At 38.2% G+C, this 72,089-nt stretch overlaps 2 protein-coding genes, 1 long non-coding RNA gene and 1 pseudogene across 8 annotated transcripts; 1 reads left to right on the top strand and 3 right to left on the bottom strand.

Annotated features, from left to right (window-relative positions):
• Positions 1 to 29,403: 29,403 nt before the first annotated feature.
• On the bottom strand, positions 29,404 to 32,793 carry LOC108993530 (alpha-amylase-like). Of its 6 annotated transcripts, none has more exons than XM_018968480.2 (6): positions 32,658 to 32,793; positions 31,775 to 31,845; positions 31,431 to 31,566; positions 31,205 to 31,334; positions 29,971 to 30,776; positions 29,404 to 29,842 (listed from the first exon to the last, which is right to left on the bottom strand). In XM_018968480.2, the coding sequence occupies exons 3-6, from the start codon at positions 31,512 to 31,514 to the stop codon at positions 29,591 to 29,593; spliced, it is 1,272 nt and encodes a 423-aa protein (XP_018824025.1). In that variant the 5' UTR covers positions 31,515 to 31,566; positions 31,775 to 31,845; positions 32,658 to 32,793; the 3' UTR covers positions 29,404 to 29,590. The 6 variants fall into 6 exon arrangements, with proteins under 6 accessions (XP_018824025.1, XP_018824026.1, XP_018824021.1 ...); XM_018968481.2 differs by having other exon boundaries at positions 31,775 to 31,835; XM_018968476.2 differs by having other exon boundaries at positions 31,431 to 31,588; positions 32,658 to 32,792.
• A 1,384-nt stretch (positions 32,794 to 34,177) lies between these two features.
• LOC118349881 lies at positions 34,178 to 53,702 on the bottom strand (annotated as a pseudogene).
• Positions 34,576 to 36,444, top strand: LOC108993533. The gene is made up of 3 exons (XR_001996518.2): positions 34,576 to 34,927; positions 35,961 to 36,059; positions 36,155 to 36,444. It is a non-coding gene; the product is annotated as an uncharacterized LOC108993533 (long non-coding RNA).
• Positions 53,703 to 62,787: 9,085 nt separating the features above from the next.
• LOC118343646 (alpha-amylase-like) lies at positions 62,788 to 64,927 on the bottom strand. The gene is made up of 4 exons (XM_035695559.1): positions 64,745 to 64,927; positions 64,523 to 64,652; positions 63,285 to 64,090; positions 62,788 to 63,156 (listed from the first exon to the last, which is right to left on the bottom strand). Exons 1-4 carry the CDS (start codon positions 64,826 to 64,828, stop codon positions 62,905 to 62,907), a joined length of 1,272 nt encoding a protein of 423 aa, XP_035551452.1. The 5' UTR covers positions 64,829 to 64,927; the 3' UTR covers positions 62,788 to 62,904.
• Between the last annotated feature and the right edge of the window lie 7,162 nt (positions 64,928 to 72,089).

The following is a 72,089-nucleotide window of genomic DNA, read 5'->3' as shown; positions in this document are numbered from 1 at the left end:
TTAGGATTTATTTATTTCAATCTTTTTGTATTCATTACTTAACATGAGGCCATTGAGTTTCAACGGTGCAAAATTACTTCCTACTTATTCTTAATAAATTTCATTACTCCTATATATTAACCAAAAACCTATTGCAAGCAGTCAGTGATTAGGGTATAAACGGGTCGAATTCGAGTGAATAGTGAGAAGTACTTAATTAAGTAGTCTTATTCGTTTAATTTTTATTTGAACACGCGCGAGCTGATAGTAAAATTTTCATTGACTTGAATTTTATGTACATGAACATCTTATTTAATATTTAGTACTCGAACAAATTCAAGATGATGATCAAATATATTTTGAAAAACAAAAATTCATCTAATTAAAAGGCCACTGAATATAGCAATGGTTTGGTATCAAAATTTCAGCACACATTATACTAATTGTTCTTTCATGATATGGTACTTCTACATGATCAATGTATAATTAAAAGATTTGAACGATCAATAAATTAATTTTAACTAAAACACGTACGTTACGTTTCTCTCATCACTATGTAATAGCTAGCTAGCTAGTAAAATATAAATTAAACCAAAAGAAAACTTGAAAAAATTCACTTCCTATATAGATATTATATATATAATTCATCCACATGATGACCATCGTGTGCTTTACACTAAGTACTAATTAATTCAAGTGGAGGAAAAGAAAAAGGAAAAGAAAAGTACTGTACGTACGTAGAAGTTAGGTATGGCATGAGACCCCCGGCCGGCCAGTACCTAACTTCCATGAAGATCGAAGTATAACCCATCTTCTACTTGAGGCTAATTAATAAGAATTAATACATCATCAACCATATCATATTTATTGACTCTTATTGGGATTACGCTGCATGCTTAAGTATTGGGTGGTTTAAAGTACAAATGATTCTTAATTAATCTTGGTATTAATTAATTAATTAAGAAAATGAATAGTCTAAAAGGTTAAAAACTAAAGCAACCAAAACAACAAAAGTAACAAAAGATCTTCCGGCCGTTTCTAGTTTAATTATTTAATTATTTTATTTATTACTGAGAATATCTCATTACTATTTATTATTTTATTATTATTTTTTATCTACGTTTTACTATGGGTGGCAATGTGTGACACAACCCGTTAACCTAACATGAACATGACACGATAAAAGCGGGTTTGAGTTTGGCTTTAATGAGTTCTGGTCGAAACGAGTTGATCTGTGAAGACACAATTGCTTAACAGGTCATAACGTGTGTTTATCATATTTATGTAACTGTGTCTTTATCATATTTGGTACTGTTGAGATTTTAATGTCGGTACTTTTATTATTTAGATTGTAATTTTAGAGTTGTAGTTAGTTTTTATTTTTATTTTTTAGAGATATTGTTTATATTAATATTTATATAAAATCAATCATGTCAAACGAGTTAAAATGGGTATCTTCAACCCATTAATATAAACGGGTTGAAACGGGTCGTGTCGATCGTGTCAATCTATTTCGTATCCAGTGACGGGTCAAAACAGGTCTTGTCGTATCAACCCATTATCATAATGGGTCGTGTTAGGGTTTGAAATTTTGACACAAAATCCTTAACGGATTGTGTTTGGGTTGATCTATTAAATATAATGTATATGTCTTGATACGACATAAACACGACCCGTTAATACGATTTGACTCCCATACTTTTCACTACTATTCAATATTTTATTATTATTTTTTATTATTTTTTTACTATTATTCACAGAATATTTAAGAATACTTAAATTATTATCTCAAGTATTCTCAATACCTCACTATTATTTACAAAATACTGAAAATATCTCACTACTAATCGTGCATGACATGACATGATCAACATCGACGAAACGGCTGAGGTGTTTTATTATTTTAACCATGGCGGGCTTGACCTTTGAGGTACCCAAGGAATCATGATAAATATAATATATCTATTATATGGAAGGTTCAATAATTAAATTGACGCACTATTATAAAAAAGAACATTGCTATTTATAAGTCCATACATCACACATAAAACAAATTTATTTTTTTAAAATTTTTTTAAAATTTTTTTTGGTTTTATTATTATTAAAATAATTGAATTATTCTACCCATAATCCATATATCACACATTTGATAAGAGAATAAAATTAAAAAAATCATAAAAATGATGGTGTATAGTGTATGAGGCTTATGAATAGAATTTTTCTATAAAAAATAGAAATATTAGATACAATTTTAAAATATATAAATTTCATCTATTCAATTTTAAAAAATAAAATGAAATCTATCACTAAAAAATAATTTTTTTTTTATATAAATCTCAAGTATTTCCACTTTTTTAAACATAAGTCGTGCAAGACTTACAGACTCTAGCCGTGTATATTAATTAGATTAGTGTTATATACTATATTATTATTATTATTATTATTATTATTATTATTATTTATTTTATAAATATGATTATTTTATTATCCTAAAAAATAATTTAAAGATCGATGCTTCAACATAAAAAAATGATTGGGAAGATAGTGTGGAATATGTTTTCATTATTTTTCAAACTTTTCAGAGCATTATAAAGCTTTAATAATATTATCAGGTTTTAATTTTTTTACTCTTTATTTGATGAAAAATTCTATCTGCCATATTATTGTACCGTTGATTTTCTTCCACTATGATGAGGTGGCACTATCCATGACTCCATCAATCAGTTTTTTAAAAAAATTAATTAAAAGATGATCTAAGAGTGATGGAGAGTATTACATTTATAAAATGAAATGTACCTTTCTATAATATCCATGAAAATGAAATGTACCTGTCAAGTCGTTCTCCTAGCATCATAAAAAATTACCATGAAATAAAAATAAGTAAAAAATAATAATAAAACACCTCAGATCAAGCAATCTTTAATATTTATTGATCATTGAATTAACTCAACTACAATCATTTCTTAGTGTCTATGGTAGATAAGTAATAAATAATAATAATTTTTTTTTTTTTTATAATTTGAGATTAAATTAAGATCGATGATAACAAAAATAGTGATTAATAAATCATAAATAGTATGATCATTAGTCTTAGATTTAAAAAACTAATGTTAGCTAGCGCGTGGAAAAATACATACCATTAAAATCTCAAACCAATTGTTAAATTAAGAACTAAGAAATGTTTCAGTTTGTCAAGTAAATCTAACGTATCATATGAATTTATATTAACAGATGAACTTACTTTTATCGAATTTTTTATGACTGTAATACTTAATATACCCATTATATTATCATTTTAAAAGATTTAGGTTTGGGGTACAAGACAAAACATAAAATTTTCATCTCATTTCATCTCATCTCATTATTACATTTTTTTCAAATCCCCATACAAAATATAATAAACAATTTAACTTTTTCAAATCCCAATACACATTTTTCAAATCCCAAAACAACAATAATATTAAAACATAATATTTTAAACTTTAAAACAAAACACAAAATTCTCATCTCACCCTCCAAACCTGCCCTGAAAATGTTTGATATATTGTAAAGTTCGAGCTCCGAATCTTATTTATTTATTTAAAAAAGGCCTGATCTGTTTAATAATTATTTATTTTTTAAGCTCGTTTTGAAAGTATATGCAATGGGTCTAGAGTGAGCAATGGAATGTCTACTGTTGGAAAACAGACTTGGATTCGTTCCCAAATAGACCGACTATTAAATTTGAACAAGTATACTACTTATAATTTGCATCGTTACATTTAATTAATCCACTGTTGATGTGATGATCAATTCTTAGTATAAGTTAGCATAAAAAAATATTAATGTTTTTAGTGTATATATATTTTTATAACCATGACTCAAATATCAAGTTGTTTATGGATACACTGACTTATAACTTACCGATCGAACTTGTAACATTTAACTCCCATATATGAGAAATCGACTGTATTATTAGTTTTTTTATTTAATTTTTTTTAAAAAAATCTATGTTTATTTCTGATATTACCATGCATGTTGGTATTCGGCATATGGAAAATTGCCACTTGTGGTAAGGAAAAGGTATGAAAAAGAGAAAAAAAAAAATATATTGAACAGGTCGATCGGCCACCTACACACACACATGAATTGTATTGGTTCTTATGGTCGAAGGCAAAAGCATAACATTTTTTTAGGAAAAAAGAAAAAGAAAGAGCATCGTGGTAATATTATTGCAGGCTTAAAATGGGAAGAAGAAAACCAGTTATATCAATTAATCGTGACAGTTTTGAACCAAAATGAGGAGAAAGCAAAAATAAAAGAAAAAAAATATATGACAAATAGGTAGAGAGATATTATAGAGAGAGCTGTGATAAAAGACAGCCTTCACTTCCAAAGCAAAAGGCTTGCACGTTGATGTGCACCTTTCATTCGAGAGTTTAGCTTTTCCAAACGAGAACTACTACATATACAAAAGTAAATTCATAAACTGATGTGTTTTCATAAAATCTATTAGATTTACTTTATAATAAAAGTAACTTTACAATCTGACGTATCACATTAAGCCACATCAGTTTGTGAGTTTACTTTTCTGTAATCCATTTGTGGTTGAAGTATTTTCTTTTCCAAACTTTCAAACAAAATACAATAAATAATTTAACTTTTTCAAATCTCAAAAAAAAAAAAAAACTACATTCTAAATAACAATATTTTAATTTTATAATATTTTTGTTCAACTTTAATTTCAACTCATCTCGTCTCAACTCACTATCCAAACCAGGCCTAAGATGATCAAGAGCTTCGTGGAATTAGAAGCTATCATAATATATTAAAAGCCAATTGATAGACCAGCCATGTTGAATTTGAAGAAAATTCGAGGATGGACTAGACACGGCCACAAGTTGCCCTAAGGCATACTCAATGAGGGATTAGAGTTGCTCAGGATGCAATCATCCAGAGGTAGACTTGAGAGAGGATCAGATTAGGCCATGTAACGACTTGAGGCAAACTCGAAGGAGGATCTCCCAAGGCTGTGAGTCGTCTTGGAACAAACTCGAAGAATGACAAGATAGAGTCGCAAGTTGCTACAAGGTAAACTTGAGAGAGTACTTTAGCTGCTAAGTCTGCAATCTTCCTGAGGCAATCTCAAGGGGCTATCAGTGGAGTCCGATCTGCAAGTCGTAACGCAACAAACTTGAGGATGGATTGAGGAGGACTGCATGTTGTTCTGAGGCAAACACGAGAGGGGATTAAGGCCGCTGAACCGCAATCATCCTGGGGAGAACTCGAGGGAGGACCAGTGGAGGCTATGATTTGTCCTGAGGCAAACTTGAGGGAGTATAGGGCAGGGTCACAAATTTGTGCTGTTGTAAACTCAAGAGAGGACTAGGGTTGTTGACGTCGTGATTGTCTGAGGCAAACTTGAGAGAGGATCGGTCAAAGCTATGGGTCTTTTAGAGGAAAACTCTAGGGAAAAATGGTCAAGCCCATAAGTGACCCTGAGGCATACTCGAGGGGGATTAGGGCTGTTAAGGCCACAATCGTCTTGAAGCAAACTCGAGGGAGGATCGAGATAGGCCATGGGTCATCCTTAGGCAGACTCAAAGGTGGATTGGGCAGGGTCACAATTCGCCTTGAGTCATACTTGAGGGGGGATTGTGGCTGCTTAGGTCATGATCACCCTGTGGTATACTCGTGGGAGGACCAGGATTGTTAAGTCTGCTAGACAAACTCGAAGGAGAGAGAGGGAGAGGGAGAGGGAGAGGGAGAGAGTACTTTCACTTTAATTAACTTGAGTTTAGAATCTTGCTAGTTACAAGCTCGATATGTCATAACATTATTTACAGAAAGTTATTTGTTTAATATTTTTCAATATTTCAAAAAACCTTTTCACTTAAAAAATACATAACCTAAAAAATGGGTTCTTAAAAAATAATTTAACGAAGAAATTATAAAAAAAATCAGTTTAACTTAAAAACTCTCCACGGGGAGTAATTTTCAGGTAATTGAACTTTCAAATTTAACCAAAGTATTTTAGGTTTTAGTTGAACAGTTTTTGTTTTTTTAATTATTTAGTTAAGTAATTTTTCAGAATTCTCTTATTTACACAGATTTTGTAAGTTAAATTAATTAAAAAAATTTGTTTAAAAAAATTTATTTAACTTTTTCAAAAGAATTATTAGTCAAACTGAATTTTTAAATCTTGTTTAGATAGATAGCTTTTAATAATTCTTTTAGTTAACCGGGTGTTCTTGATAATTCTATATTTGTATGTATTTTTGTTCGAGTGACAATTAATATGGGTGTGTTTACTGTTTACAATTAACTTGTAAATAGCCGTACTATTTACAGAGCAAGGTAATCTGCAGTAAAAAAGACAACGGATCCAAAATTTCAAAACATGGTGAGGAATTCCAACGGTCCAAAATCTTGTCCAAGAAAAACTTTTCAAAAGGCTATTTGAGTACCCTGCATTTCCTCTGGCGCCTCTCACCTGTGTTTCATCTTCTTCACCCGCAAATAAAACACAAACACCCAGAGAGAGAGAGAGAGAGAGAGTTCCATTTGAGTACTCTCTTTTCTCTCACATTGAGGTATGTATCCTCGAGTCCGTTCTATCAATTTTTCTACAAAGTGCATATAGAATGGCTCGTTTAGGAAGCTTTTCTTTGTGGGACTCGGGGACCAAAGATTTTTCCCTGATTTATTTTCTTCTTGGCAATCGATCCTGGTACTCCTCCGCTCTTTGTTTGTTTTCTTCTGATTCTGATTCTGTTCCTGGATCTCGATCTTGCTTCGTTTGTAATACCTATATGTTCTTGCTTTCTGTGATTGCAGAGAAAAACTGGGGAATGGCTTTTTTTAATTGTTTTGAATGGTACATCTTTTGCTTTTGCACATCAATGCAATGTAGTACATTTCTAATTCTCCTTTTATGTCTCCGTCGTTCTCTCTCTCTCTCTCTCTCTCTCTCTCTCTCTCTCTCTCTCTCTCTCTCTATTCTCCAAAAATTTCAAATTCTATGTATATGTTCATGTTTTATTCCCGTTGGCATCTTTCCATCTTCTTCTAGTTATAACCCCTTTGATTCAGATAATGAATCAGATGCTAAGCAAACTTTTAAGCCTACAAGACGAATTGGATCGGAACCTGTGCTGTTAACCTCAAATCCCAAAACCAACCCTTTTGTCGAAGACGAGGATATTGATGTAGTTGTTAATGTAATCGAACCTTTTTTATATCCTGCCTAGCTTTGACTTCGAATATCTATGCTTGATTTTACTTTCTTGAAGATGGTGGAAACTTTATAATCTAAAAAGTAGAACACTCGAGAACATTTTGCAATGAGAAATGATACTTGCAGTCGTGAGTTTGCAAGTGCCGTGCAGTCGTTTTGAAAAAAATGAATAAATATGGGACCCACATGAAAAGAAATTAATTTTTTAGTAGTGGATCCCATTCTTTTTCAAAGCGACTGCACGACGTTTGCGCTTTCCACGACTGTATGTAACATTACTCGCATGCAATTCATACCTATGAAATAGAGCATGAATGTTCTTGAACGTAAAAGCTGGTTTGATTTCAAATGTTGGGTAGGCATCTTCAATGAGAGGTGATATGAGCTTATACTGTTTTACGGGTTGATAAGTGATAAATAAGCATGTCATAATTAATCTGGCTAGCTAAGAAGATCTCCATGTACCAAGCTAGAACTAGCTTTATTTAACCTTAGTTTCACAAGGAAACTTTAGTGAAAGGAGAAGAGAATAATACAAGTAGAAAAGAAGGTAAAAAAGGCATAAGAGAATGAGAGAGAGGATGAATTAGACGAAAAAGAGGAGATGAAAAAGAGGAGAAAGTGAAGAAGAGAGAGTATCGAGTTGGAGTAGGGAGAGTTGGAGTAGTAGTATGAGCAAGAGTAGAAGTAGGAGTAAGAGTAAGAGTCGAAGGAGGATAAGGAGCCAGAAGCAGTAGGAGAAGAAGCAGAGTAAGGACGAGAGGAAGATGAAGAGTAGGAGAAGGCGAATAAGAGGGAGAAGGGAGTAGGTATAGGAGTAAGAGTAGGAGAAGGAGGAGGAGAAGAATAAGATGATGATGACGACAATGGAGAATGGGAGAAGATGAGAACAATGAAGGAAAAATTAGGATTTTTAGATTAATAAGATAAATACAAATATTCCCTAGTAAATGAAAAATTATTGAAGGAGACTACGTTATACCAAAAAATAACATAATTTCAAAAATAACTTTGATAAATAATTATATCTTATTGAAGCCATCAAAATGTTGGACGCGACTGCTCTAGCAAAATCCATACGTCTTCTTATATGATAGAACAAAGGCCAAAAGATATGTTCCTTGTCATTATTGTCTATAATGGAGAAAAAAGAAGAAGCAGTTGCCTTGTAGAAAAAAGCACATCTAGAGCCTGATTACAGCTAATTGGAGTACCTCCAAGATAAAGTTTCAATCGAATAAATAACACATAAAGATAAATAGACATAAAAAATGAGAAAGCACTGCTAAAAGGTATGAACTTGTACATGTTCAAGCTGAGTTCCTCCAACATATAATTTCAATCAAATACCTTACACAAGCACACAACCACGTGCACACGCGAACAAACACACACACACTCACCCACTCACCAACACATATGCACATGCACTCACACCTACACCCACACACACCCAAAACCAAAGCAAAATAAAGAGGAGGAGGAGAATGCGAATAAATGAGAGTAAGGAGTTGGAGCAGGAGTAGGAGTCCAATGAGCTAGAGGATGAGGAGGTGGAGATGGTGGTGGAAGGATGAGAAGAAGATGAAGAGAATACGTAGAAGATTGAGAAGGGAGTTAGAGTTGGAGTTGGAGTAGGAGTAGGAGTAGGAGTAGAGAAGTATGGGTAAGAATCAAAGGAGGATGAGGAGCTAGAAGCAGTAGGAGAAGAAGCAGGGGAAGGACGAGAAGAGGGAGAAGTGAGTCAGAGTAGGTGTAGGAGTAAGAGTAGGAGTTCTTTAGGCGTTGCTATCGGAGGAGGAGGATGAGGAGAAGCTGAAGCTGAAGAAGTAGAGGAGAAGAAGAAGATGACGATGACGACAGTGGAGAATGGGAGAAGATGAGAAAAATGAAGGAAAAATTAGAATTTTTAGATTAATAAAATAAATATAAATATTCAAAGTAAATGAAAAATTATTGAAGCAGACTACGTTATACTAAAAAAGAACATAATTTCAAAAATAACATTGATAAATAATTATAACTTATTGAAGCCATCAGAATGTTGGACGTGACTACTCTAGCAAAATTCATACATGTTCTTATATGATAGAACAAAGGCCAAAAAATATGTTCCTCGTCATTATTGTCTCGAATAGAGAAAAAGAAGCAAATGCCTTGTAGAAAAAAGCATATCTAGAGTCTGATTACAACTAATTGGAGTTCCTCCAAGATAACGTTTCAACCAAATAAATAATACACATAAAGATAAATAGAAATAGAAAATGAGAAAGCACTACTAAAAGGTAAGACCCAATACCTTTGCATTAGAACTTGTAGATGTCTACGCTGAGCTCCTCCTACATACACTTTCAATCGAATACCACACACAAACACACAACCACGTGCATATGCGAACAAGTACGCACACTCACCCACCCACCCACCCATACATACATGAACACCACCCACACCCACACCCACCCAAACCCAAAGCAAAATGAAGAGGAGAAGGAGAATGCGAAGAAATGAAAGTAGAGAGTTGGTGCACGAGTAGGAGTCGGAGGAGGAGTTGGAGGAGGAGGAGGAGGTGGTGGTGGAAGGATGAGAAGAAGATAAAGAGAATGTGTAGAAGAGTGAGAAGGGAGTTAGAGTCAGAGTAGGAGTTGGAGTTAGAGTAGGAGGAAGATGAGTGAGGAATGAGGAGGAGGTGGTGGAAGGATGAGAAGAAGAAGAAGAGAATGCGTAGAAGAGTGAGAAGGGAGCTGGAGTAGGAGTAGGAGTAGGAGTCGGAGTCGGAGTCGGAGTCGGAGTAGGAGTAGGAGTTGGAGTCAGAGGAGGAGTCGGAGGAGGTGGTGGTGGAAGGATGAGATGAAGAGAATGCGTATAAGATTGAGAAGGGAGTTAGAGTAGAGTTAGAGTTGGAGTAGGAGTATGAGTAGGAGTCGGAGTACGAGGAAGAGAAGGGAGTTGGAAGAGGAAGGAGGAAGGAGGAAGGAGGATGTGGTGGTGGAAGGATGAGAAGAAGAAGAAGAGAATGCGTAGTGAGTGAGAAGGGAGTTAGAGTAGTAGGCGTAGGAGTCGGAGTCGGAGTTAGAGTAGGAGTAGGAGTAAGAGTTAGAGTTGGAGTATGAGTAGGAGTAGGAGAAGGATGAGTAGAGGAAGGATGAGAAGAAGATGAAGAGTGTGGAGGAGGAGGGAGAAGGGAGTTGGAGTAAGTGTAGCAGTCAGAGTCGAAGTCGGAGTCGGAGTTGTAGTTGGAGTTGGAGACAGAGTAGGAGGAGGATGAGGAAGGAAGAGGAGGAGAAGTGGAAGGAGAAGAAGTAAAGGAAGAAGTAGAAGAAGAAGATGATGAAAATGAAGACGAAGACGACGACGGAGAATAAGAGAAGATGAGAAAAATGAAGGAAAAAATTTATAATTATTAGGTTAATAAAAAAATTTAAATAGTCCCTAATAAATGGAAAATTACTGAAGCAATGACTAATGAGTACGTTATACTAAAAAAGAACTTAATTGTTAAAGTAAACATTGATAAATAAATTATACCTTATTGAAGCCATCAGAATGTTGGACATGATTGCTACTGTACAATGCATGCACGAAGCTTCCTATATGATAGAACAAAGGTAAAAAAAATATGTTCATTGCCATAGATATTGTCTGTAATGCAAAAAACAAACAAAAAAAGTAAATGATTGCAAAATAGTGTACATGTATTAATGAAAAAACACTTATATAGCCTGGTGACCACTAATTGGAGTTCCTCCAAGATATAGTTTCAACCGGGTAAATAATGCACATAAAGATAAACAGAAAGAGAAAATGATGAACACTGCTAAATTCTAATAGACAAAATACCTTTGCATGCTTGTAGAACTTGTAGATGTCCAAGCTGAGTTCCTCCTACATATAGTTTCAATCGAATACAACACACACATACACAACCACATGCACATGCAAACCAACACGCAGACTCACCCACAACCCACACACACACGCACCCATGCACATGCACGCACAACCACTCCCACACCCAAAGCCAAAGCAAAATTCCTGGATCAATCTATCTAAATAAAAAAAAAAAATCCAAGAGTAAGTTGAGAAGAAGAACAAGAAAGCTTACAAGGATTGAGAGAAAATAAATGACAGGAGAAGAGTAGAATACGAGTAGAAAAGATGGTAAAGAAGGCATAAGAGAGAAAGAGGATGAATTAGATGAAGAAGATGAGATGACGATGAGGAGAAGGCGAAGAAGAGAGAGTATGGAGTTAGAGTAGGGAGTTGGAGTAGGAGTATGAGCAGGAGTAGAACTAGGGGTAAGTGTCCAAGGAGGAGGAGGAGAAGCCAGATCAGTAGGAGAGTAGGTGTCGCTGTCAGAGGAGGAGGAGAAGCTGAAGCTAAAGAAGTAAAGGAAGGAGGAGGAGGGGAAGAAGATGATGATGACGACAGTGGAGAATGGGAGAAGATGAGAAAAACAAAGGAAAAATTAGAATTTTTAGATTAATAACATAAATATAAATATAAATATTCCCTAGTAAATGAAAAATTATTGAAGCAGACTACATTATACTAAAAAAAGAACATAATTTCAAAAACAACATTGATAAATAAATTATACCTTATTGAAGCCATCAGAATGTTGGACACGACTACTCTAGCAAAATTCATGCACCTTCTTATATGATGGAACAAAGGCCAAAAAATATGTTCCTTGCCATTATTGTCTGTAATGGAGGAAAAAAAAGCAATTGCCTTGTAGAGTATTACTTGTATTAAAAAAAGCACATCTAGAGCCTGATTACAACTAATTGAAGTTCCTCCAAGATAAAGTTTAAACCTAATAAATAACACACATAAAGATAAATAGAGATAGAAAATGAGAAATCACTGCTAAAAAGTAAGACACAATACCTATGCATTATAATTTGTAGATGTCCAAGCTGAGTTCCTCCTACATACCATTTCAATCGCATTCCACACACAAGCACAACCATGCTCACACGCGAACAAACATGCATACTTACCCACCCACCCAAACGCACACAGACACACAGACACACCTCTGCACATGAACTCACACCCACACTCACACATACCCAAAACCAAAGTAAAATGAAGAAGAGGAGGAGAATGTGAAGAAATAAGAGTAGGGAGTTGGAGGAGGAGGAGAATGCGTAGAAGACTGAGAAGGGAGTTTGAGTAGGCTTAGGAGTTGGAGTTGGAGCAGGAGTAGGAGTTGGAGTCGAAGTAGGAGGAAGAGGAGAGAGGAGGAGGAGGAGGAAGGAGGAAAGAGGAACGAGAAAGGAGAAAGAGGTGGTGGAAGGATGAGAAGAAGATGAAGATAATGCGTAGAAGAGTGAGAATGGAGTATGAGGGAGAAGGGAGTTGGAGTAAGTGTAGTAGTCGGTGTTGAAGGCAGAGTTGGAGTTGTAGTTGGAGTCGGAGTAGGAGAAGGTGGAGGAGGATTAGGAAGGAGGAGAAGATTCGACAGGAGAAGAAGTAAAGGAAAGAGTAGAAGAAGAAGATGATGAAAATGAAGACAACGACGATGACGGAGAATGGGAGAAGATGAGAAAATGAAGGAAAAATTTATAAATTTTAGATTAATAAAATAAATTTAAATAGTCCCTAGTAAATGGAAAATTACTGAAGCAATCAGTACATTATGCTAAAAAAGAACATAATTTTAAAAGTAAACATTGATAAATAAATTGTACCTTATTGATGCCATCAGAATATTGGACGCGACTGCTACAGTAAAGTTCATGCATGAATCTTCTTATATGATGAAACAAAGGTAAAAAAATATGTTCATTGTCATAGATATTGTCTATAATGCAAAAAATATACAAAAAAAGTAATTGCTGTGCAAAATAGTGTACATGTATTAAAAAAAAACACCTATAGAGCCTGGTGACCACTAATTAGAGTTCCTCCAAGATACAGTTTCAGCCGAGTAAATAATACGCATAAAGATAAGTAGAGAGAGAAAATGATGAAGCACTGCTAAATAGTAATAGACAATACCTTTGCTTGCTTGTAGAAGTTGTTGATGTCCAAGCTGAGTTTCTCTTACATATAGTTTCAATCAAATACCACACACACATACACAACTACACGCACACTCTCCCACCGACCACACTCACACGCACCCCTGCACATGCATGCACAACCACACCCACACCCAAAGCCAAAGCAAAATTCTTGGATCTATCTATCTAAATAAATAAAAAAATCCAAGAATAAGTTGAGAAGAAGAACAATAAAGCTTTCAAGGATTGAGAGAAAATAAATGAAAGGAGAAGAGAAGAATACGAGTAGAAAAGAAGGTAAAGAAGGCATAAGAGAGAAAGATTATGAATTAGACTAAGAAGATGAAATCAAGATGAGGAGAAGGCGAAGAAGAGAGAGTATGAAGTTGGAGTAAGGAGATGGAGTAGGAGTACGAGCAGCTCACAGAAGGGCCAAGCAAGCACCCACCATTCCGTTGATCAGTTGGATTGTTGATAGAGACTAGAAGCTCTAAGTGCAGTACGGAAGGGAAAGGTCTTCTCTCCTGCATGTCCCTTTCCTTGAATCCTAAATGGAGCTGTAATTTTAATGAATCCCTTTCACAGAAGGGCCAAGCAAGCACCCACCATTCCGTTGATCAGTAGGAAAAGCCTTTCCCGTTGATCAGTTGGAAGTTTTCGAGCTGCATTTTGTTTTTGATTCCATTATGATGTTCCACAAGTGGAAAAGCTTAGTAACTGTAGCAAGTAAACAAGATTGAATGATGAACCAACATTCTGTCTTGCAACCAGCCAAAAATCCATCAAGGCCAGAAGCAGAGTGTGGTGTAGAAAAAACTGCATCTTTTAATTCCTCAATAGTTGGCTTTTCTAACAGCATCATATTATTTTCCTCTGTCACCAAAGCAGGAATTAAATCAAGAAAAGCATTTGAGATATGAACTTTTCTATATCCTATATGTAGTATTGTTCTTTTAACAAATAGATTTAATTGTTATATATTGCATCGTGCATGTTGATCACTATTAGTAAAGTCATAAATAATATAAAAAATCTTACTCATTCTGTTGCAACTTGCACTGACATTGACCATTGATCATTAGATAGAAAAAGGAAACAAGAAGGACCTTGACCATTAGTTGAACATGGCAGGCTTCTTGCTTTGAAACCTGCCCATTGCAGTGACCTTGACCATTGGAGAGGAAGGTCTCGTTTGGTTATATAAATCATCTCAATTTATTTTATTTTTACTTATTTAATTATTATTATTTTTCTAAATTTTCACATAAAATACAATAAATAATTCAATTTTTTCAAATCTCAAAATAAAAAAATATTAAAAAATTATATTCTAACAATATTTTATTCAACTTTCATCTCATCTTATATCATCTCATCATCTATATAACCAAAAGCATCCTTGTAACGCCCCAAACCCGGATGGTCTGGAGACTTACTACTTGTTTCTTAAGAACTTACTTTCCAACACAACTAAAATTAAACTCAAATCTTTAATAGCAAAACTCAATATCAAGAGTTCTAAATAACCACCTTGAAAATTCCACAAAGTCATTACTGCAGCTAAAATAAACTAAGGAGTCTGTAATCTCTCGGTAGTCATAACAACCCAACCAATAATTTCATAAATCTTACTGAAACTCAAGATATTAATAAAACTCAAAGACATTAAAACTAAGAACACCAGAAGTCCTTCTTCTACCAACATCTCCTCAGCTTAAACACAAACAGCAATCCAATCCAGGTCCTCATTTGAACTCTCCACATCATCTGAAAAATATTATAATGATAGGGGGTGAGTTATCAACAACTCAGTAAGCAAAAATCATATGCTAGCGTGCAAACATGAGCATTTACAAAGTAGAGCATGCAGAACAAAATATTTTCCAGAGTTATCATGCAGAACAGAACATATTTTCAAAAGTAACAGAGCGATGGTTTTAAGACAAGTACAACTCATAGTGCTTTGGCATAACATAAACTGAATATCATCATCAGATCAAAACAGAGCATCAAACAGAGCAGAGACCATGTTTCACCCCCGTGGTAGGGTTATGCTAACCCCGGTGGCCAAACCAGGCAGAGACAGAGGTGAAATCTTTCCTTTATTCTTCTCGGAGCCCCGAGTGTGCACATAGGAAAGACCACAATAAAACCACTTTGTTTCCAAAGCGGGTGCACTCAGAGACAGAGAAGTTGGTACCAACCCAAACAGAGCAGAGCATAACAGAGCAGAGCAGAGCAAAGCAGAGATAGAGTCAGATACGAAAACCAGTACATCATGCCAAAGGTTTTCAGATGTTATATCAAAATAATACATAGTACCAAAACAGAATCAGACAGTTTACACACGCTGAACACAAAAGCCAGAACATCTTTCTAAATAAATGCACAACTTTTCATCTTCTCAATATCGCTCTTTTTCCAGATTTCAAAAACCACATGACAGAATTTGGCTCATGTCTATACAATGCATGTCAGAACATATTTTTCTCTTTTTCGTACAGATTTCATGAGTATGCAAATAAACGACCGATGTTGGTTTTGTTTTTCCTAAGTTCTCATTTCACCACAAAAATATGCAAAGTTTCCAGAAAATCAACCTCAGTCTCAAGTAATTCATGTAAGGTCTAGCATAGGAACCCCGCTTACCTGACTCCTGCAGCGCATTATCTATGACTTGAATACGGTCTCTATCCGTCTCGTCACCTATTCATAAAAATAATATAAACTAAATATTAAAGTCCAACAACATAAAATTGGTCTTAGACAACTTAAGGCCCAATTTCTAGACCATAATTCAGCAAGTTTAATCCAACTCAAACAACCAAATAACAATCTGGACAGCCCACACTTCGACCCAAAATATTCTATACCAATCTTAGTATTGTCCAATACAAGCATCAAAACCAATGTCAACTCCGATTATCACTAACTCACACTTATTTCAGCAGCTCATACTCCCAAGCAATCGTCAACAATTTAACCAAGACGACACTACACACTACTCTCTCTCTGTTCACAACTCACAACAGGAAAAATATCTCAACACTTCTAGATGTTAAAAGGCCCCAACAAACCCTTCTAAACATTTCCAAAACATCAAACCAATAATCCAAAAATATATCATAACTTTCTAAAAATCACCAATATTCACCATGACCAACGTCAAACTCAAAACACCAATATTTAAACCCGAAACAGCCAACAAATTTCATAGCATAAACCAATCTCACACAAACAACTCTATCATCCAATCCAACCGATCTCCTTACTCCTCGGACTCAGTCCGGCACAACCAATAAATTCACAGTAAATATGAATTAGCGCAGAAATACATTTAAATATCAAAAGTTCTTTGGGAAAAATACTTACAATGCTATAATATAATTTTTGAAAGATCACGGAGGTGCTAGAAGCGGCAACGCAGCAACAAAACAGTGCCAAAAGCACTGTGGCCGTGGGTCTCAAAAATCCACTTTTGAACGGGTGTAAACGAAGACCTGAGATTGATAGGGTAGGGCTTAGGGATGTTGGTGAAGCTAGTGGTGGTGGTGGTTGGCCGTGGGTCGCGGCGCAGAGGGCAGTTGAAGTCTAAAATACCCAAAACGGAAATATTGATGGTGTGGCTTCACCGGTGACAGATCGGAGGTGGGGTTGGGTCCATTGAGTTGCTAGGAGGTCGAGGATGATGTGGTGAAGAGATGGTGGCCGGAGGTGGCGCGACGGCGGCGCAGCAGCGCAAGGAATGCCGCGGCTTCGTGTGGTGCGTGGAGGCTAACGGCGGCGCGGTTGGGGCTGGAAACTAGAGGGGGAGGTCGCCGGTGGGTGGGGGTGCTGGGAAGCTGGGCGGTGTCGACCACCGCCGGCGCACGGCGGCGCTGGGGTGAGAAGGAGGATCGGACGGAGAGAGAGAGGGAGGGGGGTTGCGGCGCGCCGGGAAAGACCAGGAGAAGAAGGAAAAAAAAAAAAGAAAAGAAGAAAAGAGAAAGGAAGAAAAAAGAAAAGAGGAAAGAGAAAATGTAGGGAAATAAATGAGGTCCAATCCTCACATCTTGAGTCACAAAAAAAATGATAAAACGGAGACGATTTTAAAACAGCAAGTGAAATAAAATAATTCAAACGCAGTGATTAAAATGAAATTAAATAATTAAACCCCACAACAAGTTAATTAAAATTGAGAAGAAATTTAAACGCATAAAAATAATTAATTTAAAGAAAGCACTTCAAAAATAATTTTCACAAAAATTAAAATCATAAAAATAAACCCACTAAAAATCCAACCAATTTTAAATTAAGAGAATAAATTTTTGAATCAATAAAAAAAAATAATTCCTTTAGTAAAAATACACTAAAATACGGGGTGTTACAATTCTCATATTTCTGTCTCGAACAATCAGAATTTTTTATTTTGGTGCAGTATCTAGTATACTATATATATTATGTTTCAAACTGCTTTAAGGACAATTATATATATATATATATATATTTTGTGTTTGGATGTCATTTTTATAAATTTCAAATTTAGACAACATTCATATAATTTTAAAATATAAAAATAATTTATATAATTTAATTTTTTTTGTAACATTAAATATGTTCCCTCAATCTTATTTTTTTAAATCTCATTATTTTTAATAATTTATCGGCTATTTATTTTTTTCTTTATTTTTTGTGTCTCTCAACTCAAATTTGTGATTTTTATATCATTATCTTATGACACAAGTATCTCTACCTTTTTATTTATTTGTTTATTTACATTTTCAACGTATCTTCATTTTAAAAGTCTTCAATTCTTCCATAATATAATAGCAATATATATATATATATATATATATACACACACACAAATACATATATGATAAATACTTATATATACATATATTTCTTTTATTAATTATTAGCAGATTATATATATATATAGTTAATTATGAAGCGGTACATTGGAAAATACAGGTATCAAAATATTCTTTTGGTTCTGAAACTTAAATCAGAATGATCATGGAAACGGAAAGGAATATTAAATCGATCCGTCCTCTGTCAATAAAAATTGGCATGTAAGGTTTGGCAAAAGAATAAATTTGTACTTATCATGTACCTGAGACTTCAGAGGGTCATGCAAAGTTCAAAAGCTCCACTTATCAAGCTTTCATTGCATTGATTCCAAAGATTGAAAAGCCTAAAGATTTTTCATCCTTAGGCGAATCAGCTTGTGCCAGGTTTCATATGAGTTCTTCTCAAAGATTATTGCCTGAATGTTGTCATTTTTACTACCAAAGCTCATTTCTATCAACCAAGGTGCCTTTGGGCTTTGTGAATGGAAGGCAAATTGTGATACCACAAATGATAAGAATAAGGATAGGTGGTGTATGGGATCTCACATTGCTTGGGAAGCAGAAGTTCTTGCTCTTTATAAGGTTTCAATAGGGCTGCAATTATATAATTGACTAGTCCATTTGGAGTATAGGTCATATGGTTTGGGTCTTCTATTGTGGCGTTACAAATGGTATCAGAGCCTATCCCAACAAAAAATATGGGACTTGAGTCATGCCACCTACGACGGACTAGCCCGACGAGGACTTCGAAAATTTAAGGGAGTAGATTGTGATATCTCATATGATAAGGATAATGGTATGTGGTGTATGAGATTCCACATTGTTTGGGAATGAGAAGTTTTTGCTCTTTATAAGATTCCAATAGGGCTCCAATTGTATCATTGACTAGTCTTTTTGAAGTATAAATCATGTGGTTTTGGCCTTCCATTGGGGAGTTACACAAATCTTGGAGAACATTGCACTAGAACAAGAACCAGTCTCCAGCATTCTAGACCTTGGGACGTAATTTGATGCTTAAAATTGACATGGCGAAAGCCTTTGACACGGTCAACAGGAAGTATCTTTCGCGGGTCCTTGCTGCATTGGTTTTTCAGGCACATGGATTAATCTAGTTTAGATATGTTTGATGATGCCTAAATTCTCAATTTCATTAAATGGCACATTGAAAGGTTTCTTTACCTCCATCATAAGATTGAGGCAAGGTGATCCTCTTTCGACACTTCTATTCATTTTAAGTGAGGAAGTATTGAGTAGAGGTATTTCCAAACTGTTGAGTGTTTGAAAAATTCAGATTTCTAAGGCTGATTCAATGTTACACACCTATTATTTGCTGATGACATCTCTTTACAAATGGATCTAGAAGAAGTCTAATCAACTTGCTAGAATTCTTGTCAATCTATGAAAGTGCTTCTAGTCAGCTGGTTAATCTTCAGAAGAGTAATTATTTAGTGCATCCCAAGCTGCTTGGTGCTAGGAGGGCAGTTATTGCAGCTACTAGCAAATTTTACGAAGGAAGTTTTCCTTTGAATTACTTGGGGGCTCCACTGCACTACCAAAAACTCTCAGTAGCAATGCTTGAACCACTAGTGGAAAAAGTTAAGAGGAAGGTAGCAGGGTGGAAATGGAAGCTACTTTCATCTAGTGGTAAGCTTGTATTATTAAAACAGGTCTCGTCTTCAATGCCTATCCATATACTCCTAAATATACACCCCAAAAAGGTTATTAATCAGCGTCATTAGGTTTTCTCAATCTTTTTCCATTCATCCTCTCTGAAAGAACATGAAAAATTAGAGAAGGCAAAATAAACTTATTGTTAGAAAACTAGAGTTGAGAGGGAACTCTCTGATTCAAAAGGGTTATTTAGCTGTACAACCTGCTCTATTGTTAAAAGATCTCATTGAAGGATCCCGCTGGAATGTAACTTTGTCGAACCAGCATGGAGGAAGTCGATTAGTGCAAGAAGTATCCAAATTCCCCATTTCCTTGAGACCAGGAGCATATCAGAGTCTGGAAACACACAAAGGAAGGGGATTTTACCATAAAATCTGCTTGGCAGGTATTGAAAAAGCATACCCAGATTTTTTTCTAGCCAAAGTAATTTGGAGTAATTTGATCTCTCTTAAGTACATTTGTTTGGAGATTAGCATTTGACGCTATATCTGTTGATGCAATTATCAGAAGATGTGGCATTCCATTAGTTTCAAAATGTCGTTGCCGCAAATGGCACCTAATATTGAAAATATTGAGCGCTTATTTGCTGAAGGAAAGTAAACTTGTTGGCATGGGAGCATTTTGCCGCAATCCTTGGTTTTTCAAATCTCCTTTCATTACTATAGAAAGACAGGTTTGTGAGATGGTGGCAGCTTTCCAGAAGAAAACATAAGCTTCTATTTTGGTTCCCATAACTCTTGTTTTTACTTTACGGGACATATGGCTAGCTTGAAATGATCATCTTCAAAATGGCAAGGAACCTGTGGCTGCAACAGTAGTTCTGAAGATAAAACTTTGTGTAATTGAGTATAATGGCCTCATTAAGCCATTTCGGCAGCTTTAATTTCATGCTCAGATCTCACTATAGGTTCTGGCCGGGTAGTAATCCTATTAAACTCTGGGTTATGAAGCCTTTTTTAGTGACTTGGCAGCCTCTCCCCCTTCTAGATGCTTAAAGTTTAGTATTGATGGGTTTGCTCTTGGAAAGCCTGGTATGGCAGGATGTGGTGTTGTGTTGGGAAATCCAGATAGCGAGCTAACAAACTGGCATAGTTGATGGCATTGAAACAAGGTTTGTTATATTGTTTACAGCTAGACTATTCAAATATTCTCTTCGAAACTTATAAGCTATTATTGTTCAATGGTTTCATAATTCCACTTCTCCACCATTGCGATATTTTCATATTTGGGAGGACATTCTTGGATTCCAGTAAGTATTAGATTATTCTATACAACATTCTTATCAAGAGGGTAATTTTGTGGCTGATCATCTTACAAAGGTAGGAGCTTCGGCCATCTTAGTCTATTCTTTTGGCTAATCAATTGCCATCTTTGGCATTGGGGGAATATAGGATGGATGTTATGAGAATGCCTCGATTCAGTCACTTTTATCTGATAGCATGTTAGCATTTGTTCTATTGTTTTGTAGATTTCAACTGCAATTAGTACATGGTATAGATATAGTTTTTCATGGCCTTGGTTTTGTTGGGTTTTCTTGTATCCTCCAAACTTTACATGTAAGAGGTATTCATCTGCCAAAAGTGAGGGTTATCAATAATATGGGGGTATCGCCTTTTTCTTTTTTAAAAAAACATTGTTTTGATTATATTCTCTTTATCTCCCTCATTATACTTTGCATGCCAGATGCACGCACTCAAGGAAAACCCAAAAATATGTAGAATGGAGCTTAATTGCCATAATGTTGGCAATATGCTTTACTCTCCCAACACTAGCAAGCTCCTTACATATCAGAATTGTAGGAATACCCCATGCGCGCCTATGATCATGCTCCTCACTAATGTTGGCCTCACACAAGTGACTCAAGACCTACTAACATGCCTCTTCCATCTCTTTATCTTCTCTTCGAACTTCGCCCAGCAGGCCTGATTAGCTAGGTCCTAGGCACATATATGTGCCTTTTCTACCCTTTCAAATGCTAAAAGAAAATCACAATCACTGCTTCCGCTCTCTGTCGCTAATCAGACACATGTTGCCTCTCATTGTCTCTTCATAGTCTCTTTTGTTGGTGTGTATGTGGAGACTAATTTTGGAGTTGAAAAAGTGTTTGCTGAAAGTTTGCTCAACAGTTGGCTCGAGCCAAAGTTCGTTCGACATAGCTCATCATACCGCTCGAGCGAAACTCAAGTCCGAGAGTTAGCTCGAGTACCACTCAACACTATGCTCGAGCGAGATGCAAACCTTGGTGTTCGCTCGATCCTCGCTCAACACCCCGCTCGAGCCAATATTCATTTGGCCGTTTGCTCGAGGGATGCTCGACACGCCGCTCGAGTGAAGTAAGTTGTAACGCCCCAATGAAAAGTCTAAACCACATGGCCTATACTCTAAAAGGACTAGTCAATGATACAATTGGAGCACCATTGGAACCTTATAAAGAGTAAGAACTTCTCCTTCCCAAGCAATGTGGGATCCCATACACCACCTACCATTATCCATATGATATAGGGGTATCACAATCTACCCCCCTTAAATTTCCAACGTTCTCGTCGGGCCTGTCCATTGTAAGTGGCACGACTCGAGTCCCACATTTCTGTTTGGGATAGGCTCTGATACCATTTTTAAAGTCCCAATGGAAAGCCCAAACCACATAGCCTATACTCCAAAATGACTAGTCAATGATACAATTGGAGCCCCATTGGAACCTTATAAAGAGTAAGAACTTCTCTTTCCCAAGCAATGTGAGATCCCATATACCACCTACCCTTATCCATATCATATAGGGGTATCACAATTTCGAAAGATTATGTAGACTTTTCAAAATAAAGAGAGGAAAACTTTTGCAAAGAAATGTTTTTTTTAAAAAACAGATAAGTTTTGGAAAATATAAAAGGAAGGAAAGGAATGTCTAGGCCAAGGTCTCCCCAAGGCAGGTTCTTCTCTGCAGTAAGTATATTTTTTTTACGGTTACTATTTTATTGTTTTAATGAAAATTATGAATAAAATTTTTAGATACATGCATGTTAAAGTACACCTACTACTTGAAAGGGTTTTAGCCCATAAGGTAAGAAAGCGTCTAAATATGAGGTTAGGAACCTTTGGTTTAAGATTGATGATGCGTCTTATTTATGAGGAAATAGTCTTACATTCTTTAGAGTTTTTTTTAAGGAAATTAAGAATGAATTTAGAGGAATTTTGAAGTTATGACATGGATTTTTATATGGTGTATGTTATTTCATGATGATTGGTGGTACTCTTATGTTCTATAGGTAACGTGATTCTATCGCCAAGTACGAGTTATAGGATTTAGGATTGAAACTTTGAAGAGTCTCAAGTTACAATTTATCTGAGGTTATTATTGCATGTGGAGAGTTTTATTATTCTATGTGGAGAGTCTTAATTACTTTTCTGTGGAATTTAGACAATCGTCTACTCAAATTATTATTAGGCTGGTAATTGAACGCGATATCGAGGTTTACGTTTTTAGGAGAATATGCTAGGGTTAAGAATAAATATTGAAGGATTAAAAGTCTGAAATAATAGGTTCAACTCCATGACCAAGGATTTAGAATAAACACGACGAAAGAACGTGGAGAATAAGTACGTAGGTTGTTGAGGTCTAGCAAATTCCGAGGACGGAATTTTTATAAGGAGGGGAGTTTGTAATGACCCGACCCAATATTATTAGGGATAAAAAATGGATAATTTCAATGGGCCTAAAATTAGATTAATGGGCCGATTATATTAGAAGTCCAATTGAGTGTTCGAGTATTTTTTAAAAATAGACTGCAAGTCTAGGTTTTTTATTTTGGCAGGTATCGATTTTGTTATAGGGCTTGCCACGTTATAATATTTTTAAGGTGAAAATTTTTATGTACGGAGGAACTTTTGAGGAACATATTGGATTATTTTAGAGGTTGAGTCGAATGCCAAAAACTCAAACAAAAACCCTATGCCACACGTCTCCTACTTAGCAAATTATTATAGAGTTCTATCTCCATTAAAACTCCTAAACCATACCAACTACTATAAGTCTATACCCATGGCTCCACTCACATGCACATGCACGTATGCCTCTCAACTCCAAACTCTATCCTAATCCACGATACCTTGTTTCCCCCTGCCTATAAAACTACCTCGAAACCCTCCAGTAATAAACACAACACAAATCGGAAAACTCAACGCTCACAGCAAGCCCCATGTCGAAAATAGAAACTCCATAGCAATTTCTCTCCATACCAGACCACCACCTCGCTGGAATCCACCACAGAGTACGTCCAAACACTAGATAGTTGCACCCAAGACCTCCTCCGTGACGACCACCGAAAGCCACGGCCACAACCCCACGATTCAGTCCTGCAGCACGGCTACCCCAGTTCAACCACCTGTCCGCACTAATGTTCACCCTCCAACACCCCTAGCTCACGTCTCCTCCCTCAGCCACAACACCACACATAACCACCCAAATCCGCACTAGTCCACTGTAAGCTGCAGACAACCCCATACGGTTAAGCCCATGTTTCAAGCAACAAAAAACAGAGAAAACCGTAGCCCCTCCGTGGCAACCTCCTTGCCAGACCACGCCGACACCACTTCAAGGGACGTCGGAGTACCACCCACCGTGCTAGACACCGCTGATCAGCTCAACCTCGTGGCACCCACTCCATCCCGGTAAGCCCACGACCCTCGCCGCCCTCCTCTCTCTCTCTCAGTTGTTTTCGGCTTAATAGAACTCCCTCCCTCCTTCTCTCAGCGTTGCACCAACTTGCCCAGAGAAGCCCAGCACGACACCGACCACTCCTAGCCACCGTGAAACCCAGCAAGCCACCACGACCCTTCGTCGCACTTGGCCTCTCTCTCGGTGAGCATCGCACAAGCTGGTCTTCTCCCGTAAGTTGTTTTCTTCCCTTTTATTTTGTGTTTTATATCAGAATTTTCCAAAATACCCATGCCTAATTAGGATTAACAGGTGATAATATTTTAGTGTTAGGAAGAACCTGGGTTTAGGAAATATAGGTTATTTTAGTAGTTTAGGTCTTAAATAAAATCACATGTTTAATTAGAAATTTATGCAAATTACGTGTTTATTTTTATAGACGATCAATTACGTGTTGAAAATAGTAGATTAGCGCTGCAAGGTAAGTAGCATGATCATACCTTACACGTATGTACGGTAAACTGCTTGTCTTTTATAAAAATATTATGAATGTATGCCCTTCATTGGAAGCCCCTTTTTACGTACCCACGCCATGATAAAATTATAAAAATCCATGATTTTACATGAAGAATTATGTATTAAATTATTTATGAAAACTCATGATTTTATGAAAGCAGTTATGCATCAAAAGATTTATGAAAAATCATGATTTTATGTGAGAGTTATGCATTAAAATAATTTATGAAAGCCATGCATGATTTTATGTGAAGGTTTATATTTATGAAAAATCATGATTTTATGCAATGAAACATATATCATGACGTTTATGAAAGAATGTGATTTTATTTGAAATCTATGATATGATATGACATGTATGTATGTGATTTTTTTTTAAAATCTATGATATGACAAGTATGTATGCGATTTCTTTTGAAATCTATGAAATGACAAGTATTTTTTTTTTTAGAAGAGCCGAAGCCACCTATCCATGAGTGACCCCGTCCCAAATTTTATTAATAACCCTCACTTGTGGCGGAGGAATACCGTGGTTACAGACCGACACCTAGTATTACAAAAATATTACCAGATGTCAAAATTACAAAACAAAATTACAAACCTACTAAAAACGGACAAACATTACACAAGAACAAGACACTAACGATAACGTAAAGAAGGCAAACCCAAATTATCCAAACGGATTAAACCACGAAGCACCCTAGGCACCTCCCTAACAAATCTCCACTCTGAATTAAGACCCAATGCACCACTCCGAGCCAACCAATCCGCAACTTTATTTCCCTCTCTATAAACATGACGAACAACGCACACCATAGAATCCATGAGGGACAACGTATCTTCCCAAAAATCTTCTAAATACCACACACCACACCTTCTCCTATGCCACCACGAAATCACCACTTGCGAATCTAATTCAATTTCCACAAAATTAATCCCCAACTCCTTACATGCTTTGAGCCCCTGAAGAACAGCTAACAACTCCGCTCTATTACTTGTACCGATCCCAATAGAAGAATTAAAAGCATAAACCATAAGACCACGATCATTCCTAATGATACCGCCCACCCCTGAACAACCAGGATTACCCATACTACTCCCATCTGTATTCAATTTAAACCACCCATGAGCTGGCTTTTGCCAAGCCACTGGTTGTACATGCTTTCTAATAGGAACCAAAACAGGAATATTCAATGACTGTAAAACCTGTAAATCATGTCTGGAACAATTACTAACCTTTTTCATATCTCGAACTACAACTCCCATCCATCTACTAATAGAAAGCCGAACCGAAAAAATAGACTGGAACCTTCCCTCCATACGTGCAGCACAACGTCTAGTCCAAAGGTGCCAAGTTATTAATAGACGGTAAAATCCCCACTATTAATCCCAGTTGAGAATTAAAAGATGCCCTTCGAAACCAAATTTGAACCGTCTCCTTCCAAGTACGACCAATAGGAATACCAAAAATAGATCCATAGAAGTGCCATATAGCTGATGCAAATTCCCCTGTAAGTAACACATGATCTTGATCTTCATAATTACCTTCATCACAACAATCACAACGAGAAACAATCTGGATCCCAATGCGCTGAAAACGATCATCAACACTTAATGCCATGAACCACACCTTCCACATTAAAACCGAAACTTTAAGTGGAAATAATTTATGCCATACCCAAGTATGCAAGTATGATTATGATTAAGATATGTAACGGTCTATATTATGATATGAAGACGGTACCTATATTATGGGCATATTGCATTGCCAGGTCGTGCATACTGGTAGTGCACCCAATATGTATTCCTTATGTATGGATTCCACAACCCACGGCCACGGGCGAAATCAGAATCTATTTAGATTCGCTAACCCTAACTTACGGGCATCAACAGTGGGTAACGGCCTATGACAAGTAAAAGATAAGTTCATGTTCATATTATTTATGTATATATTTATCAATATGCACGTTTTTCGAAAAACTTTATGTTTATTATGTTTACTGTATAATGTATTGCTTATTGAGTATTCGACTCATTATGAGGATGAGACTGCAAGACAGTACTTGACCCCGGAAGGCAAGGCAAAGGCCTAGACAAATTATGCTATGATTAGTTTTATGGTTTAATGTTTAAATAAATTATTCTGATAAGCACATGAGACTTACGTATTTTATTTAATAAGTGCTTCTGCAGACTATTTTGGATTTTAAGTATTTATTAAATTTCATTTTATTTATAGAATCTTTTGCATCTGGCGCATTGTTAAAAAGAAAAGTTTTTAAATTCAAGTTTAGTAGTAGCACACTAGCTCCCCGAAAATTCTAAAATGTCTTTATTGGAGAGCGAGATGTTACATAAGCAGTTTTGCCAGATTAGGGTTTCCACGCCATGTGCTATATATATGTCATATTTTGACATGTCTTGAATGGTCTCAAACATATTTTGAGAGAGAACAATTATCTAGTGAGTGCATATTGTGTGAGAGATCAAAAAGCCATAGAGAGTGTGAGTTGAGATTGAATGATTGTAATCTCCTCTAGTTAGTAAGATTTCTGCAGCTCTGTGGACGTAGGCAATTTGCCGAACCAAGTATATTGTGTGTTGTGTTCTTGATTGTGTTGTTTTTACTTCATTTGTCATCGTTGGTGTGCATGTTTTGCATAACATTTCACAACAACTTGTATCAAGAGCCAAGGTCGGATCTGAAGGAGAATGATGGCTGGAGATAAAGTGAACGCACCCAGGATCGAGAAGTTCAATGGCACTGATTTTGGGTACTGGAATATGCAGATCGAGGACTATATCTATGAGAATAGGCTCCACCTTCCCCTGTTGGGAAATAAGCTGGAGAGCATGGTTGATATTGAGTGGACCCTGTTAAATCGATAGGTTCTATGGCTTGTTTGGCTGATCTTGTCCAGAACAGTGGCACACAATGTCCGTAAGGAGAGAACCACGGTGGATCTCATGACGAATTTGTCAAGTATATATGAAAAGCTGTCGGCAAACAATAAGGTGCACTTGATAAAGAAATTGTTCAATCTGAAGATGTCAGAAGGTATGTCTGTAGCCCAACACTTGAATGAATTCAATACGATCACAAATCAACTGGTCAAGCTCCAAGAGTAGGAGAAAGAGCAAGATGAGATCTGGGCAGCAGATCACGTATTGGAGTTGTGGCAAGCCGGGCCACATCAAGAGAAACTGCAGGAATCAAGAAAGTGCTGAGGATGATGCCGTGAACGTAGTGGCAGAAAAGATTCACGATGCCTTACTTCTTGTAGTGCACAGTCCGATTGATGATTGGGTTTTTGATTCAGGGTCTTCGTTCCATAACACCTCACATTGAGAAATCACGTAGAATAATGTTGCTAGTGATTTTGGAAAGATGTATGCGGCTAATGGAGAGGCACTGGATGTAGTGGGAGTGGGTGATGTGCACATCACACTTCCAGATAGGAGCGTGTAGACTTTACAGCAAGTCAAACATATTCCAGATCTGAAGAAAAACCTGATCTCTGTGGGATAGCTTGATGACAACGGTTTTGCAGTAGCATTCTCTGGAGGAGCTTGGAAGATCAATAAGGGTGCGCTGGTCCTAGCATATGGTAAGAGATCTAACTCTTTGTACTTAACATCAGGGTTCAGTGATGTGCAGGGAAATACAAGAGTGCAAAAATGTAGGCTTGATCACGCGAAACATGTGAGGGAGCCAAAGGGAGTCAGCTTTGCCGTTCCTCATGAAAGCCTGGGAAAGTTGGCTAAGGTTGCCAAGATCGGTTCAAGACCAGATACTCCTAGTGTAGTGGGAGTTGTGAGTCGCCCAGTGGATGTGTTGACTAAGGGCGATGTACGTGGAAGACCGAAGTCGGGCTTGACTTCAGTGCATCTTTTAGCTTAAAGACAGGAGCTGTGAGTTACAGAGATGATAGAGTTTGGCTGGAAACAGTGGCTGACATGTGGAGACCTAGTCTCCAAGTGGGAGATTGTTGGGGTGTATGTGGAGACTAGTTTTGGAGCTGAAAAAATGTTTGCTGAAAGTTGGCTCAACAGTTGGCTCGATATCGCTTGACATACCGCTCGAGCTAAGCTCAAGTCCGAGAGTTCGCTCAAGTGAGACACAAACTCTAGTGTTCGCTAGACTCTCGCTCGACACTCCGCTCGAGCCAATATTCATTTGGCCGTTCGTTCGAGGCGTGCTCGAGCGAAGTAAGCAGTTTTGCCAGATTAGGTTTTCCACACTGTGTGCTATATATATATATGTCATATTTTGACAAGTCTTGAATGACCTCAAGTATATTTTGAAAGAGAACAATTGTCTAGTGAGTGCATATTGTGTGAGAGAGTAAAATGCCCTAGAGAGTGTGAGTTGAGATTGAGTAATTGTAATCTTCTCTGGTTAATAAAATTTCTGCAGCTCTGTGGACATAGGCAATTTGCCGAACCACGTATATTGTGCGTCGTTTTCTTGATTGTGTTGCTTTTACTTTATTTGTCATCATTGATGTGTGTGTTTTGCATAACATTTCACAACATCTTTACTAACAATATTCATTGAATTTGCAACAATTCTATGGGTGTGGCCGATAATGGTCACCCCTTAAGGGCTTAGATTGAGCAGCAAAAGAACGGCCAAACTTTATTCTACATTAAAGTAATAGTAATAGGGTATTATTATGACATTGCTTCAGCACAAAATCATTTTTATTCTTCACTTTTTCTCCCACACAGCATAATCTTTGCCCGAGGTAGAAACTTGAAAGTTTGAGGGAATGAGGTTTCCAAGATCCATCTTTGGTCCGATCTTCATGATGATCTTGTCATCAATCCCAGCTACATATAAATCACCATCAGATGCTAGTATGCTCACAATGCTTCTGGTATTGATGCCATTCCTCGACCTAATTGCAGTCAATTTGCTTATTTCCTCCTTTAAACCCCAATCAAAGAAATGATCATAGAACTGCAAAGCATAAAACAATTTAGTTTAGTACTTTATACGAATTATTAGCCATCATGGTATGATACCATGATGAATTATTAGCCATCTTCAAAACAAAAAATTATACGAATAAATAAGATGGAAATTACAATGGTTGGGGTGCCAGGATGAGTTAGAATATAAGCATATCCCTGCATGACTTTATCAGAGGGGAATGGCCAAATATTTTGAGTAGACCCTGTGTCATGATTGTCAATAAATGTCACAGCACTTTCTGGCTTTATTCCAATCAAGCCTGGTGGCTTTCCGTTGGAGTCCTTTAACCTCCATAACTCCCCTTCCACAGCTGCTTGCAGAATCCCTTTGGTTGTGAAATCAAATGCAGTGACAGCCCCACCTGCAGACCCAACCCATTCAGCTAGAGCACCACGATGTGCATCCTGGTTGGGGTTAGGTTTCCCATCATCTCCATAAGCAAGAGAATTCCAGTTTTCCCCTACTGCAAAATCTGGCTTGGTTTGTTCCATATAATTTTTCATAATACTAGGGGCATAGCCCTTCACAAAATCAAATCGCCACCCATCATATCCAATCTCAGTCTTGAGCCAATTCATCCATTCTGACAACTCTTTCTGTACCTGTGGATTACGATGATCAATGTCAGGTGCAGGGTCATAGCCCTCTCCACTGTCAGGATTCCCAGTACCATCCGAATAGGCTATGTCATCCTTGCAAATGAAGGATGGGCCCCAGTCAAGACGTGCATCTGGAGTCCCACCTTCAAAGATGCTCCAAATTCCTCTGTCATCTTGCTTCTCAGCAGTTCTATGATTTATCACTATGTCAGCAACGACTTTAATCCCCTTCTCATGTAGAGCCGCAATGAGTGCTTTTAGTTCATCCTTAGATCCATATTTTGAGACATCAAGATCATATAGCCTTCCCGGCAAGTATCCTAGAATATAACGAGTTTAGATTGAGCATCTCTTAGCTACTCTATTGTAAAAAAACCAAGCACAGGATCATATAGATGATTAAATAAAAAACATTTAGTTTTTGGCTGTCAGTATCTCAACATCTTATTTATATGCACGTTGTTTTTCTTTGCATGTTACTTGAACAATCATAATTCCATGAGAATCAGATATAAGTCACAAAGCAGATTGGAAAACCTTCAAGTAGGCCAACCCAAAAGCAATTAACCCAACTTGCAACCCAAATTCAGACCACATACTCTATTTTCTAGCTAGAAAAACAGATTGAGACAACTAAACATGGCATCATTTGTAACAATATGTGATCAAATAAACTTGGGCCAAAAAGAGAGGCCAAACTCTGACCAGTTATGAAATGAACTTGGCAAGAACAAGAAATTGGAGATACCTTCGGGAGCAGCAGATTGAGAGGGAGGAGGAAGCCAGACATGAGTGATTTCAGCATTAGCTAAATCAGGAACAAAGTTCTTCAATGAATTGTACCATCCTCCTTTCTTACTCGATTCCCAATTGAACCCCTATCATACCATACCATTGTAAACAATTATTATGATGCATGAATGCAGATATATAGAAAATACAAAAAGAGAAAGGAAGTGGGTTGCATGCCATGCCTGAAATAGCAAGCTCGGGGCCGCGAAGGAGTGACATAGAGAGATAAAGAGGCAAAGGAAGCAGAGGAAAGTTTTAAGATTCATATTGTTTCGTTGGAGTTGGAGGCTTCTGTCTAGTTTGGAATTCCACCGGGTGCTGAAATTACACGCGTGATGCTCTGGACGTCAAGGGAAGACATTAAAGAAATAAAGGCAAGAAAAATCAAGTAAATAAGATCATGGAAGAATGAGCAAATATTGGCAAAGAAATTCAAAGGAAGAGAATGCGAGGCTATAAGTTTTTTGACTTTGAATATAGTGCAAGCAATTTTGTTCAAAAGTCTCACTTTTCTGGGCTTTCATACCTTATTCCTGTCTTTTCCTAAACGACATATCCACCGAGTCTTTGTCTTCGTCGTCTTCTTTCTAATCAGAACTAACATAATGTTTGACGTTTGAAAAGGAGTATTATAAAGTGAGACTAGGTGAAGAGGGTCAAAGTTTCACACGTGTTATTTTCAATAAAAAAAAAACTAACAATTGTTTTATGAAGAGAAAAGAATTTAATCCAATGGTTTATTTGACAAAAATACAAACCATACAATAACTTATTTTTGGATGCATGGATTGAGACATAGAAATCTATTTCAGATCATGTAGCAAAAACCACAAGGATTCAATGATGAAAGCACTTCAAAATTTGGTGGCAATTGGCAAAGAAGATCATGCAACTTTAGGTGTCAAGGTCAAGGTCAAGGTCAAGGTCTTCACATCATTTATAATTTAAGAAAGATTATGCATGACATTGAAGATATTATATTATTAAAGATGATTTCTCATTTTTCTATTGGGAAATTATCTATAACAGTTTTGAGTGTACAAGTGTTCTACGTATTTATTTTGAAAAAAAGTGGATAAATTTAAAATTTATGGAAAAACTCTTTTTTTAAGGTGGGTCTCATGGTGTTTCAAATGGAATGTATGATGATTGTATACAATAAAACTGTATATAATACTACACTTTTCAATATATGCAAGATAAATTATCAGATAAAATCTCTGCCAGTTCATGTTACATATAGTAATCAAAATCTATAGCACAAGCACCAGATAACCGGGCCAAACAACCCAACCCAGAATCAAAATGCTACAGCTTTCTTTAGTCCAAAAACTCAAACCCCACAAATTTTCTGGAACCATCAAAACCAAAACTTTATTCCTTTACCAAAAAAAAAGTAAGCAGCATACCTTTCACTACTTTGTATGCTCTGGATGTAAACGAAGGAAGAGAATCGTGGGTATGTTTGTTAAGGAAGCGGAAAATTGAGAAGTCCTCGATTGGTAACGTGAGATAGGATGAGGGACGAAGGGGTCTCTCTTTTTATATTTGATTCATGAAGGGTGCGGGGTCAAGAAGGAGGGAGGAAAGTGCAACTTTTCTTCTTCGCTCCTTCATCGCTTTCATTTTCAGTCAAAGTCAGTTTGGTATTTCTTGCAAATGATACCCAATTGAAATTCAGATGCATGTGAAATTCACAAAACCTCCTTTCAAAGTGAATCTGACCCCGTAGAGGGGTTGTCCATGACGCGTGGTTGACACTCCTGAGACGAATTCCTTGATGCACGCGTAGAGGGGTTGTGTTTCCGTTGAAGGGAGAGGGGTGATGCGAGCAAGTGTAGATTTTATTTTCGTGAAATACTGACGTGGTAATTTTTTATTTAGTGTCCGTTAAATTTCATTGATAGGATAAATCTGTCTAAAAAGGAACTGTTTTATTATTTATAAGACAAGAAATGAGAGAAATTTAGGACTAGTTTGTTTTCGTAGATCAGATGAGATGGGTTGAGATTAAAATTAAAAATTGAATAAAATATTGTTAAAATATATATTTTAATATTATTTTTATTTTGAGATTTGAAAAAATTAAATTATTTATTTTATTTTGTGTGAGTTTGAAAAAATTGTAATGATTAGATAAGTTGAGATGCTCTCTCAATCCAACATGTTTCCTCCTTAGTACAAAGCCATTGTTTTAGAAGATAGAGATTAATACGACCCCATCCCATTCTCAGACCATTATTCTTTGTCAAATTAAAATTCTTCATCTGGGTCGGATTTTTTTCCGGCCCCATCCGGATGATATATTTGCGCTGTCGCATGCCTAAAAGTATCCCCATCCGCATTCCTATATCACTATTATCCCTAAATTATAGTAATAATTTAGGAAAAACCTCAAAAATTCCCTCTCATCCCATTCCCTATTTTAGAATTTTGGTTTAGGGGATGAACAATGGTTTCCTATTCATCCCCTAAATCATCTTTTATTCATATTTTATTCTAATAAATAAAATACATTCTTCTTCTAATCAATTACATTTTCTCTTATACCCATATTTATTATAGTTTTAAATAATAATTTTAAAAATAATTTAAATAATTACTAAAATATAAAAATAATAATTTTAAAAATATTATCAAACCCGTAAAAAAATAATTTAAATTTTTGTTTAAAATATTCACTATAATAATAGTTCAAAACATAAGAAAAAATATTAAGTAGTTAAATTTGTAAATAGAAGTGAGAACAAAAAGTAATAAAGAAAGAATAGAAGAATATTATTTTAATAGAATTGAGAAATGATAGGGAATGAGATGTAGAAAATTTTTGAAAGATAGGTAAAATTTAAGAAAAAATTATAGGAAGTGTCTTTTTTAACTAAATTATAAGAAATTTTATTAAAAACCCAATGTGAATGCTATAAAGTACTTATTTTCCATCCTCACCAAATTTCCAATATTCTGGTTCATGGTGTTTTATTCCTTTTTGTGACAGGACAGGTCCTGACATCATGCAACCAATATAAACGCGTGGCTTTGATCTATGCCGGGCCAAGGACGTCGAACCAACCATACCAAGATTTATGTGCACATCATCATCAACTTTGAATTAGAAGTCAGGATCCCACTTAGCGGCAGCTGTTGAAAAGTATATTTGAGTTTTTGAGGACAATTCGTGATATCCTTCAATATGATTCAGACGTAAGAAATACTTGTTTTGCTCATTTTCTGCATCAATAGCACGATCCAGTAGTATGCCAGAAGTATAAAGTGGAGGAAGAAAAATATTGTATTCACTCTAATGCTTGATTACATCACAGCACCTTGTATATATACAAGTGCACCCATAATTGATGGGATTACAAGAGTAATTGATGGGATTCAGTTCTTCTAGTACAAGCATTTTTGTGTACCAACTGTGTACCGATGGCTGACGTGGGTCTTATTATATAAAAAAGAAAAGAAAAAAACAAAACACGAAAGTCAGAAGAGAGGAGACATACACGGCCAGACTAGAGATTACTACAGAAGAAATCCAGACCACACCCAATTCAGTTGAAGCGGCTTGCAGGAGAAAATAGGAGAAATACACAGAAAGCCAGACCAGATTGGAGCGGCTTGCAGGGGAAAATAGGACACGCCCAACTCCTCCATTTCACCATCAGATCCCCTTCGTCAGGTAAAAGCAATCTCTCCCTTCGCATTTTGTTGAAATATGTTGTGTTGAATGCTGAAATGGAACCCGTATGTCCCGAAGGAATCACTGAACTCAAAATCTTCTCCCACATTTACTGCATTTTCTGTTAAAATATGATGGTAGGCTAAAAGTGGGTTCGTTTCGTTCGTTTTATTTTTTGTTTAGGAATGATCTTTCGAGTGCTGAGAAGGGCAAATGTAGTGATAGACAAAGGGGAAATCAAAGGGAAAATTCTGAGTTGCTCTTGTAAAAAAAAAAACCCAAAAACTATACGTAAATGTAGAATTTGGGTCGTAAAGGTAAAAATGGTGAGAATTTATTAATTTTTCCTTGGAAAAATCTATAGAAGAACTGTAATGAAAATCCCTGCCGAGTTGCTCTCGTTAAAAAAAAAAGAATCACCCTGACTTTGTGTTAGAGGCAATATGTGTTTTAGTAATGGCTGCCTGTCTACTGCTCAGATTGTGTTTTAGTGATGGCAACCTGTTTGATGATAGTTGAGAATTGTGAAATTTGGGACTTTTTTGTTTGTTTATGCTTTTAAGATAATTAAGTTTCAATAGTTTATTTGAAAATTTTTCAGGTTTTTAGTAAAATCTGCCAATTTGAATGAGTTTACGCCAACTTGTGTCAATTAAATTACTTGTAGTCATCAGCCTCTCACTTCTCTTGGTCTGTCAATTGTCCAATTTCTAAAACCAGTTTCTAAATTACTTGACTTTTTGCAAGGGATGCTTGAATTTCTAATGAATGGTGTGGTTGAGGAATTGGGTTCTCAATGTTTGGGTGCTGCATGCAGTGTTCATTGCTATGAAATGGTTCTTATTGAAAATTAAATGTTACTTGCTGTTGGGGTTAGATGTTTACAATTTTGGAGCTGATGAGGATTTAGTTCCTCATCTTTACTTCCACACTTTTTAGAACTCAATTTATGCCAACAAATACCGATGTATATACAATGGCAATGTTAAATAAACTGAATTCATCACTTAACTTCATTTATCTGGGCAAACAGTTGTTGGGACTCTAGATAGTGTTCCTGTTCAATTCCATGTTTAACTGTTGGACTTTAGTGGAACGGAGTTTGGCTTTGCAGTGACTGAGACTTAAGAAGGTATAATATCTCTTGTGTAACTTCGTCTTTGTCTCTAAAGTGATTGATTTTGTTACATGTGGGTTTGTTTTTAACTTTTTTAATTGTGTTCACAGATGTAACTTGGGATTGATGGAACCCAACCGGATAGCTTGCCTGGAACACAACCCCTGCTATAAGTCAATGGACTTGCAGAAAATCCGGTTGATGAGAGTAGAAGTAGAGCGCAATGGCTACCATCTTTTAATTCCATGTTTAGTGTCTACCTTACATTACGCTTTGTTGATCTCATTACATACAATATGTTCAACCTACAAACTATGGCACTTTATCGATTTAATGATGTAGTAGCTTTTGGTACTTTTTTTGGTAAATGGTACTTTATCGATTTTTTGGTTGTCTTCAATGATGCTTAGTTGTTAAAAATGGCCGTTAAGCTATATGCAACTAAATATATACATTCCACAGAGTTATTATCCAACAAATAAATTAAAACTTCCCACATTCCACAGAAGCTGAAAATTATCCAAACATTGAAATCTATATATACAACTCAAAATAGTTGTGACTACGTTCATTACAACAGCGTGAGCAATAAGTTGGTTAAGATTACAAAGTTTCCGTTCAAGGGGCATTCACTGTGATTGTATTAAGTACAGTGAAATTAATATCGAAATGACCCAATAGATACGATGAAGTGTGCGTTCACGCCGGATGTCTGCTTGTTGCCTATGAATATCGACTTGATTGTTGTGGACTCCCAACTCCCTCTTTGCAATCTCTTATTCTCTTTTTCGAAGCTCTTCTTCCTTCCTTAACAACTCAATTTCTATCGTCAATTATTTTTTCACTTTCCTCACTGCTATCTACCCATTTGAAAAAGTTGCAGTGTGATAATCCCTGATTATAAACAAACAAATGACAGGTATGTAAAGTATCAAAGTTTTGTACAAACCCAAATACTTCACATAAACAATATCAACCCAACAAATCAACCAAAGAATACCAAAAGTTTATCTACTATTATCTTCATGGGCACATAGCAGCAATAACCAAATAATAACCCTAAATGACATAAATTCAACGAGATAGAGAGAGAAATTGAGCTATGGCTATAGCAGTGATGTGATGTCACAGGCAATCAAGAATAAATCATATACTCCTAAAAATACATGTAGTAGTGCAAGTAAGAATCGTTCCCACGGAGAGTATTTAGCCTAGTTTTATGCTATGTGAACAAGGATTGGGGGGGAGGGGGTTTGAGTATAACGAAAACAATTTTAAGAAGAACAACTATGAAACAATTCAAATTAAAGTATCGAAATCAATCAAAAGAACAAACCTTGGTCTAAGTCAACATCCACCATCAGAATTTTACAAATGATCATTGATGCAAATATATATTAATTCATACTTTGAATATTCACCATTGGAATTATTTTCCTATCTCTTCTTAGTCATAGTTAATTAGAAAACAAGCGATCTAATTAACCCTAACCACTAAACAACCCAAGACAAGCGCTAAAGGTTTAATCTAGTAGCAATCTTAAGAATTAGAGAGATCGATGAAGCTAAACAACACAAGCACAAGCGGTTGCATTTAATTTCGTCGAGCGTTCTTCCTAAGATCTAATAATTTCTGATGCAGCAAATCATCAAATCGGCCTTGTTTGTTTTCAAAAGACATCTCATCTCATCTCATCTAATCATTATAACTTTCCCAACTTCCAATACAAAATAAAATAAACAATTTAACTTTTTCAAATCCCAAAATAAAAATAATATTAAAAAATATATTCTAACAATACTTTATTCAACTTTTTAACTTTAATCTCAACTCATCTCATCTCCGAAAACAAACGAGCAGTTGCTTCACAAATTAGATGGATCAAACAATTACGGATTTGATGTCTAATCTAGCAATAGATTGCAAAGAATAATAAACTAGTAGGCCTCCTAGTAATTAAACGAGACAATCATGAAAATAGGTATAAAAAAACATTCGATACTCAAAGCATAAATTGAACACTAAAAACAAATCAGATCTCACAGTTTTATTGATTTCGAGGTTTCCGTTTCTTTCGACCAATTATGAAAGTTTAGCCACACAAAGCCATCATGAAAACTGGAAGGAAAAGTTAGAGAAGAGGGGAGAGAGATGCCCTAGTCTGATGATTTTTCCCTTTTACACGTCCATGCCCCCTTATTAGAATCCTCCAAAATCTCCTAAAATATCCTAAACATTATCCTCAAATAACCATATCCAAATCTGACTTAATTAAGGGAAAATATTAAAAATAAAATAGTGTTCTAATATAACTAGGAAAGTGGTGTTTTCTAGCTGTAACTTTCGTGCACCAGATCTCCAAAATGTCTGCAATTAAATCGCACATTTGAATTACACGATAAGGCCAAACGTTCTGAAACGTCAGTAGTGCAGGTGCGTCAACTTAAAGCCAGATTTAGACCTTTATGCAGCCAGTATGTTTCGAAACTCAAAACATTAAAGTTGTAGATCTTTGTCTTCGTGTTCCATAGCATCTTGAATCATCTCAATCGTAGCTCTTATGAGAGAGTTATGCCCATATTACGAAGTGATAACGAAACTGTCCAGAACCATCCAATTAACTTCGTTTTGCATTAAACGACTCCATTTGCTTCCTAAATAAAAATATAAGAATAATGAGTACATTAAGGAACCAAATAAGTATAAAAAAGACTAAACATTAAGGGAAAAAAATATGACACTTTGCATTCTCATCAAGCAGCAATAGAAATTGAGATAGATCGAAATATCTTTACCATGTACTGGTTAGTGGCAGCAATAAAAATTGCAAATAGAAAAGCTTGGGTATTCAATAGCAGAGGACAACATGGACAATTTTTTTTTTAAAGCCACTATCTATATATTAATGGTGTTTGTAATGCTAACGCTAACAAACATATATACTTATATGAAAAGCCCAATCAAGTAAAACAAACAAACAAATTACAATTACAGCACATATCAACTCAACAAATCAATCCAAACAATGCCAACAAATTTTCTTCAACAAAAATACTCCCAATATACAGCACATAAACAATATCAATTCAACAAATAAACCAAAAATACCAATTCACATGGGGTGCCAAATGCAAATTCTGGTGGGAATGGCCAAGATTTGACAAGAATAGGTTGAACACAGACTGGAATGCAAGGCAAAACATAATGAGATATAATGTACTAGTTACTACACCAGAATGAAATAATCTGAACTACTAAGCTCAATCCTGTTGAAATAATCTGAATGCAGCTTTAGACAAACAGATATTCCAGAGAGAGAACAAAAAAAATGAGGAAAAAACAGATAAAAACTTCACATGTGAGTCCACAACAATTGAAACTATAGCAAACCAGCTTCCATTTCTTAATGTGACAAAAAAATAAAATAAGATAAAACTCAGTCTTGATCCATCTAATTGAGACTAGCAATTCACATGTGAGTCCACAACAATACAGGGACAGTCCAATTCCCAAATAAGATAAAACTTCCCAACTTGTGTTCATTACACAATAGCTTTTAGATATACCAAGGCTCACCATTTCCTAGTTACTCATTCAAACCCCTAATGAGCATACACAAATAAGTTAGCAACAATAAAAATACCAAATACAATCTTTTCAATTAATTGTCATCATAATTAAGTTCAAAACTAAAAGTACCATCCAATCTTTTGTCACATTAAGAAATGCAAGCTTTGTTTATATAGTAAAAGGGCCAAGAAGACACATCTCAAATTCTGGAGTAAAAAGCAAAAGCAAGAGGACAGCTAATATTATCTTTAGTGCGCATATTAGGTAACTAAATGAGTCACTGGAAGGAGTGCAACCAAATGTGTAGGAGCATTCAATTTCTAGTCATGACTTATTTCTAATCATAAAACTAGAAAATCTAAAAAATATTCAACGTGTCTTTGAATCCAGATCAATGTGAGATCAACAATCCCTCAAAGCCTACTTTGAAAGCACAATGAAGATAAAAGTAGAGAAATAATCGATGTCATAAGGGTTGTATATTGGGAAATTTTGATTGAAAATCCCTAAACAAATGAACTCAACAAATCAACCTAAAATTACTAAAAATCACAGAAAGTGAGTGAGAGAGAGAGAGAGAGAGAGAGAGAGAGAGAGAGAGAGAGAGAGAGAGAGAGAGAGAGATACCGGTGATTGAGAAAAATCCCACGTTGCCTTCAACGACAAATCACGGAGAAGATGGGGTTATGGTTCAGAAGCTTTAATGGGGGTTAAACGCATATGGGGTTCTGAAGCATGAAATGGAGACAGTGGGGAAAAGAGGAGAATGGAGGAGAGAAGTATGAGAATGGAGGAAAGAAGCCCGAGAATGGAGGAGAGAATGTGTTTCAAGTTGCAGAGAATGGAGCGAGAGAGAGAGAACGAAAATGGAGAACGGAACTCACTGTTTCAAGCTTGCAGAAGCGTACATCCAAATGAAATGCACCGTTTCATTAAAGCATTCTAAACTCCATTTGTCTTCATTTAAATTACATCCCTTCCAGCGCGCAACATAACCCAAATTTCATTCAAGTAAAACTCACTGTTTTACTAACTGACATGGAGATTGGTGCACTTCGGTACACGAAATAAGTTGCATTTAGACTTTTCTTTAAAAAAATAGATCAACAAATGGGTGGTGCTACTGTGCCGCTTGCACATTACCGCTATAAATGATCGCCTGACGTGGCATGGTACCTGGCATAATATTAATTAAAAAAAGAAGAAAGAAAAGTGGCTGAATGAAATCGACGAGCGAGAGAGGCAGAATCCTCGTGGGTGCATCGCCCTCCACTCGTCATCTTGTCACCGTCCTGTTGCCGTCCCCTCTTCTTCCCATCCTAAAAATGTTCACCATTTTCCTGAAAGATTGATGTTCAATGGAATCTTATCAAAAACTTGGTTCATGCATGCATTTGTCAAAATCCAACCAGATTATATGTTTGCTAGCTGTTTGCTCTTGGTTTTGGAATATTTAAATAAAATTATTCAGGATCAAAACTACTCCTTGTTCTGTGTTAAATGGAGCCATAAAAAATGATGGAATCTTCTTTTGGTCGTCAAAAAGCATTGCATTATGTGATGAGATTGAACATAATGTTTACTTTAGCTTCATTTTTTCCCTAATATTTTTATATATAGATGAAGATGGACAGATTTGGGAGAATCAAGTATCATGAGTCAAAGGATTGCAACGGATTGTAACAGCTTCTGAGTTATCCATTTTTTGAATTCTTTTCAAACCAGTTGTACAGATTGTAACAAGCTCGTCAGTTTCTCTAGTTTAGATTCATTCAAAATAGTTGTTCCTTGAAATAAGGATTTCAAACAAATGTTTGTTATCCCGTATGTGTATTTAACTGCTGCAAATGTATATGAAAAATATACTGGTTTTCCACAATCTGATATGGTATCAGAGAAACCACGAGTAGCATAAGCCGATCCAAATTTTTTTCTCTCATTCCCTGCTCTTCAGCAATCATGCCTACCGAATCTGACCCTGCAACCATTCTCAACACCAATGAGCCACACCAAACTCTTATCAGTATCAACGTTGCTGCTCAAGCCCCTTTCAAACTCACCTCTTCCAATTACCTCTCCTGGAAACTGCAGTTCCAAGCACTCTTCATTGGCTATGACCTCCTTGGCTATATTGATGGCTCCAAACCATGTCCGCCAGCCACCTTGACACAATCCACTACAACCAGACCCAATCCCAGTTACATTCTATGGACCAGACATGACCAACTGATCCTCAATGCTATCATTGGCTCCATCTCACCCACCATTATTCCCTTCATAGCTCAAGCCACAACCTCTAGACAAGCCTGGACAATTCTAGCCAACACCTATGCTAAGCCCTCTCATGGCCGCATCAAACAAATCAAAAACCAACTCAAAAACACCACCAAAGGCACCCTTAGCATCACTGAATTTATGCAAACCATCAAAACTCGAGCAGATGATCTTGCTCTTCTTGGAGCCTCAATTGATGAAGAGGAAATCACAAACAAAATCCTCGATGGTCTCGGTGATGATTACAAAGAATTAGTTTGCGCAGTCCAAGCAAGAGATACCTCTATCACCTTTGAAGAACTTCACGAAAAACTCCTCAACTTTGAAGCCTCTCTTAAAACAATCCCAACCGAGCCACACCATTTTCCAGCTACTGCAAATCCCACATACCGAACCAATAATAAACATTGGCGTCCTTCTCCACCACAAGGCACTACCACCTCCAACTGGCGCCCATCCTTCAACTCAACCAACCGCCCACCTGCAGCAACCAATACAGGACCCACTTCATCACAGGGACCACGTCCCCCTCCCAGACCATACCTTGGTCACTGCCAAATTTGCAAGATTCAGGGTCACACTGCCAAATGATGTCCTCCATTCCGCCTAGTACCAGTTCAAACTTCCCCCACGTCCAGCTATTCTCACCAAGGAACACCATGGCAACCACAAGCTCATCTTGCCACCAACCCCACCACCACGCCATCCTGGCTCCTGGACAGTGGTGCATCACACCATGTTACATCAGATCTGAGCAACCTCTCCCTGCATGCTCCATACATTGGCACTGATGATATCATGATCGGAGATGGCTCCAATCTTCCCATCACGCACACTGGTTCCACCTCTCTCCAAACTTCTCACAATACCTTTACATTAAACAATGTTCTCTGTGTTCCATCTATGAAAAAGAACCTCATCTCTATATCACAATTTTGTCATTGTAACAATGTTTCTATAGAGTTCTTACCATCCACTTTTCTTGTGAAGGACCTTCGAGCCAAGGCAACACTGCTGAAAGGACAAACTAAAGATGGTGTCTATGAGTGGCCAACCTCCTCCCCTTTGATTGCCTTCTCCACAATAAAGACCACTTCCTTCGACTGGCACCATAGATTAGGACATCCTGCTTTTCCAATTCTCAAGCATATTGTATCTAGAAATCAGTTAGGCTTATCTTCCTCTTTATCTCCTGATTTCTCATGTAATGCTTGTCTTTGCAATAAAAGCCACAAATTGTCTTTCTCCAACTCTACAATTGTCTCTACTAAACCTCTTGAAATCATATTTTCAGATGTCTGGACCTCTCCAATTTTCTCACATAATGGCTTTAAATATTATGTCCTCTTCATTGATCACTTCACTAAATACATCTGGTTTTATCCACTCAAACAAAAATCTGATGTCGAAGAAGTCTTTAAACGGTTCAAAGCCATTGTAGAAAAACACTTCAATTTAACCATTAAAACCCTCTACTCTGACAATGGTGGTGAGTACATCTCCCTAGCTAACTTTCTTTCAACCAATGGTATCTCTCATCTCACCATTCCACCTCACACACTTGAACAAAATGGTTATTCTGAAAGAAGGCACCTTCACATAGTCGAAACAGGCCTTGCTCTCCTCACTCATGCTTCATTACCCCTCTCCTACTGGACATATGCCTTTGCCACAACAATCTACCTCATCAATAGAATGCCCACTCCCACTCTAAATCTGTCCTCACTCTACCACAAGATATTTCTAACAGCACCAAACTACTCAAAATTAAGGGTCTTTGGCTGCTTATGCTACCCTTGGCTTAGACCTTACACATCACACAAACTTGAATCACGGTCCAAGCCGTGTGTTTTCCTTGGTTACTCTCTCACTCAAAGTGCATACTACTGCCTTGACCCTTCAACATCAAAAATCTATGTCTCTCGACATGTCAAATTTGTTGAATCTCAGTTTCCCTATTCCTCATTAACTAGTCTGTCCTCTACTACTACTCCCAACACCATCGCCACTTGGATTCCAGCACCACTTAAATTTATCTCCCCCTCCTCCCAGCAGCCACTCACTATACCATCTGAAGTCATTGTCCCTCCGCAACCTCTACGTACAGCTCCAACGCACCGTCTCGTACATAATCCATCCACCAACACCACCCATACCACCTCAAATGCCTTGACATCCTCAACCAATATAACCCCACCACTACATATTTCAACGTCATCTTCTCCTAACCCACCCAAAACTAATCTCCTTCCAACTCACTCAATGACCACCCGAGCCAAGAACCACATTCATAAACCAATAACCAAAATGAACCTTCACACCCAACTCTCTAAATCCAACGACCTTGAACCAACAACAGTGACTAAAGCCCTTCTAGATCCACAGTGGCGTGAAGCCATGTCTGATGAGTGTGATGCTTTAGTAAAAAATGGAACATGGGAACTTGTTCCGCCAGATTCCACACAAAATATAGTTGGGTGTAAATGGATTTTCCGAATGAAACGTAAATCTGATGGCTCTATTGACAGGTTCAAAGCACGTTTAGTCGCAAAAGGATTCCATCAAAGACTAGGAGTTGATTACCTGGACACGTTCAGTCCTGTTGTAAAACCAACCACAGTTCGTGTTGTCCTCAGCCTTGCTGTATCTCGGGGTTGGTCCCTATGCCAACTTGATGTCAACAACGCCTTTTTCCAAGGACACCTCTTCGAGAATGTCTACATGCAACAACCACCAGGTTTTGTTGATCAAGATCATCCATCATATGTCTGCAAACTTCGAAAGGCAATCTATGGCTTCAAGCAAGCACCTAGAGCATGGTATCATGAACTTCGCACTTTTCTTCTTCACTCTGGCTTCAAGAATTCTCATGCAGATACCTCACTATTTGTTCTCACCACTGCTGGACATATTATATATCTACTTGTCTATGTGGATGACTTAATAATCACTGGTGACAACACTAAGATGATCGACTCATTAATTGATGTTCTTGCTCATCAGTTTTCAATTAAAGATCTTGGACAACTATCTTATTTCTTAGGTGTGGAGGTAGTCCCAAATAAGCAAGGTATTTTATTATCTCAAAGACGTTATATTCTGGATATTTTGGGTCGAACTAATATGACTAACGCGAAACCAATACTCACTCCCATTCCAACTAGTCCGCCTCTGATGTCAAAATCAGGCTCTCCTCTGTCTGATCCTACAAAGTACAGAACAGTGGTTGGCAGCCTTCAATACCTCTTGATTACAAGACCAGACCTTGCATTTGCGGTTAACAAGCTCTCTCAGTACATGCACACCCCAACAACCGACCATTGGAGCTTTGTTAAACGTCTATTACGCTATCAATGTGGAACCATTAATGAAGGCATCCAAATACATCGCCAAACGCCACTAAATCTACACGCCTATTCAGACGCAGATTGGGCAGGTGACAAGGATGAGTTTTCATCCACCACTGCTTATGCCATCTATCTTGGTCACAATCCAGTCTCCTAGAGTTCTAAGAAGCAGAAAACAGTTGCAAGATCTTCCACTGAAGCTGAATACAGGTCTGTAGCTAATGCAGCTGCTGAGGTCAACTGGCTTTGTTATCTTCTAACTGACCTTGGTATTCCACTATCTAGCTGTCCCGTTCTATACTGTGACAATGTTGGTGCTACTCAACTCTGCTCCAATCTTGTGTTTCACTCCAGAATGAAACATGTTGCCATCGATTTTCACTTCATTAGGGATCAAGTACAAAATGGTGTCCTTCGGGTTGCTCATGTTTCTTCAGCAGATCAACTTGCTGATGCACTCACCAAGCCTCTTCACCGTACCCGCTTTCTTGATCTCAAATCCAAGATTGGACTTCTATCTCGAGCTCCATCTTGAGGGGGCATATCATGAGTCAAAGGATTGCAATGGATTGTAATAGCTTCTGAGTTATCCATTTTTTGAATTCTTTTCAAACCAGTTGTACAGATTGTAACAAGCCCGTCAGTTTCTCTAGTTTAGATTCATTCAAAATAGTTGTTCCTTGAAATAAGGATTTCAAACAAATGCTTGTTATCCCGTATGTGTATTTAACTGCTGCAAATGTATATGAAAAATATACTGGTTTTCCACAATCTGATATAAAGTCCTCAATGATATAAAATAAAAGCGGATATATTTGATACTATATGAATATGAGGTCAAATCTCGCATTGACCAAAAGTAGTGGTTTTAGATATGACAATAAATAATCGGTGAAATGAGAAGAGAACACGAAGCAGCATGTATGTGGAGTTTTTGTTGGTGCTCGACTGTCGGTGAGGTGGATGGATTTCTGCTCAACTGTCGATAATTGTTGCATTGGTTTTTTTTCGTGAAGGGGCAAATCGACTGCTTTACACCCAGCCGATTGACCCACCAAATCGATTGTTGAAATTCTTTTTTTTGGTGAGGTAAGTGCAGCTGCTAAAATCTCCAGTAAGTGTTGCAATTTTGTCGATGGTCGGCATCGTGAGGAAGGGTGGCAGGTGGATGCAAGATTGGGGGTTAGGGTTCGGTTCAGTCTTCACTCTTCACAATTCACAAACAGAGTCAAGACTCGGGTATGAGTCACGTGAATCCCTCTAATTTTTTTTGTCCTCACCATGCCATATGGAATCGTTACGTCAGCTATCAAGCCAAGCGGTCATATGAAGCGGGCATATTGAAGCGATAGACTAGCATTACACTTTGTCATCTTGGTCTGTCTTTCCAAACTTGTAATCATCACCTCGAGCCACTAATTGAGTCTCCATTTGAAGCATTGTTGTCGAATTGTCTTCCTTCATTTAAGCCTGAATATACTTATAGAGCATGCAAGTCCAAATTAGAAAGAAATGTGAGAAAAAACCCAAGCATTGACCTAGCTAAGAGCATTGGTAATGGTCATTGCCAAGTCTAAAATTTAGCTAGAATTCTAAATTTTGGCTAGATGAATCCACATTAGATTAGCCATCTTAAAGTTAAAATAATAATATAATATTATATATTTTAATAATATTTTTCAATTTTTATTTTTATTTTACAAATACACTTAATATATTAATTAATAATACAATTTTTATTTAAGATAGTGCTACCTGGCTATGTTGCTATTTATTAAAACAACAAAATTAATACCAACATGTTTTACTATCTGGCTATGTGGGAACAAAATTAATATCAACTCGTAACCAAAATTAATTCCTCTTTATTTAGTAACAAAGATGTTATTTTTGGTGTAAACATAAATACCAACACAGTCCTCTTTACATAAATGTCTACGAACACATTTTATTTGGTAGTTCCAGATTCCACAACTTCCTCCAAAACTCATAAGTGCTTTGTGAATGTGAACTTTCAATCCTTCCTTCATGATTTAACAACTCCAAAGCTAAATGATATACTGATTTTACTAGATACATTCAACTTTTATGAATACTCCAAACAAACTGAACTACAAACTGCAAGTGAGAGTGGTGAAGAAGGGGTCATCATCAAACTGCCACATGCTCCCACTAGTCTACACACACAAATGAACACAACTTAGATATTTTATACAAACTGCCACATGCACCATAAGTAGAAAAGGGATATGCAACAGATAATCCAATTATAATCAATTGGGCTTTCAAGGTCAGATATTTGATCAAACCTCTAACTCATCATTACACAACTCTCCTTCACTCAAACTTCATCTAGAATGAAGATGAAGAAGCTACAGAGTCTAATTCTGGCAGTAAAATACTAGTGGCCCTACGTACATACGTACCTGATCTTCTTGTAATTAATTTTTTTTGGTATCAGAAAAACAAAATGAAAAAAGAATCATGAGATGGGTTTTGGAAAGAAAAGAAAAGAGAGTAAGCAATTGATAAATGGATGACTTTCAGGAAGGTAAAGTTGCAATTTTTAATAAAATGGGAATTAGATTTTCAGGAAGGTGTTATGTATGTATGTACCTAGCTAGAGCCAAAAATCATGTGTACTCCAGATTAAACAAGCTGAAGGCTTGCAGTCAATAGATGAGAGAGGAGAATGATAACAAAGTTATAGGACCAATGGGTCAAACTTTTGAAACCCAGAAGAAAAATGTACCTAACCGATTTCTCTTCATGATGTGGTTTAAGACAAATGAAAAAACAAAAACCATATTAATGAGAGAGAGAGAGACTAGAGAGAGAGAGAGAAATGAAACTTACAATTAACATTCCCTTGAAATTGGGAGTTTCTGAATGCTGAAAAGCATAGACATGAGGTGATATAACCCAACACAGCAGAAATAAAGAAACTACGACTCAAGATAATTAATGGCATGGCATTTTCAGTACACCTTAAATATATATGTCTTAATTAATAGAGTAGTAATGATTATATATATATAAACTCGATCATGGTTTATAAATCTTGGAAAGAGCTTGCAACAGGTTTACTTGTAGCCTCAAATGCAGGATATAATCTGCAGTACGAAGAAAGAGTCAGTCCGGCTTCAAACGTTGCCCTCCCGGAATCAGACTCTGCAGCTTCTTCATCTTCATTTCCACCGCCCAACGTCGAGTACCAGCCCGCCTCTGCCTCGAAGATCTCCTAAATTACAAAAAATTTGATACTTGTGCTTTATTGTTCTCATTTGAGGACAGTGGACTAGGAAAAGACTCACAAAACAAATATGCATGAAGTGCACAATGGCATCCAGCCTGAAAATGCAAGCCCAATTACCATCCATAAATGAAATTTTAAGAGAAGAGAAATCCTCAGGGGGAAGGGTACCATTACCCATAGTCCATATGTTGATCCCCAAACCCATTGAACTCCAGACCTAACTGAGCAACCCAAGCAGAGTCACTTCCCTCGTTTATTCATAAATAAATAAAAAAGAAACTGAAAAACACATACACAGAGTTTCATACTGCCAGCCATGCCTCCCAACACCAAACTCCCACATCAACTGCACCACATCCATCACCAGAAACTACGACTTCCACAAAAATGCACAAACACCAAATGAAGAAAAATCCATCGCACAATAGATTGATACCCATTTCACAAAATCATACTCATTTCATACTCAAAACCCAAACCCAAGGAAATCCAAAAATGGAGTATACGAAATTTGCTATTGAAACCCAAACAAACCGAGCAAAATAAATGAAAAAAATCAAGGCTAGGGTTTCGGATCTTACCTTGTTTCTGGTATATGATCTGGAGAGAAGCTCTTAGCAGCTGTTGGAAAGAGAGCTGTGGGCAATTTTACAGGAAAAAGAACGAAAAGAGTTGTGCGGGAGATAGGGAGAAGGAGATGTGAAGGGAGAGGAAGAGGAAGAGGAAAAGGAAAGGAAAAGAAAAGAAAAATAATGAGATTGTCGTGCGAAATGAATGTGCAGGAGACCAGAGGAGTCAAGATCGACCCAGGAACGGAGAGAAGAGGGAGAGGAGTTTCTGAAGAAAGGAAAACGGAGAGAAGAGGGAGAGTTTCTGAATGAAGGAAAATACGAGGGAAAGAGAGAGCGACAGTTGGGACGGAAACAATAAAATAAATCTTTGATCTTTCAACAGTGGCTCGCCAACTATGGCCAGGGATGTGATTTCACTGTAGCTCAAAGTTGAGAAATTATGCCTTTGACTAGTTCAATGCAGGGCTTTTAGCTCAATAAAAGCCAAAATTTAGACTTGAATTTGGAAATGGCTAGGCCATTGCCAATGCTCTAAAAATTTGAAGTTTAACATTTACGCTACAGTAAATGTTAACAGCTCTCCATACCTGGCGAGGGACTGTTCACCATTGAAAGGTATATTTTATTATTTCATCTTTCCTTTCTCTTTCCCTTGTTCTTTCTCTTTCTTCATCTCATTTCCCTCGTTTTTCTTTTTCTTCATCCTGAAACGTGTGAAACACGGAGACCTTTGTCTTCTTCGATCATCCACGCCCTATTCTCTCCGTCGATCGTCCACACCGTCGTCTTCCAGCCCACAAATCGTCCACTCCGTCATCTTCCAGCCCACAAGAGACCTGTACATTTCGTCCCCAAATCTGTCACAACAAAATCACCATTTGGGTTTCGATTTACATGGATTTCTTACATAGGTTTTGATTTACATGGGTTTCAATTTACATGGATTTCTTACATGGGTTTCGATTTACACTCTCATACGATGTGGAATTTATTCTTTTATTGAGTTGGGTTTTCTTTTATTGTTTTGTTTTCCATATGGATTTACATTCTCGTATGGATTTACATGGAGGTAGAAGATTCCCTATTTCTTTGTTGTGCTTGTACTATATCTGTTGTGGTGTATTTTTGTTTTGCATGCGTGATGTCCTCTGCTGTGAAGGTTTTGTGCATTATGTTATAGCCCTTGTCATCTGCTGTGATGCTTTTGTGCATTATGTTATGGCCCTTGTCCTTTGCTTTGATAGATTTAATATGGCCCTTCACTAGTAGATCAAGTAATATGAGCTGCAAATGTTCTTTTATGTCAAAAAGAAAAACAAAAGAAAAACATTGTGAAAAACTTCGACTATTCTACTTTTGAATGTTTCTAGTTCACATTGTGAAAAGAAAAACAAAAGGAGTTGTGGCATTGGCTGAAAAAGCTTTGGCCATGCATTATGTATGCTTAATCCAATTGTGGCTCTTCCTTAATTAAAGAATTGGAGCTTGTAATGGATTCTTGCTTATCATCCTACTATATGCCTTTTAACTTTTTTGATCATTTGTTAGGTGCCAAACAAAATGACTGGTTCTTAATCAGCCAGTGCCGGCTCTTCCATTAGGCCACTTAGGCAATTGCCTAAGGCCCCTAATGAAAGAAGGCCCCTAAAAAAATATATACATTATAATTTTTTTTATATATATATTTAATAAAAACTTTTAATTAACTCAATGAGAAGGAGAATATAAATAAGATCAAATAGATATTATATCATTATTATTTTTTAAAAGTATCACATATAATAATTATTTTACCTATTCTCCTTCTAAGAATACACTTCTCTTTTTTTATTATCAATTTAATATATAATTAATTTGAAAATTATAAATAGTAAATTTTAATTTTTCAGTGTTCATAAAAGGTTTTGGTATAATCCTTTGAAGAGGCAAGGGCCCACTTTTTTTCAAATGTGTAAGTTGTTTATAGAACTTTATTGACAATAAAAAATATAATTGTGTCTAAGAGTCTAAAGTACTTGTAAAACTAGATTTAATAAAATTCTCTCTAAATCAAAAATTTCCTAATAAAGATTAAGTCAGGTATTAATTGAAAATGTGGTATAAAATCTTAATTAATAATTTTACTTTACAAAATGATAGGAATTATTTTTAAATAAAAATATAATATAAAAATAAAAATAAATTTATTTAATTTTACTTTTAAAAAAAAAATTAGGTTAGCCTTAGGCCCCGGAACTTATTGAGCCGGCCCTGTAATCAGCCATGTTTGCAAACTAAAAAGTCATTTCATTGAAATGAAAAAAAAAATAATCCTCTGTTAAATCTGTTTGTTTAATTATTGCGTTTGTGCGATAATTTCTGCCACTAATTAGATTTCATTGTGGTAGATTCTTAGGCATTTCTGTCAGGAACAATAAAAATATGATTTACTCTTGTATGTGTGTCTTTAGTAAACAAGACAGAAACAACTTAAACTTTTCTTTTTGGTTTATGAAATTTTATTCATTATTTTTACCATAAATTGAATGAATGGATCTTACATGTGTTTATCAGCTTGGTTACACATATAAAGGTCTAGTTAACATGCATTCAAAGGGTTTTATACATAGGTTTTAGCCATTATCTTCATCATATGTATGGTTCACAAGGTCCACTGTCCCGGCTAGGTTCTTAGTTCGGAGCATTGATCTATGACTTGTACAGAGTGCATATTATGTGATTGTCTAGGGTTAGGTTCAGCTGGCTCCAATAGTTGCAAACTTGCATTGATTTATTTTTTGTTTGAAAGTTTGGGAAAGTTATAATGATTAGTTTGAAAAGGTTGTAATAATTAGTTTAAAGATATTTGTATTTAAGTGATGTTTGGGAAGGAGATGAGATGAGATGAGAATTTTGGAATAGAAATTTTTTCCAAACAAGTACTCCAAAAGCTTCTACTTTTTTTTTTAAAAAAAAAAGTAGTTGCAGAAAGAGGTACCTTTTCTTTCAAATAGTTGTAATCTTTGGGTTTGTCACAAGTCCACTCATTGATATAGTTGTAATGAACATTTTAACATTGTGAAGTCTTATGGCATGGGTTCAAATCCTAACAGTTGACCATGCATGTGTGTACATGTATATATGGGGAATTTCGTTGGGAGGTGAGGACTAGTTAGTGAATGAGATTGGTATTATGTGAATATATTTTGTATACAGATCTTCCCTTTTTGGCAATAGATTGACTTGGTCTTCACAATATTTTAAGCCAGTCAAGGTATTTGTGCCTTTTTACTACTATATTAGTTATCTATGAGCTTGAAAACCATTGGAGTGCTGGTGCCTACATTTCATCTATGTTATATTGTAGTATTTGATCATTCACAGCTCCTTCATATTTTGTAGGCTGCTCTTAATTAACCATGCTTTGCATATATTTGATGGACATATTTTGTAGGCTTCTTGTAAATATTAGTGTGTTGGACAGTTTGCTATGTAGCTTTATGTCTCTACCTATAATCTCTATTTCATTTTCTTGTACTATAATTTCCATGCATGCTATTGATGCATTTGTTATGGTTGCCTCAGCACAGAGATCAGGAACAACTGTCACCTTTGAAATAATATAAGGATGGGTCATAAGTTGCATCTGTTGGAGATTCATGTTGCATACTTGAACCTGCTGAAGGTGGTATTTATATGGACTGTGTTGGTATTTATATGAACTGTGTTGGTATTTTATGGACTATATTGATAATTTGTATGGATTGTGTTGGTATTTTTGTGGATTGTATTGATATTTATATGGACTATGTTTGTATTTTGTAGACTGTATTGTTATTTGTATGGACTGTGTTGGTATTTTTGTGGACTGTGTTGGTATTTATATGGACTGTGTTGTTAATATTTATTCAATACTACTTTGACTTTTGGAACTTTGAATGGTAAAACATGCATGGCATGCAGATCTAGAAAATATATGAAGTGTATTTGTAAAATAAATAAAAAAAAGTCAAATATTATTAAAATATATAATATTATATTATTATTTTGACTTTAAGATAACCAGTCCAATATAAATCCACCTAGCCAAAAGTTGAGATTCTAGCCAAACTTTGAATTGGCATTGCCAATGCTCTTAACACAGTACACCACCTGGAGTTGCATTGTGTCTAATGACAAATCGAATTATAATTCCCTTGTCTGTTTCCAACTTCCTTAACCCTTCCCCTTGGGGCATCCATGTCTCTCTTATTGATTCTCGTCGCTTTCTGCTGCTGAATGCAGTAATGATTCCCACAAAAAAGAAAACCTTCTAACGCTCCTTAAATTGCTCACTTCCTGACTGTGTAACTATTGCATCTCTAACGAGGAGATTGTTTTATCTAAAGTCATTATTACATCGTGTGTTTGTGAAACTTGAGATAGGTTGTCCCCTGTCTGAAAAGAAGCATCCTTCTTCGCACAGTTGTCTATGGGATGGAGAGGTCTTGATTCCTGTTTCTCAACTGATGAAGCCTCTCTGTCCATTGTAACTAGATCAAGAATAGCCCAGAACCTGTTGACAACAAGAACACCCAAGATGAAGTTGGCGATACAGAGGCCAAGAACCCTTCTGGTGGAGATGCCATTACCAATCTTGTGAGGTCTGCTCAGACCCATTTTCAATCTCCAAAAAAGCTTCAGCTTTATAAGGAAGCGTCTGTGTTACAAATCAGAGAAAGCAGGGGATCCAATTAGAGAATGAGATGCACCTTAGTGACAATTCATATGGGTGTGTTTTATGTTTACTGTGTACCATTAACTTGTAAATAACCGTAATATTTGCAGAAAAATGAAATTTGCAGTAAAAAAGACAACGGATCCAAAATTTCAAAAAGGGCAAGGAATTCCAACAGTCTGAAATTTTGTGGAAAACTCCAAACTTTTCAAAGGGCTATTTGAGTACTCTGCATTTCCTCAACGCCTCTCATGTGTTTCATCTTCTTCACCCACACATAAATAGAGAGAGAGAGAGAGAGAGAGAGAGCGAGAGAGAGAGAGAGAGAGAGAGAGAGAGATTGGTTCGTGTATGAAGCTTTTCATTACGCTACTCAAAGACCAAAGATTTTTCCCTATTTTCTTTCTTCTTGGTAATTGATTTCAGGCACCCATCTGGTATGATCTTGATCTTTCTTCCTTGTCATACGTTTCTTTTCTTGCTTTCTTTGGTAGCGGAGAAAAAGGGGGAATGGCTGTTTTAGTTGTATTCAATGGTACATCTTTTTCTTTTGCACACCAATGCAATGCAGCAGTGCCATTTCTAATTTTCCTTTCTTCTCTGTCATTGGCTTTCAGAAAAGTTATTTAGTGTGACATATAGTTCTTAATTCACATTGCTGCATCTATCCGAAGTATGCTAGATCTCTTCTCCGAAAAGGTCAAATTCTATCTCTACCATGTTTTATTCCTATTGGCATGATTTGAGTAAAAATCTGTCAAATTCCATATTTACTTCTGGTACATCCGGGTTTTCTCTTATAATAATAAAAGTTCAAAGTACTAATCAAAGGAAAAAAATTACATAGACATATGTGATGGCATTTTGGGTGTCGCTCCAAGCTGTTCGCCATTAAGGGTCTTTTGCATTTTCATGTGAAGAACACGTTATAGGAACAGTCAATTGTGGCATTTACAAAATTATCCTATAATTTCATTCTTTCAGATTAGAGCATAGTTCAACCATCAAAGAGATCCACACCTTTCTTACTGATTGAAAAATTCCATGTTTCTCGGTACAACGCTTGAATGAAAAGGCAGGTTCTTTTGATTTAGAGACCTTGAACGAAGCAATATTCGTGTTCGTATAGGAATCTTATTTTGTTGTCACAATGTTGGATTTTTGAAATCGCTTGCCAATAGGGTTTCTAAGTAGAAAATGGTGGATTCTAGGTTTCCATCTTCTTCTAGTTATAACTAACCCCTTTGATTCAGATAATGAATCTGATGCTAAGCCTGCAAGATGAATTGCTCTGGAACATGTGGAGATAACCCCAAATTCTAATACCAACTCTTTTGGCAAGGAGGATGATGATGATGGAAGAGGAGGGCCTTCTTCATCATCATCCTCGTATTCTAGTTCTGCAGTGGCAAGAGATATATAGAAATAATTTCCGTGATTCGGGAGGATTGCAGAAACAGAGTGTCAAGAACTGGAGAATTATGCTATGTACAAGGTTGGGGAGAACACACAAACTGTTAACAACTGCCTGAAGATTGTAGAGGATAACAAGGACCACCCTTGAGAAGTTGCATCATCAGGGTGAGCAAATCACTAGGACCCACATGATGAATGTTGATATTGAAAAGGATTTGAGTCAGGTAAGCTTATTTATATTCTTGCGAGCGAGAACTTCATTCTTAAGTGTGAAACCCAGGAATGGTTTGTGATGTGGTGGTTAATGTAATCGAATCTTTTTGATATCCTGCTCATCTTTGACTTTGAATATCTAGGGTTGATTCTGCTTTCTTGAAGATGGTAGAAATTTATAATTTGAAGTACAACAATTAAGAACCTTTTGCAATTCATTTCTTGGGGAAAAATAACTTATGAAGCTAGTTTGCATAGCAAATTGCCTTAACTAAATTTAGGGTTGCATATGATTTCAAAGAACGTGGGTGTGTGAGGTTGTGCATGCGTGGCTGGGTGTTAGGGACCCCGATCTTGTCCCTAACACTAAGGACCACAAGCTTGCCTTGGTGAGGATGATGACTGAGTGACCTTGCCAACTTGCTTGGCCTTTAACAATGGGATAGTGTTTGAGTGATGAAATGATGAAGATGATGATGAAATTGGGTAGGCTAAGTGTTTAGGGAAGGCAAATCAATGTGGGTGGCTAGAGACTTGTTCTTGAGTGAGGCGCCAAGATGATGGGGCTAGGGATGAGTGGATGAGATGAAGCTAGGATTACGGGTTGGAGGCAACTAGGGTTGTCGTGGACTATGAGAATGAACTATGGTTGACGTGGTCTTTAAAGATTGGCTTATGATTATGGGTGTTTGATGCAATGTAGATGGCTTGAGGGTTTCCCTTGATGTTGGGGCCTCTTGGATGATGATTAGGATTGGTATGGTGAAGTGTAGATAGGGTTTTGTGTGGTGGCTAAGGGTGATTTCGAGATTGGGAAGAGATGGACTAGGTTGGAGTCTTGGATGAGATGATAGGGTTTGGAAAGTGTTTGAATGAGTTTAGGGTTGCTCCTTGACTTTAGGGATTAGGAGATGGAAGATAGGATTTAAATATGGCAAGATAGGATTGTGATCTTTGGTTGACTTGAGTGATTGTGGGGAATGAGAGATTTGAGGAATTGGATATGGTAGATGAGATGGAGTTTGAATGAGTCAAGGGTTGCTCCTTGACCTTAGGGATTGACTAGGATAAGATAAGGAAGATACGATTTAGATTTGAATATGGCAAGAGGATGGAGTCTTTGGTTGACTAGGTCTATGGAAGGAGTTGAGAGATTTAAGGAATTGGATGAGTGATTGGAATGAGTCAACTTTCCTTGAATTAAGAAAGTTGCCAAATAGGTCTCTTGATGGACGGCTAGGGTTTGTGTAAGTGGGGGCAATATGTAAGTCGGCTAGGGCTTAGTTGGATGAAGACTTTGTGGTAGCCGAATATGGAAGGGGAGTATATGGACTAGGGTTTTATGGAGGGGGTGGCTAGGTAATTTATGGAAAGTGGACTAGGGTAAACACTATAGTGGACAAGACTTAGTGTTTAGGTGGATCAAATGAGGCAATAGGGATGAACACGTATGAACATTGAAGAACACAATGATGAACAACTTCACCACCAAGTTAAGAATGCACAAAAATGAATGGACTCAACAAAAGAATATGAAGACTCTTTTTGGTTATATGAATATTTAGATATGCAAGAAAGTGTAGATGAACAAGATGGAAAATAAGAACAATGAAGATAATGGATGAATAATGGATGAACAAAATAACGCTTCAACTATTGATTCACGGATTGCACAATAGTTGAAATAAACCTCATAGATTGATAACTTGAAAATAACAAAAGATAACACAACTTGGATTCACGAATTGCACCAAGTTGCAAGAACAAGATAAGTTGAATCACACATATTCACGAATTGCAAGGTGATTATCCTCTACTAGGGATTCACGAATTGCACCCAAGTAGCCCAAGTGCCTAGCACCGAAAGGGTGATCTCAAGAACAAGTCTACCCACTTAGGGAATTTACCAAAGGTTCAAAAGATGTAAACTAAATGTCTAAGGGTCCTATTTATAGAGAATACAAAGTGGAAACCCTAATAGGTCCCTTGATAAATAAAACTGAAACAAATAAATAAATCAATAAACAAATTATAGTGGTGTGGAACCCAGGGGGCCCACGACATTGGCCCTTGGTGGCCTTGGCTAGCTCATGCATGCCTAGGACCATGTCCTAGGGCGGTTTTTGATGGGATCTTGATAGTGTGATTGTGTGCGTCTACAGGGAAGGGGCGTGTGTGCATTTGGTTGTGGGTGCGCCTGGGTGTGGGTGTGCATGCATGTGCATGGGGTTATGTTCGTGTGTGCATGCGTTTGGTTGTGTATGTGAGGGTGGGTGTCTAGTTGTGTGTGTATGTGGGCGAGCGTGAGTGTGTGTGTGTGTGTTTGTGTCAAAATCCCATGTTTAGTGGCCCACGAACAAGCTGCCAAGTATGCCATGACAAGCCTTGATAGGCCCATTGCTGATGCCTTGACATTGTCACTGATAAGGCTGGACAGCCCCACGGCCCATGCCTCGACATTGATGCTGACATACCCCGACAGCCCCACGGGCCAGGCCTTGACACTGTCACTAACATACCTTGACAGCACCACAGTAGCCCCACAGGCATGCCATGGCTCCTGCCATGACATGCCCAGGACAGGCCCACAGGCATGCCATGGCCCCTGCCATGGCACGCTCATGATAGTCCCACAGACATGTCATGGCACGCCCAGGATGCCCAGCGAGGCTACTGACCAAGCCAGCAACGCGCACGCCCAACGCCCAGGCACCTTGCCAGGGCCATGCCATCAGCAGCCCCAGCGCCCAAGCCCCTTGCCTGAGCCATGCCAGCCATGTCAGTGCCCAGGCCATGCCAGCCACACGCCAACAGCCATGCCCATGGCCCATGCCATGGGCCAACATATGACACAGGCAATCAGCGTCATTAGGTTTTCTCAATCTTTTTCCATTCATACTCTCTGAAAGAACATGAAAAATTAGAGAAGGCAAAATAAACTTATGGTCAGAAAACTAGAGTTGAGAAGGAACTCTATGATTCAGAAGGGTTATTTAGCTGTAGAACCTGCTCTATTGTTAAAAGATCTCATTGAAGGCTCCCGCTAGAATGTAACTTTGTCAAACCAGCAAGGAGGGAGTCGATTAGTGCAGGAAGTATCCAAATTCCCCATTTCCTTGAGACCAGGAGCATATCAGAGTCAGGAAACACACAAAGGAAGGGGATTTTACCATGAAATCTACTTGGCAGGTATTGAAAAAGCATACCCATATTTTTTTTGTAGCCAAAGTAATTTAGAGTAATTTGATCTCTCTTAAGTATTTGTTTGGAGATTAGAATTTGACGCTATATCTGTTGATGCAATTATCAGAAGATGTGGCATTCCATTAGTTTCAAAATGTCATTGCTGCAAATGGCACCTAATATTGAAAATATTGAGCACTTACGCAAATGGCACCTAATATTGAAAATATTGAGCACTTATTTGCTGAAGGAGATTAAGCTTGTTGGTATGGGAGCATTTTGCTGCAATCCTTGGTTTTTCAAATCTCCTTTCATTACTATAGAAAGACAGGTTTGTGAGATGGTAGCAGCTTTCCAGAAGAAAAGATAAGCTTCTATTTTGGTTTCCATAACCTCTGTTTTTACTTTACGGGACATATGGCTAGCTTGAAATGAGCATCTTCAAAATGGCAAGGAACCTGTGGCTGCAACAGTAGTTCTGAAAATAAAACTTTGTGTAATTTAGTATAATGGCCTCATTAAGCCATTTCGGCAGCTTTAATTTCATGCTCAGATCTCTCTACAGGTTCTGGGTAGTAACCCTACTAAACTCTAGGTTAAGAGGCCTTTTTTAGTGACTTAGCAGCCTCTCCCACTTCTAGATGCTTAAAGTTTAGTATTGATGGGTTTGCTCTTGGAAATCCTGGTATGGCAGGATGTGGTGTTGTATTGGGGAATCCAGATAGTGAGCTTATGTTTGCATATACACTTTATTTGGAAAATGGAACTAACAAACTGGCATAGTTGATGGCATTGAAACAAGATTTGTTATATTGTTTATAGCTAGACTTCAAATATTCTCTTTGAAACTGATAAGCTATTATTGTTCAATGGTTTCGTAATTCCACTTCTCCACCATTGCGATATTTTCATATTTGGGAGGACATTCTTGGATTCCAGTAAGTGTTAGATTATTCTATACAACATTCTTATCAAGAGGGTAATTTTGTGGCTGATCATCTTGCAAAGGTAGGAGCTTCGGCCATCTTAGTCTATTCTTTTGGCTAATTAGTTGTCATATTTGGCATTGGGGAAATATAGGATGGATGTTATGAGAATGCCTCGATTCAGTCACTTTTATCAAATAACATGTTAGCATTTGTTCTATTGTTTTGTAGATTTCAACTGCAATTAGTACAGGGTATAGATATAGTTTTTTCAAGGCCTTGGTTTTGTTGGGTTTTCTTGTGTCCTCCAAACTTTACTTGTAAGAGGTATTCATCTGCTAAAAGTGAGAGTTATCAATAATATGGGGGTATCGTATCTTTCTTTTCTAAAAAAACATTGTTTTGATTATATTCTCTTTATCTCCCTCATTATGCTCTGCATGCCAGATGCATGCACTCAAGGAAAACCCAAAAATATGTAGAACGGAGCTTAATTGCCATATTGTTGCCAATATGCTTTACTCTCCCAACACTAGCAAGCTCCTTACATACAGAACTGCAGCAATACCCCATACGCGCCTATGATCATGCTCCTCACTAATGTTGGCCTCACACAAGTGACTCGAGACCTACTAACATGCCTCTTCCATCTCTTTATCTTCTCTTCCAACTTCGCCCAGCAGGGCTGATTAGCTAGGTCCTAGGCACATATATGTGCCTTTTCTACCCTCTTAAATGCTAAAAGAAAATCACAATCGCTGCTTCTGCTCTCTGTCGCCAATTAGACACATGTTGCCTCTCCTTGTCTCTTCATAGTCTCTTTTGTTGGGGTGTATGTGGAGACTAATTTTGGAGCTGAAAAAGTGTTTGCTGAAAGTTGGCATGACAGTTGGATCGAGCCAAAGTTCACTCGACATAGCTTGACATACCGCTCGAGCGAAGCTCAAGTCCGAGAGTTAACTCAAGTACTGCTCAACACTCTGCTCGAGCGAGACACAAACCCTAGTGTTCACTCGATCCTCGCTCGACACCCCGCTCGAGCCAATATTCATTTGGCCGTTTGCTCGACACCCCGCTCAAGCGAAGTAAGCAGTTTTGCCAGATTAGGGTTTCCACATCGTGTGTTATATATATGTCATATTTTGACATGTCTTGAATGGTCTCAGGCATATTGTGAGAGAGAACAATTGTCTAGTGAGTGCATATTGTGTGAGAGAACAAAAAGCTCTAGAGAGTGTGAGTTGAGATTGAGTGATTGTAATCTCCTCTAGTTAGTAAGATTTCTGCAGCTCTGTGGAAGTAAGCAATTTGCCGAACCACGTATATTGTGCGTTGTGTTCTTGATTGCGTTGTTTTTACTTTTATTTGTCATCGTTGGTGTGTATGTTTTGCATAACATTTCACAACAACTGGTATCAAGAGCCAAGGTCGGATCTGAAAGAGAATGATGGCTGGAGATAAAGTGAATGCACGAGGGATCGAGACGTTCGACGACACTGATTTTGGGTACTGGAAGATGCAGATCGAGGACTATCTCTATGGGAATAGGCTCCACCTTCCATTGTTGGGAAATAAGCTGGAGAGCATGGCTGATGCTGAGTGGACCCTATTAGATCGACATCTTCTAGGGCTTGTTCGGATGATCTTGTCCAGAACAGTGGCACACAATGTCAGTAAGGAGAGAACCACGATGGATCTCATGACGACTTTGTCAAGTATGTATGAAAAGCTGTCGGCAAACAATAAGGTGCACTTGATAAAGAAATTGTTCAATCTGAAGATGTCAGAAGGTATGTCTGTAGCCCAGCACTTGAATGAATTCAATACGATCACAAATCAAATGGTCAAGCTCCAAGAGCAGGAGGAAGAGCAAGATGAGATTTGGGCAGCGGATCACATGCTGGAGTTGTGGCAAGCCTGGCCACATCAAGAGAAACTGCAGGAATCAGGAAAGTGATGAGGATGATGCTGTGAACGTAGTGGCAGAAAAAATTCATGATGCCTTACTTCTTGTAGTGCACAGTCCAATTAATGATTGGGTATTGGATTCAGGGTCTTCGTTCCATCACTGGATGTATGCGGCTGGTGGACAGGCACTGGATGTAGTGGGAGTGGGTGATGTGCACATCACACTTCCAAACAGGTGCGTGTGGACTTTACAGCAAGTCAAACATGTTCCAGATCTGAAGAAAAATCTGATCTCTGTGGGATAGCTTGATGACACGATTTTGCAGTAGCATTCTCTGGAGGAGCTTGGAAGATCACTAAGGGTGCACTGGTCCTAGCACATGGTAATAGATCTAACTCTTTGTACTTAACATCAGGGTCCAGTGATGTGCAGGGAAAGACAAGAGTGCAAAAAGGCAAACTTGATCACGCGAAACATGTAAGGAAGCCAAAGGGAGTCAAGTTTTTCATTCCTCATGAAAGCCTGGGAAAGTTGGCTAAGGTTGCCAAGATCGGTTCGAGACCAAATATTCCTAGTGCAGTGGGAGTTGTGAGTCGCCCAGTGGATGTGCTGACTAAAGGCGATGCACATGGAAGACCGAAGTCGGGCTTGACTTCAGTGCATCTTTTAGCTTAAGGACGGGAGTTGTGAGCTACAGAGATGATAGGGTTAGGTTGGAAACAGTGGCTGACATGTGGAGACCTAGTCTCCAAGTGGGAGATTGTTGGGGTGTATGTGGAGACTAGTTTTGGAGCTGAAAAAATGTTTGTTGAAAGTTGGCTCGACAGTTGGCTCTAGCCAAAGTTTGCTCGATATTACTTGACATATCTCTCGAGCTAAGCTCAAGTCTGAGAGTTCGCTCAAGTGAGACACAAACCCTAGTGTTCGCTAGACCCTCGCTCGACACCCTACTCGAGCTAATATTTATTTGGTCGTTCGGACGCCACACCGCTCGAGCGAAGTAAGCAGTTTTGCCAGATTAGGGTTTCCATGCCATGTGCTATATATATATGTCATATTTTGACAAGTCTTGAATGACCTCAACCATATTTTGAGAGAGAACAATTGTCTAGTGAGTGCATATTGTGTAAGAGAGCAAAAAGCCCTATAGAGTGTGAGTTGAGATTGAGTGATTGTAATCTCACCTGGTTAGTAAGATTTCTCCAGCTCTGTGGACATAGGCAATTTGCCGAACCACGTATATTTTGCGTCGTTTTCTTAATTGTGTTGCATTTACTTTATTTGTCATTGTTGGTGTGTGTGTTTTGCATAACATTTCACAACATCTTTACTAACAATATTCATTGAATTTGCAACAATTCTATGTGGGTGGACGATAATGGTCACCCCTTAAGGGCTTAGATTGAGCAGCTCGAGGGCGGCCAAACTTTATTCTACATTAAAGTATTAGTAACAGGGTATTATGACATTGCTTCAGCACAAAATCATTTCTATTCTTCACTTTTTCTCCCACACAGCGTAATCTTTGCCCGAGGTAGAAACTTGAAAGTTTGAGGGAATGAGGTTTCCAAGATCCATCTTTGGTCCAATCTTCATGATGATCTTGTCATCAATCCTAGCTACATATAAATCACCATCAGATGCTAGTATGCTCACAATGCTTCTGGTATTGATCCCATTCCTCGACCTAATTGCTGTCAATTTGCTTATTTCCTCCTTTAAACCCCAATCAAAGAAATGATCAAAGAACTGCAAAGCATAAAACAATTTCTTTTAGTACTTTATACGAATTATTAGTCATCATGGTATGATACCATGATGAATTATTAGCCATCTTCAAAACAAAGAATTATATGAATAAATAAGATGGAAATTACAATGGTTGGGGTGCCAGGATGAGTTAGAATGTAAGCATATCCCTGCATGACTTTATTAGAGGGGAATGGCCAAATATGTTGAGTAGACCCTGTGTCATGATTGTCAATAAATGTCACAGCACTTTTTGGCTTTATTCCAATCAATCCTGGTGGCTTTCCGTTGGAGTCCTTTAACCTCCATAACTCCCCTTCCACAGCTGCTTGCAGAATCCCTTTCGTTGTGAAATCAAATGCAGTGACAGCCCCACCTGCAGACCCAACCCATTTAGCTAGAGCACCACGATGTGCATCCTGGTTGGGGTTAGGTTTCCCATCATCTCCATAAGCAAGAGAATTCCAGTTTTCCCCTACTGCAAAATCTGGCTTGGTTTGTTCCATATAATGTTTTATAATACTAGGGTCATAGCCCTTCACAAAATCAAATCGCCACCCATCATATCCAATCTCAGTCTTAAGCCAATTCATCCATTCTGACAACTCTTTCTGTACCTGTGGATTACGATGATCAATGTCAGGTGCAGGGTCATAGCCCTCTCCACTGTCAGGATTCCCAGTACCATCCGAATAGGCTATGTCATCCTTGCAAATGAAGGATGGACCCCAATCAAGACGTGCATCTGGAGTCCCACCTTCAAAGATGCTCCAAATTCCTCTTCCATCTTGCTTCTCAGCAGTTCTATGATTTATCACTATGTCAGCAACGACTTTAATCCCCTTCTCATGTAGAGCTGCAATGAGTACTTTCAGTTCATCCTTAGATCCATATTTTGAGGCATCAAGATCATATAGCCTTCCCGGCAAGTATCCTAGAATATAACGAGTTTAGATTGAGCATCTCTAAGCTACTCTATTGTAAAAAAACCAAGCATAGGATAATATAGATGATAAAAAAAAAAAAAACATTTAATTTTTGGTTGTCAGTATCTCAACATCTTATTTATATGCACGTTGTTTTTCTTTGCATGTTACTTGAACAATCATACTTCCATGAGAATCAGATATAAGTCACAAAGCACCTTGGAAAACCTTCAAGTAGGCCAACCCAAAAGCAATTAACCCAACTGCCAACCCAAATTCAGACCACATACTCTATTTTCAAGCTAGAAAAACAGATTGAGACAACTAAACATGGCATCATTTGTAACAATATGTGATCAAATAAACTTGGGCCAAAAAAGTGAGGCCAAAGTCTGACCAGTTATGAAATGAACTTGGCAAGAACAAGAAATTGGAGATACCCTGGGGAGCAGCAGATTGAGAGGGAGGAGGAAGCCAGACATGAGTGATTTTAGCATTAGCTAAATCAGGAACAGAGTTCTTCAATGAATTGTACCATCCTCCTTTATTACTTGATTCCCAATTGAACCCCTATCATACCATACCATTGTAAACAATTATTATGATGCATGAATGTATATAGAAAATACAAAAAGAGAAAGAAAGTGGGTTGCATGACATGCCTGAAATAGCAAGGTCGGGGCCGCGAAGGAGTGACATAGTGAGATAAAGAGGCAAAGGAAACAGAGGAAAGTTTTAAGATTCATATTGTTTCATTGGAGTTGGAGGCTTCTGTCTAGTTTGGAATTCCACCGGGTGCTGAAATTACACGCATGATGCTCTGGACGTCAAGCGAAGAAATTAAAGAAATAAAGACAAGAAAAATCAAGTAAATAAGATCATGTTGAAAAGTATATTTGAGTTTTTGAGGACAATTCGTAAGAAATACATGTTTTGCTCATTTTCTACATCAATAGCACGATCCACTATGCAAGAAGATAAAGTGGAGGAAGAAAAATATTTTATTCACTTTAATGCTTGATTACATCATCGCACTTTGTATATATACAAGTGCACCCATAATTGATGGGATTACAAGAGTAATTGAAAGGCCCATAATTGATGGGATTGCACGACTAATTGAAGGGTAAAAAGGAAAGTATACAAGCTAAAGTCAAGGAAAGGATTAAAAAATCAGTTCAAATAGGTACAAGCATTTTTGTGAACCAATTGTGTACCGATGGCTAACGTGGGTCTTATTATATTAAAAAAAACAAAACAAATCACGAAAGGCATAGGAGAGGAGACATACTCGACCAGACCAGAGATTACTGTAGAAGAAATCCAGACCACGTCCAAGTTAGTTGAAGCGGCTTGCATGAGAAAATAGGAGAAATACTCGAAAGGCCAAACCAGATTGGAGCGGCTTGCAGGAGAAAATAGGACACGCCCAACTCCTCCATTTCACCATCAGATCCCTTCGTCAGGTAAAAGCAATCTCCCCGTCGCATTTTGTTGAAATATGTTGTATTGAATGCTGAAATGGAACCTGTATGTCCCGAAGGAATCACTGAACTCAGTCGTAGAGACCCATAACCAAACTGTGGTCTTACAATTGTAGACTGCGGCTTGGCCATGTGTACCCACGATAATAGAGAGAACTGAGAAGCTGGTTTAAAAGAGGTGGACAAGAAGGGAAATATGGATGAGAAGAAAAAAGAGAGAGAATAGGAGATGGTGGCCATTGAGGCATGAATGTTTGGAAAGAAAAGAGAAGGGGGAGGGGGATGGCAGCTGGAAATGAGAGAAATTACAGTAGAGAGATTGAGAGAATGAGAAAGTGGTATTTATAGCTAGGGTTTTGTGTTTTTAATACAAATGATGTTATGATTTATATTTATATTTGTATATATTTATATATATTAAAGGCCAGGTGGGCCCAAGGCCCAACTCGGCACCTGTCCCCTGGACTTTCAAATGGGCAAATTAAAGCTCGTCCACCTATGGAATGCAAGTGGGGTAGCAGCCCTACTCTCCATCGCATAATAGGCCAAGGTGTTGAGTTTTACCCTTACCAATTTGCTCTGCTTAGCTCATTATATTTTCATATTATTTATCATCTCATCATTTTTTCATACTATTTATCATCTCATCATCTTTTCATGTCATTAATGAGTGACGATTCCGCATGTTTAACAATCCACTATGAAGACTATGGGCTATAAAGATCTATGACCAAAGACCATGGCATGTGGATCTGTGCACGATTATTACTTGGTTTCGTTTATTTATTTCATTTTTATCTATAAATTTGTGAGTTTGTTTTGGTTTTCTGTTGGATTTGTGATATTTTTTTAGTTTGTAAGTTTGTTTGTTTTGACTGTAAGTTTGTTGGTTTTTTTTTTGGATTTATATTGGACTTTTTTTTGTAAAAAATGTGGTGTTGAATGGGGTGGTTTGACGATGTTGGCACCAATCCGCCCCCTAGTATCCTGACTAAGGCACCCACCCACGGAGTTAAGCCCCCCCCACCCCCTCTCTCCCCGTCCATGTCGACAGGTTTATGTCAAGATCCATTGACAAATGCCTACCTTTCTTCAAAGTCTTGCGGAAGGAAAAAGCATGGGATAGCGAGTGCGACCAGGCATTCAAAGCCCTCAAGGAGTACCTCACAAGCCCACTGCTCCTCAACCAACCCCGGTGTGGGGAAACGTTGACCATGTACTTGGTAGTCTCACCTCAGGCTGCTCCTCAGCGTTGGTACGCGAAGATGAGGGGGTCCAGAGGCCGGTCTACTACACCAGCGGGCGTATTAGGGGACTGAAACCAGGTACCCCTGCATAGAGTAGCTAGCCTTCACACTAGTAGTAACTACGCGCAAGCTGCATCCATACTTTCAAGCTCACCCAGTGTGGATCCTTACGGAAACCCCTCTACAAAAAGTGCTACAACGACCGAATGCCTCAGGTCGGCTTATGAATTGGGTAGTAGAATCGAGCGAGTTCGACATCAACTATGCGCCACGGAACACCATAAAGGGGCAAGTGTTAGCAGATTTTGTGTTGAGTTTACTGATTTCCCTATAGAGAGCATTGATGCACCTCCTGTCAAGTATTCGTTGACGGCTCATCTTAACGGGTTGGAGGGGGAGTGGGGGTGCATATCGTTGCCTAAGAAGGAGAAGAATACAATTACGCCATCAAATTGGCATTCAAAACAACGAACAATGAGGCAGAGTACGAAGCGCTACTTTCAGGACTATTGGTGGCCAGGTCTTTAGGCGCCACTGAGATTGAAGTATGGGCTGATTCTCAGGTAGTGGTAAATCAAGTGCGAGGAGAGTTTGCTGAAAAAGTGAAAAGATGAAGAAACATCTAGCACTGATAGAGGTCGAACACCCCCATTTCAAGTATTTCTAGATTCAGCAAGTGCCGAGGACAAAAAATCAGAAAGCAGAGAAGTTGGTGCATGTTGTGTCTGGACAGGAGGATTCCACCTACCAAAAAATACAGTGATCCCAATTGTGGAAGTACCTGCTGTGGGAATTGAGGTAATGGACATACGACCCGGAGCCCTAGTTTGGGCAAGAGACATAATCAGATATTTGGAAACCAATGAGGTACCCGAGGACAAATAGGAGGCAAGGAAGATTAGAAATAGAGCGGCACACTACACCATGATCGAGGGGGTCCTATATCGGAGGGGTCACTCGGCGCCTCTTTTAAGGTGCATCTCCCCAGATGAAGCGCAGTACGTGTTAGCAGAAATACACGAAGAGATTTACGGGAATCATTCAGGAGGACAAGCATTGGCTAGAAAGGTAATCAGAGCAGGCTATTACTGGCCTCAGGCCCTGCAGGACGCCAAGGACTACGTGCCAAGAGTACGCCAGGATGCCCCATTACTCGCGAGAGGAATTGAAGTCGATCACGTAACCTTGGCCATTTGCCCAATGAGGAATCGACTTGGTCGACGCTCTACTCCTGAGCAAAGGAGGAGTCAAGTTCATAGTGGTGGCTCTAAACTATTTCACCAACAGGGTTGAAGCTGAGGCCTTAGCAACCATCAATGCGAGCAACATCACACAATTTTTGTGGAGGTCGATGGTTTGCAGGTTTGGCATCCCACATACCATCATATCAGATAATGGGAGGCAATTCGATTCCAATCACTACCGCAATTTATGTCGAGAATTGGGGATCGAGTTTCGGTACTTATCCCCGGGACACCCCTAGTCTAAAGGGCAAGTTGAGGCGATCAATAAAACGCTAATAGGAATGCTTAAGAAGCAACTCAACGACAGAAAAGGGGCATGGGCAGAAGAACTCCCTGCCATCCTATGGTTCTACCAGGTCACAATGAAAACATCGACTGGGGAGACCCCCCTTACCCTCACATACGGTCACGAGGCGATGTCACCCGTAGAAATCAGAATCCCCACCTACAGAGTTCAGCACTTTGAACAGGAGTCTAACGACAGGCAGCTGGAAAAACAGCTGGATCTATTAAAAGAAGTCCGACTGGAAGCTGAGATAAGAACCTCAGCCAACAAAAGAAGGGCCGAGAGATGCTTTAACAAGCGTGTGTGTTCGAGAACATTCAAGGTCGGAGATCTTGTATTCAAAGAGACAGGAACAACAACATGGGATGAGGGAAAGCTAGGCCCCCGATCGGAGGGCACTTATGTGATCGTTGCCACAAATCGCACGGGCTCTTACCGCCTTAGAGAATAAAAATGAAATGAGCTGCCACACCCGTGGAACGCCGAGCATCTACGAAAATATTATTGCTAAGCCGGTTTATTGTCATAAATTTATATGTTCTCATGCACCTATTGCGGGCCCTATTAAAATAAGTTTTTGTATTTCAATGGCTAATTTCAGGAGCATAACATAACTTGCCGAGTGAACTCCCCTCCGACCAAATCAACAATCTCCATCAGTAAAGTCAATTCCACTAAATGGGAACTCAATCAACAATTTACCTCCATCAACAATCTCCATCAGCAAAGTCAACTCTACTAAAAAGGAAAGTAGGCCTAAAAGGTTGTCTAATCCCTCTTGCGGAGGAGTGTGAATCGGTCCTTAACCACCGAAGACAAAGGCTTACCTTCCTCGTTAAGCGTCAACTGGCGGGAGCGAGTCCAATAACAAACTACCCAAATGACTTTCCTCCATGCGGCACTATAGGGAAAGGTAGGCCTAAAACTTACCCTGGCCTCACGGCTTCCCGAATAACTTACCCCGGCCTTTGCTGAGGAAGTGTGGGATCAGCACCAGCCTGACCCAAATTTACCCTTCCCTGTTATGTCAATGGGCAGAAGTGGGTCTAGAACAAACTGTCCAGACAACTTACCTCTCCACGAAGGATGATAAGTGAGCAGGTGGCTCAACCTCCTCATTCGGGAAAGCTGGACCAGCCCCAGGGTGGCCCGAATAGCTTACCCCGACCCCATCATGGTGTAGGAGCGGATCAACCTCATCATTGTCCAAATTATCTCTCTGCAGGGCAACAGAGGGAAAAGTAGGCCTAATAGTTGCCTTATCCTTCCTACGGTGGAGTACGGGTCAGTCCTCAGCTGCCCAAAGGAAAAAGCTTTTACTTTCCTATAACCTTACCTCCGTATGGGATACCATAGGGAAAGGTAGGCCTAATGGTTGTCTTATCCCTCCCACACTAGAGAGCGAGATTAGCCTCATGGCTACCCAAATAACTTACCCCGACCCCCACTACGACGAAGTACGGGATCAACGTCAACCTGACCCGAACTTATCAATTCCTATGGTGTCAATGGGAGGGAACAGAGCAGGTCCAGAACAGACTGCCCGAACGACATACCACTTGTGGGGAACAAAGGAATGAGTTAAGCCAAAGGCCGTCATATTCCCCGCGAGGGAGAGCGGGTTCAGCCCCGAGACTGCCCGAATACTTACCCCAACCCCCACTGCGGCGAAGGAGTGGACCAGCCACTTTGTTGTCTGAATTACCTCCCCAAGGGAGAGAGAGGCAGTTTGGCATGAGGCATTCCGACCTCTCCTCGGCGGAGAGCGGGCCAAGTCCATGGGCTGCTCGAACAATGAAGTGAAAGACGTGGACATCGTTAATAAGGATGTCGGTGACACAGGACATCAACACGGATATCATCAAGAAGCACTACACGACATTGATCGGAGGACCCAGGTTTGCGACATTAACTTCTATGGCCAAAAGCAAAATAATGATACATTCTTGTTTCCGAATAGAACGAACACAGTTATGTTGATGGAGAAAGACAGGCGCAGTTCCAAACTGGCCGAACATTCAACCTTCCCATGGGCTAAGGAGGCAAGTCGGGCCTAAGGCCGTGCCGTCTTGCCTCCCCACAGCGGAGATCGGGATCACCCTCATGGCTACCCAAAGAAAAAATCTATGTTAATGGAGGAAGACGGGTAAAGTCTCAAACTGCCCAGGCTCCTTACCTCCCAGCAGGCCGAGGATGCAAGTCGAGTCCAAGGCCGACTTGACTCCCCGCAGAAAATAGCGGGATAAATCCCACGGCTACCCGAAGGATGAATCTATGCTAAAGGAAAATGTGAAGAACACCTACCCCATTAAACAAAGTCGTTAAGACTAATGAAAAGTGCGCAAGCTGGAAGACCGTCAGCTAGCGGGGTCGTCTGATACGGGCCGAGCATTGGCGGGGTGGACCGCAAAGGGCATCTCAGAGTTGATTTCTACGTTGAGAACTGCTTACCGAATGAAGGATGGGGACCATCGCGACTAAGCTCAATCAAATCATATTCCATGCAAGCAGCAGAACAAGATCTCCATCACTACGACGTGTCGATAATGCCTGAAGTTACCTCTAAAAGCCAAAAGGGATGTAATGAGGTAACTAATTGAGTCATACGGTGATGGCCATCACCCCGGAGCCGCCTAAAACCATCCACCAACTGTGGAGAGGGAGAAGAAATTGTTGGAGGAAGTGAAGATAGCAGATGGGAATGGCTTCGAAGTCGAGCCCCGTAAGCAAAAGGGCGGGAACGAGAAGACGGTGGCCCGAGGCGCCCAACAGCAGAGAAATGGCAAAGAGATTTGCTAGGAAAAGGTCGTGGAGGCTTGGGGCAACAACAACATGGAAGACCAAGAAGATCTGCCTGAAAAATCCACCCTCAATAGGCAGGGTCATTCCCTGCAGGGTCGTCACCAAGGCCTCTCGGAACTAGACCCTTCCAGAGGAGAGAACACAACTTCAGAGACTCCTCATGCGGAGCAAAATCCCCCACCTCCATGACCTTGAGGTCTCATTGGGGGTTCTGAAGAATGTGAGTCTTCATCCGCTCTAAGCCATCATTATAGCCTAAGCGCCACCCATCATCACGGATACCACAGACATAAGACAACTCCTCTCGCAAGCTTCAGATGGAGGCATCACGAGCTTTTAGGACTCACTTGGCTTCCTCTAGGGAGGCCTCAGCTTCTCTCTTCAGTTTGCTTTCATCCTCAAAGGCCTTCCTTTTCTTCGTTAGGGACTCGTTGACATTGTCGACCTGCTTCGTCAGCCACTAGTTTGACCGATCGTCAGAATCTCGTTGTTGGCGTAGCTCCTGATTGGCAGCCAGCAGCTGCTCAAGCTCTGCCTGTCATTCGTCAAAGGACCACTGCAATGTCTCCCTCGCCTCGTAAGTAGGTGAGGCCTCAATGCGAAGCTCACCGAATTCACCCTGGGACCTTGTCAAGTGGGCAAGGGCCTCCTCGGCTTCTTCTTTCTGCTTCCGCTCTTTAGCCGCACAGCTCAAAGCCAACTGTGCAAGTGAACAGAGAGCCAAGTTCTCGTTCCTCACCACTTATTGGCTGTCCACAATGAAGGCTACCGGATGCTCCAACCCCTATCATAGAAATCAGAGTCAAGACCAAGAAAATAAAAAAAATGAAAAGTCCAGGGAGTTGGCAAGTTAAAATTTTACCCTTGCAAATAGCCTCCGAAGTCTACCCTCCATCTCACAAATTCTGTCGGCATCACTAGGCTAGGCGGTCGTCCAAAGGCCT

This window comes from Juglans regia, chromosome 11, assembly GCF_001411555.2.
Source record: "Juglans regia cultivar Chandler chromosome 11, Walnut 2.0, whole genome shotgun sequence".
Classification (NCBI taxonomy): domain Eukaryota; kingdom Viridiplantae; phylum Streptophyta; class Magnoliopsida; order Fagales; family Juglandaceae; genus Juglans; species Juglans regia.
The sequence above is the reverse complement of the archived record's forward strand: the minus strand, read 5'-3'. Positions and strand labels throughout refer to the sequence as shown.

Bases quoted from the DNA above. Each gene is read 5' to 3' on its own strand.
- LOC108993530 (XM_018968480.2), bottom strand. From the start codon at position 31,514: ATGAATCTTAAAACTTTCCTCTGCTTCCTTTGCCTCTTTATCTCTCTA. The intron at 30,777-31,204 runs GTATCTCCAATT...GTTATATTCTAG, and splicing joins TCAATCTGCTGCTCCCGAAG to GATACTTGCCGGGAAGGCTA. The intron at 29,843-29,970 runs GTAATTTCCATC...TATGCTTTGCAG, and splicing joins ATCCTGGCACCCCAACCATT to TTCTATGATCATTTCTTTGA.
- LOC118343646 (XM_035695559.1), bottom strand. From the start codon at position 64,828: ATGAATCTTAAAACTTTCCTCTGTTTCCTTTGCCTCTTTATCTCACTA. The intron at 64,653-64,744 runs GCATGTCATGCA...ATGGTATGATAG, and splicing joins CCCCGACCTTGCTATTTCAG to GGGTTCAATTGGGAATCAAG. The intron at 64,091-64,522 runs GTATCTCCAATT...GTTATATTCTAG, and splicing joins TCAATCTGCTGCTCCCCAGG to GATACTTGCCGGGAAGGCTA.